We start from the raw sequence: 72,089 nt of genomic DNA, 5'->3' as shown, positions 1-72,089 counted from the left end.
GCAATTATTTTCTTGTGTTTCTTTAGGAATTGCTTACTTACCAAGTCATACTAAAGCTGGGTGGTTTATTTGAACTCATTACTAATGCCATGTTGATTAATCTTGTAGGTGCTGATACTTGATTGAAATACAAATTTTCAAGGACTTGGGAAATAACAATTAGTGGCATAGAGCATCAAATTTAAAATTTGTAAAAATTAAGGATTTGTGGTTATCAAGACAACTTAAACTATGTAAAAAGAACAACCTGATTTAAATAGCATAACTCTCCCTTGGGTCATAAACTGCTACTATGCTGCTTTAACTGCTACTATAACTGCTTTAAACTGCTTTAATTGCCCTTAAATTTTAGTGTAAAATGCATATAAACTGCACTATTACTACTGAAGACTATGAAAAGAAACAATTTTACTTTTAGTTTTCCGAAGTATAATTTTCTAAGGCATTGCTGTTTACAAAAGTACACACTAGACACTGAGAGCAGTCCTAAGGCTAGAACTAGTAGAATACTTTGATATAATATGTATTGTTTACAAGTTAAAGATTCAAGAGAGGTGGCTGAAGATTTTTGGCATGTGAGAGTGATAAAAAAAGGTGGCGATATGCTCAAAAGCAATATTTCAGGTAGATCATAACTCAAGGACCCCACACATGAAATGCTAATTAATTCGTATTTTTGACATGGTAACTTAGGAATAATGTCACATGTCATCTGGCCTTTTTCTAACTAAGGCGATTATCAATATTTTGAAAGCTTGGAAAAACTGCCCTTCTCCAGTTATTAGAGAATTCGAGAATGTGTCAGGTTGGAAGGGACCACAGTGGGTAATCTGGTCCCCTCTCCCTGCTCAAGCAGGGTCATCCCAGAGCACATGGCACAGGATTGTGTCCAGATGGTTACAGAATATTTCCAGTGAAGGAGACTCCACACTCTATGGGTGATCTGTTCCAGAGCTCTGTCACTGCTAAAGAAAGAAATTCTTCCTTGAGTTCAGGTGGAACTTCCTGTGCATCTGTGCAGGTAACTTCCTGCCTGTTACCTCTTGTCATGTTGCTAAGCTCCACTGGGTTTGGTCATTCCCTTACCATTTGCTTTTCATTTTTTCACAGTGAAGCTTGCTTGTATCCTACTAGCCATGAAAATAGGAGGATTTGAATTGGTTTAACTGATCCATGATAGGTAGTCCTTAGAGTAACTGGAAATAATTCTTCATAGTTGTTGCTATTGTTAGTAGATTGTATTGGAGCTCAGAAGCTTGACCAGATGTTTTTCCACTGTAACTCTCTCTCCCATATGGAAAAGACTTATGCTTTTGCTATGCTCACCTATGTCAAGTGGTCTTTCTGATATCCTTGGGACTACTGGTCCAGCATTAGGTTAAGCAGATAGTGCTGTTTTGTTTTGCTATTGTAATGTGTTGTGGACTATACAAACGGTATTGTATTGCTTGTATTATATGGTGGGCTTCAGACACAAGAACAAACAATTGTGTAATGTCATATTGCCAAAAACTCTGGTATACAAATGGCTTTATCAAGAAAACATTACTCCTGTAAAGTTTATATCTAGATAGCTCATTTCTTACATTATGTTGCAGACAGCAATAGCCAATTTATAGGTCCAGTCAGAAAGTTCTCTGTCATACCAGCCCCCTGAGACACATGGCCAGAGACGTTTGATTTCTGCTGAGATATTCAAGTAAGAAAGGTACGTGACACAGCTGTGAGTTACTTTATTTTTATCCGGTTGACTTATTTCCATATGTGTGATATGTTGATTTTACTTCTGTGAATGGGAAATGTTATGTAGAAGGTGAATGCTCGGTAAATTAAAGTAAAAAAGGATTGTGAGTGGGTCCATTGCTCACGGACTTATCTTTACCATGTGATCTAAAAAGTGTCTCTAAAAAGAGGTTCAGAAGCCTCAGCTCTGCTATACTCGATCCTCTGTGACTATTTATACAGGCCCTGAATTCTAACTGAAAACTATATCTAAATTTCTAACTGAAAACTATATTTTGTTCTCAGGTTTTCTAGCAATCCTAAATTATAAATGTTACTTCTGTGATCTCTCTGGAAGATCTCTCTGGAATATTCTCAGACTGATGTATTGCAGGGAATTTGAATATCTGAACTTGAGACTGGCCATTATCCAAAAAGGATTGTAATGATCCTCACAGACTTAAAGAGATTTTTCCAGAAACTTATTTTGTCAAAATATTTATTCTAGCATGAGCAAATGCATGTTCATTATTACTTACACTTTCCGCTAAAAATGTTCCTTTTACAGTGCAAAATCATTAAAAGATACTAAGAAAACTCTGGTAAAAATCACATTCAGAGGCATTAATATACTACAAATGTTAAGGTCTCATCAATGGTGATTGCCCCATAGAAAAAACTATATTAAACTTAATGGTCTGAATTGTCAGACCATAACATGTCTGAGCTCCAGCCATGTTAAGGCATACAGAGAGCTTTATATCAGATGAAGATCCATCCCTGACTTTTACATAGTTTGACAAAGTCGCTCTGTTTTGGTTCTTAACTTCCCTTCAGTGTAGAAGCTTAAAGGGGTCCCATTTACACCACAAAGCATTGCTTTACAAGTCAAATGCTACGATTTCACTGAAAATCAAAATATTAACATAAGAATAAAATATTTGTTTTTCTATAATCAAGACCTTTGTTTCCTTTTCCCTTTGTTTTTGGAAACCTCCTAATCGGTGGCTCTTTTTCTTAGGGTGAACAGTCACAAGGCAGTAAGGGTAGATGAAGGGAAGGTTTGAAAGACAAGGCTTCATCGCTCTGCCCTGAAATAGGGATTGAATGTCAAAGTAAGACTCTCAACAGTTTGTAAAAGAGCAGATTACAATCTCAGGAAAATAGATAAAGTTTCTTTCTGTCCAGATACATAAAATTAAACTGAACTAAGCATTTGAAATTGTGCAACAGGTGTTTATTAGTAGGAAAATTGAATAAATATTAGCAGGCAAATTTATTTCACCTTACCTTCTTTGATTCTCATGCTATGTTTTATACTAATTTTTTGCAATAGTGCAAATTATTATAATACTGTTGGAAATTTTGGCCCACTGAATTAGCTCCTAATATATTTACAATAAATGAAAAACTGGTAGGAGTCTCCTTTGCCTCCCTGAATATAAACTGCCTATCTCTTTCCTTTTATTTTAAGTTTTTTAATGCTCAAATCATCAGCATGTTGAGTTGTAGCCAGGAAGTTCTGTTCTTTATCACTTGATTAAAACTGAATTTTGTTAACAGCTGTCTGCTGTGGTACCTTTGCTGCTCCATTGTTTTAAAGGACATGACATGCTTTCTTGTTTTACAGTACGAAGAAACATGTGCATAGATTCCTTTTTCTATTAAATTTCTTCACTTAATGGGATTGGGTTGTGTTGTTTCTGAATTGTTCATGTTGACCTTTTCTATATTTAACTAATTTCAAAACTGAACTTTTAGAGAGCTCAAGGTTTTCTGTGCTAGAAAATTCTTTGAAGACTGATCACAGGCTTTGTGGTGGAAGAGCTGCAACTGACTGGACTGAGAAACCAGCAGTGATAGGTTGACTTTAGGGTCCATCTATTGCCCTTTCTTCCCTCTAGGAGTAATAGGTACTTTTTTTTTGAGCAAACAGGAACTTAACCATTGCTCTGGGGTCCAGCCCTGGGTGAGATGTTGCCGAACTTCTTCCTTCTTCATTTCTGTCCTCACTTTGAGCTCAAAAGATTTTTTTTTATCATCCAGAATATGTCTCCTCTTCATCTCTAACCAATTAAAAGTAATTTCTTTGAAATTTGAGTTACTGAAGGTGTGTGGAAGCAATGGCAAAGACATTATTTTCCCTTTTCTCAGTACATTTTCTTTTACTATTTTAAAAGGAAGAAGGCAATTGGATTTTGCAGGAAGTCATGACCTATTCCTGCAATAACATCCATTTGAATTTTGAGATAATGCAATAGTTGTAGTATCTAAAAATAGAAGAAGGGGCAGAAGTGAGGGTGAGAGGGATGGTAATTTATTAGTCCATTTCAGCCTCCTTGCAACACACCTTAAAATACAGAAAAGGAATTTTGAATGAGCCATAAGAAGGGGTCAGTACTGCACCCTGAAACACTTCAAACTAGTTACGAATTTCCACAACCACTGGCTGCTTCAGGATAGGTTAAAACACACCAAAACAATTGTCACTGTATTAAAATATTGAAAGAATGTGATTCAGTGAATATAATTTGTAAAACCTGCATTAAAACAAGGACTTGTCAGATAACTGCTCCCCATAGGAATCATAAAAAGCACTAGATAACTTTTACCCTCCTAAGATTTAGAGCACAGTGTAAGTACTCTGTTAAATATGTTAAGTGGTTTATTTAACTAGAAAAGCTTTTGTTGGAATTATGTTACTCAGACTCACCAGGAGTGCTCCTTTGATAAGGGCACTGGATAGCAAAGCTCATGTTGTTGGATTATATGCATGATTTATAGATGCATTTTGATAAACACAGATTGTAGATTGTATCTCTCCATTTTCATACTATTTCTGACTATTCAGTAGTTGAAAATGCTTCTGAGATTTTTTATTTTTTTGGTAGTACACACTTTACAGGAGACATAAAAATATGTGTGATAACATAAAACCCCGTGTTTCTTTACAAGTGCTTGATCCTTGTCCTTGGGAATGCTGAATGTTGTTAACTTGTTTTTGGTAAATCATACTTGATGAAGTAGCAGAGATCAAAAAAAAAGAGAACAAAAACAGGGAAGAAGGAACCAAACAAACAGTTTTACCAAACTTATTTTGGGCATTCTCTGTTGAACTAAAGCTTCTGTAGCAAATAGTGTCTTGTCAGACACAATCTGTGTTATGTTAATTCTTTACACAGGCCTTATTCATGAAATTCACATAAATATGAAGGAAAGTACCAAAGTCTAAAATCAGAGTAAATGTTCTTTGAGACAAGCATGCAGCTATTCAGTTTGGGCTATACTGGGCCTTTATCCCTCTTGTAAATAATTTATTTTCATTTTAGACCCTAAGAACAGAGCATATGCTTCAACTTTTTTTTCTTCAGGAAAATAAGTAAAATTAATTGGACTTGATGAAAAAATGCAAGTATGTGGACTAAGAAACACCCATTGAAATTATAATTAAGTTTGGTGAAATTACAAGAATCAGCATCTAGGAGCAGAATAATTTAGATTAATTTAACAATTAGGAATATTTCTTGTTCTCTTTCTGTGAGATACACATTATAAATACATGAAAGATTAATGCATTTCAGAGCCATAAAATAATAGAATATAAGTTTCTTTGAACAGTAGTCTGCCCCTAAAGATTATTTCAAAAATAAGGAACATTTCTCATGTATACCATTATAGGTGGTACATAGAAAAGAAATCCACATTAGAATAACACCAACACATTGTAAATTAAGTAACCCATTACTTAGGAAATGCTGGAGTCAGAGTGATGCCTTGTGAAGACTGACCTGGAACAGAGACTAGGTGGGAGCTAAAGAATAAAGTAGGTATTTATCAAAAAGCCTCAATGGATACACCCTGGGGAGTGTATCCAAGAGGCCAGCCAGTGCTACACCCAAGATGAACCCAAAATGGTCACAAAATGGACCACCAGTCACAAGGTCCCATACTTCCATAAGTTCTGGTCCATTAGTATATTTGAGTTAATTGCCCAATTATAGCTTTATTTAGCTTTCCAGCTAAATTTTAGCCCATGAAGTCCCATCCTTCTTGTTTTTCTCTTTTCAATCCACTTTTGTTTATGTTCTTGGGCCTGAAATTTGGATCTTTTGTCCTTGATCCCGAGCTAGAGAAGGAATTGTTTTGTCTACCTACTCTGTGAAGAGAGCTTACTGTCCCCTAATATGAAGCTCAGAACTACACATGAAAGCAGCACAGAATCTGAAAAAAATAAAAGCTATAACCTGAGGCATCAAGAATAGAGGTTGTCTTCATTTTCGTCCATTTTACTTAGGCATTCTAATCCCATTCTAATCTTGTTGTTTTCCCTGTTGTCTGTACCACAGGGTTTTTGCAGAATTCACAATGGTGCTCTAGTGAGCATGGTTTTGTAGCATTTGGCTCAACAACCTCTACCTCCACAGAGGCCAAATTGATTTTCCTCATGGATTTTTCTTTGGGACTTAGCATATTCACAGATGAATGGTTCATAAACAGTAATGTCAGTGTTCTGACACCACTATGATAAATGGCTTTTTAAAATCTGTTCTAAACAGATGGGGACTGATAGTCAGAGAGGTTATTGTCTAAAAAACTATTGCTTTTACGTTCTGTAATTTGGTGCATTTGGGATTTATCCTGTCTGTCTCTAACACTGGATAGGATTCACATACTTCCGCATGGTTCACATTGACTTAATGTGCAGCCATCAGTTTACAACAACTCTGCAACTTAGGCTGCAGATGTTTTAAGTCAAACACTCAGCAAATAAGGAGCATACAATTAGATTGAGCTTCACCAGCAGTGCTCACTAGGTGTTTGCTGCTTCCTACCATGAATGTAGTTGGAGGTCTTGTTTCATTCCATTGTTCATCCTTAGACATGATCTCTTGTGTATGATGAGGTTATTTTCATGGCACTCAGTGTAAAAATTTCCCCAATATATGGTCTTAATGTACAAGAGAGGCTGAATTAAATTCACAAAATATTGTCACCATTCTGGCTTTTCCAACATGTGAAATAATTTTATTTTACCTGTTTTAGTATATTCTTTAGATTCAAATCTTCTGAGCATATGCATCCATGGGTAAAATTTATTCAGTTTCACTTTCTGCTTTTTATTATTTAATTTTTTTAAATTTTGTTTACCTAATTATGTTAACATTCATATCATATGGTATCATTCATATTCTGAATCATCAGCACTGTTGAATCTTTTGATTCCCCATATAAATTTCTGTCACCTGCGATTACACAGTAGCTGATAAAGTTGGTTGTAATTGTCTCTGGTCCTTCATGAGAGGATGAAACTTTTGGAAAATAAAGTAAAAAAAAAAAAAAGACAGACTGAATTCTGGTCGTGGTTGTGTAGTGCGCACATACTTCTCAATAAGGAAATTACAATATCTTTTCCTTGGCCTCATTGTCTAGAATGACTAAAAATTCTTCAAAAATTACAATGAAAACATGCCTAATATCTAGAGCACCACCACTCTAGGCAAAAACCTGGGGGTATCCTGGAATTTTATCATCAGTAGTGTGGCCAGCAGGACCAGGGCAGTGACTGTTCCTCTCTACTGGGCATTAGTGACGACACACCTCAAGTCCTGTATTCAGTTTTGGGCCCTCACTGCAAAAAAGACATTTAGACATCTCCAGAGAAAGGAACAGAGCTAGGGAAGGGTCTGGAGCACAAGTCTGATGAGGAGCTGAGGAAGCTGGAGATGTTTAGCCTGGAGAAAAGGAAACTCAGAAGGGACCATATCGCTCTCAATATCCTGAAAGGAGGGTAGAGCCAAGCAGGGTCAGGCTCTTTTTCCCAGGTAAAAAGTGATGGGACAAGAAGAAATGACCTCAGGTCATGCCAGGGGTGGTTTAGATCAGGAAACATTTCTCCGCCAAAAGGGTTTTCAAGCATTGGAATAGGCTGCATAGGAAAATTATGGAATTGCCATCCCTAGAAATGTTCAAAAATGTGTATGTGTGGCACTTATGGACACAATTTACTGATGAGTATGGCAGTGCTGGGTTAGTGGCTGGACTGGATGATCTTAGAGGTCTGTTCCAATCTGAACGATTCTATGGTTCTGTAATTCTAATAGAGATAATTCATGTAGAAAGTCTTACCTTGACACTTTAATGAAGTTGTGAGTGATGGAAAGATGGATCTAGTATTGAAAAACATTGGTCTCCTTTAATAATGAGAAATGTTTTCACTTCCATTGGATGGCTGTAGTAATTTTTTTATTACATAAAGTGGACTATCAAGCTGATATACATATATGTGGGTCTCTTCCATTAACTATAAATACAGAAAACAGTTCAGTCAGCTCATTCTTTTTACCACAAGACTAACTCAGCTATTCTCTGTGATAAGCTGAGATGGCTCTTGGTCATGAGATTGAGTTCTCCTAAACAACAGTACGGGGAATAACCACATTCAGAAGTTATCCCAAAATGTTTAACAAAGAAAGCAAACTTTAGATAATAATATACAAAACTTTAATGGGAGGTTTATTGTAGGAGAATAAACTGAGAAATATTAAAACTGTGTTGTTTTCTTTTGGCAAATTTGATTTTACTGTCAGTGTGTCTTAAAAATGAAAGATTAAGACTAAGACTAAAGACTTCCTAAACTCCCTCAAAAATTTTATATGAAAAATGACAAAGCTTTAGAAGGGATGTGAACAGCAGCTCACTCTGAAGTGAATACACACAACAAATGGGGTGTCAGTCTAGGTAGCTGAGTTTCAGAAAAAGACATAAATTTACTAATAAAATTTCCCAGTGAAAATGTTTTCAAAGCCAGTATAATAATAACAAAAGCCATGTCCTGTTTTCATAGTAACAAGAGGATCCAGAATGTTATATTCCTCAGTTGTTTATCTTTCTCATATTTCAAGCTGATAGTATATTGCTGATGAGAAGCAATAATTTGATATCTAAAAACCATATTTATTGACTCTAGCAGGTCAATTGTTGCGTACAGATTTTGTCTATACAGCAGTAATAGTGTATAGCAGTAAACTCCCATGAACAGGAGAATATACTGGACATTCCATCAAAACTGGAAATTTGAAAACTTATAAGATTGCTTTGTTAAAAATTCCCCCAATTAAGTCACCAAATAAGAAGCTACAAAAATATAATAATAATAATAATAGGAAAAGATTATTCACCTTGCTAACATCAGAAGAAGTCAATTAACAGTTGGACCAAAGGAGTTTTGTTGCAAACAATACCATTTTTTTGAACCTCACAGGGAGAGTATTATGAAGAGAGGAAAAGAAAATATTGTGGTGCTTATCACAGCTTCTTCAAACCAATCTCTAACCCATTAAAAGAAGAAGATGTTGCTAATAACTTAAAAGATAGTACACAGTCACACTGTTTGTTGAACATCCTGTTAGTGATCCTTTGAGAAATACACTGGGCATTCTTGGGTGATGGTGACTAGGCTCCCTGCTCCTCCCTGTGAAAGGCAAGTTGGGCTCACAAGTACCTCAGTTCCCAACTATGTCTTTTCAGGAAGCGAGATGAAATTTCCAATGAAACAGTCATTGATCTTTGTCATCCACTGACATATCTCTGGGAAATCAAAACTGTGGACTTCAACAGTTTACGGATGCACAATGCAGTCGAAACCCCAAGAAGTTTCTCCCTGAGTGCACAGCATATGCCTACAAATTCTTGCTGCTTGTTTGAAACAGGGGGCAATAGCACAGAACTGCTGGAAAGGAAGATTCCAAGCAAAGATAAAAATGGACTCAAGAAAGTTGAACATCCATTTGAAAAGAAGGTCATCTGTTTGAGAAGAAAAACTTCTAAGTGTTTTTGGCCATTTTAAGCCAGCTTCTCCTTTCAGGTTTATCAGTATGAAACCATAATGACTTTACTAGACTTCATACAAATGTACAGTTCTCTCCAGTTGTTATGAACATAGAAATCACAGATGACAATTGTAGTAAATACCTCAACATGACACGATGATCATTACCCACAAAATTGGGATTTGTTGCATCAAATCAGGGGAGCTTGTTTTGTTTTTAAGGTTGTGAGACTTGAAATGGAATAAATTTCATTGATGTTGATTTCCAATAGTTCTGTGTCTTGTTGAGCTTAATCTCAATTTCCCTTCCTCCATTTCAGCTGCCTATTGTCTGTTTTTCCCACAAATGACAAGAAAAAGGGTTTATTCTCTTTTTTATAACTGAACAATCGACATTTGCAGATCAGTGTCTCCTGCCTCAGTGTTTTTCATGTGCCTTCATCAGTCAGATTTTCCAGACCTCTGCTGTTTCTCTAAACTCATCTTTGGGCTTTCTACAGTTGATCCATATCTTCCTGAAAAGCAACATCCAAACCCAGACTTCTTAAAGAAACAGAAGATAAAAATAAGTTTCCCAAACCCGGGAAAGCTCAGGAGGAGCTGAGGGAGATGCCAGGACCCTGAAGCTCATGTGACAGTGTCTGAGAAGTCCTGGACAGTCACAGAAATGTGGTGGAATGACTTGCACAACTGGAGTTCTGCACTGGATGGTTATAAACTTTGCAGAAGGGAAAAAGGTATTTTCCAACCTAAAATGAATGTGTGATTCTATAGTTCTGTGATTCTATCTATCCTTCAAAGTATTCTGAAGTACATTCCCCACTTTTTAGGCTAGAGCTCCAATTGAAACAATTTTAATTATTATCCTGAGCTCCTATGTACATGCATTACTGTATCTTGGAGTGGTTTGTAAATTTAGTAAGCTTATTCTTTACTTTTCTTTCAGAAATAAAAATCTGAATCTTACCAGGAACTGAATAGATCATTGTGAAATCCTATTCATCTCCCTAACCCTGTATTTTCTAATAATTTTTAAATGAAATAACCATATTTCTAAATAGTTCCAATAAGCAGTTTACAATTAGTTGATCAAAGTAGTATTTGATAGAAAATTTGCTTCTTCTGTATTATGAGCTGCCTATAAATATTTTGGTATTGAGTCAGATTTCTCTTGCCATGAAGCTAATGAGGTGTCCCTGCTCATGGGAGGGTGGTTGGAACTGGATCATCTTTAAGGTCCCTTCCGACCCAAACCATGATTCTGTAGATAAACTTCCTGGGTGTGAATCATAAAGCCCAACAAGTTCCTTAGTGACAAATGCATTTCATATTTTACACATATTTTTTGTATGTTTAAAATAACAGTTTGCCTTCATGTATTACTTTCATTACTGCCTCAGCCACCACGTAAAAAATATAAACATGTCTCTGCAAGTGAGAAAGCTGAAGGACCCAAGAGATTTGTCTCAGCTCATAGGTGAAACAAAGATATACCCTCTGTTTCCAGAAATGAAGCTTCAACCAGTGTCTATGTATAATGAACACAGTAAGAATTCCTGGGTATGCTTTTGCACAGTCCTGTAATTTCTGCTGGCAAACACCATTTAAAGTTTAATTAATTTACCATTCAGAATTTTCTTATATTTTCTCTGGAATTAAAAAAAAACCAAAAAAAAAAAAAAGGAAAACAAAACACTTCCTGAAGATTCGCCCTATTTTGGTTTTTTCCTCATGTTTGGATAAAATATTGTTAGCAAGCAGTTTTAAGTGTCCTTGGAAACCCCAAATATCTTGGTTAGTTTTTGGTGCTTTTCTGATTTGTATAGCACGAACATATACTTTTTTTATTTTATTTTATTTTACATGTTCATCTCCAACTATACTGTGTGTAAAGCAAGCCATACATAATTAGGACTCTGTTATCTCCATCTTCTCCTTTTGCTTTAGCTGTAGATAGAGATTTATGCTCTACTTTTGTACATTCAGTATGAATATTTTGATGAGCCATGTAACTGTAGTTGTGTCAATATTGCATTTCCCTATGGGTTTATGCTCTGAAAAATTTGCATGCTAAATATGCCAGCAAGGCTATTGGGACTGAAAAAATAAAGTGAAGAAAATATTCAATAGCATGATACTCAGTAGCATGATATGTTGCACTGGCTGGACTGAATATAGTTTCTTTCTCTGGCATATAGTACCACTGGCTGAAACAAAGGTGTTTTCATATTAATGTAAAGACAAAGCAAGTCAAAATGGGAAAGAGTATTTTTTCCCATCCCAAAAGGGGTAGCACAGTTTCTTACTCCCTTGTGTAACAGAAATGTTTTCCTGGAGGCCTGTGTTTATTGAAAGATGATGCTAACGTAGTACTTTTGTCATCTGGGACTATGCATGAATCCAAAAATCTACTCTTCAACCATGCCCTTGAGACCAGCACAGGCATTTTTTCTTTGGCTGTGCTTATACCAATCACATTTCTCTGGGCGCCATCACAGCCTTTTCTTTCCCCTTGAAAACTAGACTGGAGAATTTATTTCACGTGTGTTCTTCAGTTGTAACTGGGAGGTGAAGAGATGAGAGAATACAGCTTTTGTTCAGAATGAAACTGTCAAGCTGAAACAACAACTGAATGGATGATCTCAGTTTCTCAACTAATAGATTTCTCTTGGCTTTATTTATTTGTGCTGAAGACTTTCTAGTTACTGACACATCAATGACACATCAATGGTTTGGCTGAAGGAGAAAGGAATTATATGATATGACTTACAAGATACAAGTTGAGCATTTTTAATAGAACAAATGAACTGGTCTTTCTCTTGAAATTGTATGTGTGACTTATAAACTGCATATCCTGCTATACTTCTCAGATTAAAGACAAATTTGATTAATTGGTTTGTGCTGGAACTGAGGAAATTCTTACATCATTGTGGTGGGTTTAGTGTTGGTTAATCACTAGTGCACTCACTTCCTGCTGTGAGGTAGGATTAGGAGAAAGGGAAAGTAAGCTCAAAACTTTAAAAGGGTATAAAGAAAAAATCATTAGCAGTAACTAAAAGAAAGACTAATAAGAATCAGAACAAACTTTCAGAATACTTCTTTTCCCCCACATTTTTTTTTCTTACTAACAATGTAAAGAAACAAAACCTCAAATTTCAGTTAGTTTGCCACTTCTAGGATAGTCTTTCTTTAGTTTACTTAGGGAGAGAAGTCTTTCTTGTTAATATTACGGACATTTTTCTGTGTGGTCTGGAGATCCAGCCAGGGAAAGGCTTGCTGCACCTCCCTGGAGGGCTAAACCCTGAACCGCCAACTTTTGGTTAGGGCTAGTTCCCAGAAGCCTTTGTGACCTTGTGTTGATTCTTTATAACCCATTGGCCCTTTCCCTTTACTCTGCCCCTGCACCCTTACCCCATTGGTCCCCATGATTTGTCTCGCCCCCTCACTTTCCTTACATAAACCCATGTTTTTCCCTGACTCCTTGGAGCTTTTGTCCCTGGCACCCTTTGCAAGAGTGCCCTGCTCTTAAGAAAGACTTTCACTCTGTGGAATGCCATACAAGGCTCCTGTCTCTTTCTCTGTGTCGCCCTGAGGAAGAAGGGAAAGCTGACGATCACTGGAAGAAGGATATGCCTGTGCTTGTGAGCTGTCCTTCTTGGGACGCTTCTCAGGAGAGTCGTGGCACCCTTTCCATCCTGCCAGCGCTGTAGCATTTTTCTGTAAGGAAAATAATTTTCTCATGGTTCTCAATTTTTTTCCATGAATAGCAGCTGCCCGGGGAAATCTTTAATCTTGAAGTCCCTCTTATTTTCTATAAGCTTTTCTCACAGCTGTGTTATGGTCATGTTAACTTACAGGGTATTGTTTTAAAGATGAGTTATTTAAAGGTAAAAGTTCTTATTACCTACCTCTAAAATCATCTTCATCTCTAGGAACAGAGATCTTCTTGGGGATTCAGGATTACTCTTCTTTTCTTCTGTTTAAATTTCTCATAGGATCATAGCTACTTTAACATCTGTTTACTTTGGTATGGAGGCCTTTGCTTGATATCAATTTGAACTTTTTTATCTCCCCATGCTTTTATGTGTTATAGGGAAACAGAGTCTTTATAGTTTTACAAGGGGATTTTAGATCAAGGTGTCTCTTCACCCATCCCTTCTGGGACCGTACTTCTTCTTTACTGACTTCGATGTCTTTATGTTGCTCTTTTACATGTTTGCATCTTGTTTCTTGTTCCTTTCTCTCACTCAAGGGAGGATCGAAGTACTGAAAGAGTTAACATCTTGCCCGGGGCTTGCATATGGTCACCTGACCCTGGCTGGGCTGGTGTTTTCGGCCAGAGCTGTGGCTGGGCAGGGGATGCTCTTTCATGGCTTTTCCTGTCCCTGCCCGGTGGTTGCCCGCGAATCTCCGGCCCCAGCCTGGGGCTGCTCTTGCGGCCCGGTCCCGCGGGCTGGGGCTCGGGCTGGGGCGGGGAACAGGGCTTTGCAAGGTGTTAGAATGGCAGCCACGGCCCAGCCCAGCATCGGTTCCGAGGCCTTGCCTCCCCTGCATGGCAGCCGATTGGGAGGGGGGGGGGGGGGGGGGGGGCAGGGGGCGCCCAGGGAAGGGGCCCCACAGAGCCCACCCGGCCCGGCCCAGCTGAGACAGGCTGGGCAGGACCTTGTTACCTGTTCCCAGGACGGAAGGAAAAGAAGTTCTCGCGTTTCTTTAGTCTTTTAACACGTGTTTTCCACACAGGTGTGTACAGCTTTCCAGTGGCTAGAAGCTTTGCATCACTTCTGTAAATGCAAAATAAGTGATGCTTTGCATCACTTTCATAAATTCATACAAAACCAGACAGTCACCTAACCTAAAAAGCATTTAGAAATAAATTTCTGATTATTACATAAATATGAGCAAGACTTAATTTATCTTTTCTTCTGCCAGCCCAGGAGCAGGAGAGGGGAAAAAAAAGCCCTGCTTGTAAGGTTGAACATCCTTTGGAAGCCCTAGATAAAGAGATCTGATCCCAGAACTGCAAAAATCTTATGGATTAAAATTTAGTACTATGTTACATATAATCCAGGAGCTTTAAAGTATTAATTTTAGTGCTGGAAATTACATCTCAGAATCTTATGGTGTAGCCCTCCTAATCTCCACCTGCACTAAAATGCATTTCATTTAGGTCAGTTTTGTCTCAACTAGTTTATTTTTATAAGCAGAAAGAAAAGAGGACTAATCTGACTGAAAATATGGAGGAGGACCTGTCTTGGGTCCTGGAAGACACTATGAAAACTTAATTTTTTTACTCTAAAATAATACCGCTGGGGTTTTCACTCTGTCCCTTACATGCTCCTAAATTGTCTGCTCCCTATACAGAGCAAATGAGTAGAGAGCTGGATAAATTTTCCTTATTTAGCTACAGTAGTAAGTTCCAAGAGATTTTGGCACCACCTACAGCTACGTTTGAAGGCAGTTAAGAAAGGAGGTGTTTACAGTTTCTCAAGTCTTGGTGCTTTGATACAGCACAAAGTAAACTGAAATCAACTAGTATTAATACAGGACAAAACCAGGACATATAGTGGTTTCCTGTACTTCTTACATCCTTTGTTGCTGACAATACTGGTGTCCTGTACGTGGAAGGAGGATTTGAGTTTGTATATGAAAAGACTTTAAAGTACATTAACTGTTCTTTTTCTGTGCAAAATGCATATTCGTTTTCCTTGGCATTTTTCTCCTTGCTAATTTTTGCTGCTCCCTGGAGCCAGATTGCTAGCCAGCCCTCTGGGCAAAGCCCACAGCTTTCCAAACAGGAATCTGCCTTAGCATACACCAACTTTTTCCCAGTTCCTGCTTTCACATGATTTATAACTGTTAGGCATTTGTGAGTCTTTTCTGTTCCTCTGAAGCCTACTCAGTGCCAAGGTCCTTCATGTGCTGTTGCTGGAATAAGCCAGAGCTGCAGTGTATGGCAATGCTTTCCAGCTGGTGTCTGAAAAGCCTGGACCCACATCAGTGTAGCCTAGGCTGCCTGGGACTAAGCTGTTTCCTGCCACCACAGAATACAAAGAAAATCTGCTGTGCAGCATAAATGGCTGTAAAAGAGGTTGACATCTTGTCAAGAAGTTGGGCAGATATGGTATTTTATGCTCTGTGTAATGTTTTAATGGAACCCATATGACTTCTCTCTCGGGTTTTTCTTTTTTTATCCACTGTCTTGCTTTGTGGCTTATAGGTTTATATTATTCCATAAATTGTAATTACTGTTATGAATGAAGTCAAAATTCATTAGGAAATGAAATAATATGATGAATATAATATAGTTACAGATGTGAGAAATAATAAAGCAAGTTAGGAGTAGTTACAAAAATTAAGGTGTTATTTTTATCACAAGAGACTTGCCCAGGCAAGTTCCCAAAAAGCTAAGAAAAGTGGCTTGCAGGGGTTGGGAAACCTGTTGTACCACATAGCACGACCACATTTACATGTGAAGGGGAAAGGCAGCACAGGGTTTCGGAAATCTTAACTAAGTAAATAATTACACCATCAGTAGCACACCAGGCTGCTGTTTATGCTGTTTACCGGGGGGAGGGGGGGGGGGGGGGGGGGGGGGGGGGGGGGGAGCAACACATCCGATGATACCCCATTCAGGCCTGTAGTCTGTTTCTGGGAAATCCCTTAACATGTAAGAGATTTCCAGTAAGGGACTGTTTGACTTGTATATCTCCCCGTTCGCAGGGTTTGTGTATTGCAAGCGTGGCTTTTCAGGTTCTGTCTAGCACAAGACAAGGAACCGATGAATTATTCCTGAGACATCGAGAGCTGGACCGTCTTTCATCTGATAGCATTATCCTGGACCGGGGAAGCTTTTGGGACTCACTTGATTAAGAAAAGGACAAAGGACATCCTGGCCTGCGGCAAGAAAAAGAGAATAAGAACTGGACTCGGATATGGCTATGGTGTGCCACTCCACTCTGACGCAACAGGGGCTCAGAGCTGTGTAAGCATGTCACCCAGAGCCTAGTCCCGGGCTAGACTCTGTCCGATTCATGGCTGACCCAGATTTTGTCATTTGATTGTGAAATAAATTTTATACTTTGTTATTTTATCATAATTTGGCTCTTGCAAATTATCAATTCAATTTGATTGGCAATTTCATACATAACAGTTCCAAGCTTTCATATCCATGTCCCTGAAACTTTTTATGACTCTTTCTGCTATCCATAAAGTGAAGAAAGAAATCATATTTATTCAACTGCCAAAAGCATTTTATTTATTGGTGGCACATCTTAACTAGAAGGCCAAAATATTTTGTGAATAAAGGACTGCTCTGAAACTCTGAAAAATATATTGCATTACTGTCGTGGTTTGAGAGGAAATGAGTTTTTGGGAGGTGGTGGTGGTCAAACCAATAGGTGCTCAGATGTGGATATTGACACCTGGTTTGACCATTGAGGATATGGATACGCCTCTGAGAACACAGGGGTTAAAAGCGAAGAACTCCCAGGGGAACTTTCTTCTTGGTTCCGGTAGATGGAGGAGTCAGACCTCCCCTGCCCAGCTTCGGGCTGGGTGGGGGAGGGGAAAGCCATGCGGCCGAGGGAGGTGGGCCGGAGCCTTGGGCAGAGGACGGGAGGCGATGGTTCGGACAAGAGTGAGTTCCCCACAGAGATGGAAGGGTGGAAGAACTCAGAGAGGCAGCGGGCAGCCCCCCCTTCCTCAGGAGAGAGAGAGAAGGAGAGAGGTGCCAGTGCTATCTTGAAATTTGATAAGCACTGGCCTGGCCGAGGAAGAGAAGAGGGGGGCCGACAAGGGAAGAGTGCGGAGCGGTGTGGGAGTTCGAAATGAGCAGAGACTGTGATTTTAACCCTTCTGTGGGACGGTGGAAACCTGGCAAATGCTGATCCTCCGGGAGTCGAAGGAGGAGAGAAACGGATAAGAGGAAATGCGCAAGTGTGATGAGAGCTGTGCAAGTGAAGAAGGACTGAGAGATGTTGAGGAAATCCTAAGTGGAGGAGATGATGGAGTGGCTTTTGGCTGGACTTTTCTTGTATAGCCATGGACAGAACCTTATCCTGTAATACAGAGACTGCATTTTAGGGGGAGGCGATGGCTTGGTGCCAAAGGAGCGATGTGAGCGGAGACGACAGGTGATGAGTGATGGTGAGACCCCTCGGCCCCAGGGGGTGAAATATTGGGGGGGACTGGTGTCCCGAAAAGAGGTGAGAGACTGTCGTTCTCTTCTGGAACTGGGCAAGGCATCCTTGAAAGGGGAAACCCTAAAAGCAGCTCTGGTCCATGTTCAGTGGTGAGAGCACTGAACCTGGAAGGAAGAAGTCACGAAGGCGATGGCTGAGTGATGGGGAAACACAGCTGGATTCAGCCGTGTGTTTTTCCAGGGGAAACCTGTGGCACAAGGAGGGCTCCTTCTCTCCTTGATGAAATGAGAAGTGATTGTCGGAAGGGTGGAGATGGACTGAGTTGATTATCTGAAGGGTGATGGACTGGGAAGAGATCTAAGGTTTTGTGTCATTCTGTGGAAATTGAGTGGGGGGAGGAGAAATGTTTAAAAGGTTTCCATTCTGCTCTGTGTGTTAATTTTATTGTAGTTATGTGATAATAAAGTTTTTTTCTTGTTTACAAGTGGAGGCCTGCTTTGCTCTGTCTCTGATCACATCTCACAGTGGACACCAGGGGAATATGGGTTTTCATGGGGGCACTGGCATTGGGCCAGCGTCAAACCATGACAATTACCCAGCTCAGTCACAGACTTGCTCTGTGACCCAGGACTTCACATTTACTCTTCAGTGTCTCTGAAAAATTGAAACAGAGCTTCCTTTCCTCAAACTGGTATTAAGAGGATATACAACTATATTGATGTGGATTGAGAAAACATGACAAAAGGGAAGAGATGGAGGAAGAGAAAGGAAGAAAGGACATCTATTCATGCCTCCATAGAATGCTGGTGTGCCGTGTTTCCTTATATGCAGAAGTAATTTTTAAACAGCTCTGTTTCTTGTTCTTTTCAGTCTGCAGTTGTATCCTTTCAATAAAAGAGAGTTCAAGGATTTAATAGGATTCTTCCTTTCTTCCTAATAGTGGCTGAAATATTTTCAGAATTACCTACATTTTTTGTGCTGATTAAATGTTTAATCCCCACACCCACTCAAATAATTTAAAAAAATGCTTGCAGGTGAGACTAACAGTTCTTTAAAAGCATCAGTTATACATATCAATATACATATCTCTACTCTTGATTGTTTTTTTTCCTATAAGCAAGGTAATCACCCCCTGGCTTATTATACTTACACCATACAAAAGTTGAATTTGAGTGGTTATTCTTCCAAGGCAAATAACCTCCAAGTGTATGTGTATGTCAGAGGAGGAGCTCCAAATTGGAATGATTAATGACAAATTCCTATGTATGCTTAACCTGCAGATTTCAAATTGTAGTCGCAGAGATATGGGGTGCCTTCTTCCATTAGCTCTGCAAATGTCCTCCAAAGTTTGTAAATCTTATTCCAGTAAGAAATCTTGGTGAATAAAATAAATATAGGCATAAATACTCTAAAAATGTTAGCTATTCTGACTGTGGCAGGACATCCCCTCTACCACAGAAGACCTTGTCTGCACTGTCCATCAGCTGGTGTGGTAGCTCTGGACATTCTTCCCCCGCCATGAATTGATGAGATAACCCAGGCCAGCTCATTTGACTAGTAGGTCCCCACTGGCTAGTTAGTGATTTCTCTCTCTGGTGCGAGGGGTAGAATTCCTAATAAACAACTGGGCATGAGAACAGATGTGGGGAGATAAACTGGAATTCCTGACAGACAAACACTACTTTACAAACTCTAAGAGCTACACAAACTTTCACAGAGGCAGAGGCCTCCTCCACACACCCTGGAAACGTGTTAGACCATCACTTTGGTGGTAAGTTACATTGAATCCTATTCTATACTATTTCTTTGCTAGCTGTAATATAGGTGCCTTAATTGTGCACTGTGTTTTATCTACTGGTAATTATTTTTGTTTTATTTCTGTGTAGTAAGTAGTCTGTTCAAAGTCTTATGTCTGTTAATTTTTGCCTATTCAATAAATAATTCATTTTGTAATAGACCTAATCAGCCATTATTAAGAACTTGTGAGTGAGAGCTCACAATCTGGGGCTCTGGCCACCTCAGACTAGAGCTACTGCCAGAAATCTGATTCAAAGGCAGGACTTGTTCAAGCTCTCCTCTCATATGTAACACTGACAAAATATATTTTTCAGACATTCCCCTAAGTATCTACAGTCAGATCAGACTGGTTTATCTTTGTGTAAGTTCCATACAGTCCTTCATGGAATAAGAATGAGCATTTATGCAAGTGCTGTAGTATCCCATTCACACTCTGCATTTCTCCAGCTAAAGAAATTGCAAGCTTCTGGCAAAGGTCCAACCTAGTACTGAGCTATGTGCTATTCCCAGTGTATCCCCAAGCATTTGTCTTGCCTACAATGCAGAATAGGACATCTGGGGTACTCAAGGAAGTTCAAGAACACAAATACAGATAGGAATCTTCTTCTATGTAATGGCCATGTGCTTCCAAAATGTTAAACATCACCACCTTTTCAATGTGAATGCTTCTAGAAAGCATTTTCTTTCACAAAGGAGATAAAATAAAATTATTGTAATGCCTGCCCTATTAACAAAAGTTCCACAAATAAGAAGAAGAGTCATTAAGGAAAAAAGGAAATTCATCTTGCTGCTGCTTGCCTCTTGCACATTCAAGTGAATTTTTGCTGGTAAAATCAATATCAATTACCCATTTTTCCGGCTATTGTGAGCATCTTAGGTGTGATTTTAGCCGTAAAAGTGAGGGTCTTCTATGGATAGGGTAATTTGCATCAGAGCAGAAGACTCTGGGGTTTATTGTTTGAATAACTGTGTTTGAGCTCTGGAGCTTTGCACAGTGTTGGTAGTGATGGTGTAAAACTGGATCTTGTCTTTGGCTTTAAAGATTTTAGAGGCTTATTGGTATCCCTGTTAGGTTACAACTGCCCATTTATTTCTGCTTATTGCCTTTAAATTGCAAGGGTTTTAATTTAAAATCTTATCAAACATATATATTTATAGTGTATGCATTATCTTCATAGATTGAAAGTGCCAGGTACATCCAGCTGTTCATTTATACCTGGGAATGAGCAAGTGCTGCACTGGAGTTACGGTCACTGGTGCTTTCCCTTTTCAGGGGACACTGTCAGGGTCAGAGAGTGACAGGACAGCTCCATCCTACTAAATGCCAAATTACTGGTGGTTTACAAGGTTTTGGGAACTGATTCCTGCCTATTCAGTTTTTCTGGAATGCTTGTATAACAAAGAAACTACCTCAATCATAGTTTTGCTTTAGCATAGTTTTGCTTTGAACAACTCCATGTATCTCCTTAGAAATAACCTTGGACTTTGGGGCTGAGGTCTTGGACGTGAGTGCTGACTCCTGACTATCCCTTCTATAAAATTAATAGTACTCCCCTTGGCACATTTGATGGGTGACAATAGGCAGACTCAAATTCTAGGTCCAGTTCTTTGAATATATTTATCAATTATCTCAATGCCAGAGTTGAATTCACCATTAGCAGGTTTGCTGTTTGATACCAATCTGGGAGGTGCTCTTGGGTCTCCTGGGAGACCAGAGGCCTTGCAGAGGGGTCTAGATAGATTTGAGCGTTAAGAAAACATTAATGGAATGAAATTTAACGAGACAAAATTCTGCATCTGGGAAGTAGATGCAGATCATCATTGAGTACATCCTAGAGTACTGCCAGGTGCAATTACAAACTATGGGAGGAGTGGCTAGAAGGCAGCCCTGCAGAAAAGGATCTGGGAATGCAAGTTGGCAGCAGGTTCAGTGTGAGCCAGCCCTATGTGCCCAGGCAGCCCAGAGGATAAACCTCATCCTAGGGGTGTCAAACATGGCATCATCAGCTGCCAAAGGAGGTGACTATCCTCCTGTATTCAGCTTTGGTGTGGCTTTACCTTGAGTACGTGTACAGTTCTGGGTGCTGCAATTCAAGAGGGATGTGGAGTTCCTGGAATGCATCCAGAGGAGGGCAACAAAGCTGGTGAAAGAGCTGGAAGGAATTGCATTCACTGAGGAACATCTGAGGACTCTGGGCATGTCTAGTTTGGAGAGAAGGAGGCTGAGTGGTGATCTCATTGCTCTCTACAGCTTCCTGAGGAGGGAAGTGAAGAAGGAAAGTGCTGAGCTCTTTGCCTTGAGATCCAGTGATTGGACATGATAATGGTTCAAAGATGCTCCAGGGAAGGTTCAGACTGGGTATCAGGAAGCATTTCTCTACTGAGAAGGTGGTCAAATACTGAAGCAGGTTTCCTGCAGAGGTAGTTGATGCCCCAAGCCTGTCAGCATTTAAAAGAGGCATTTATACAATGTCTTTAAAAATATGTTTTTTACTTCAGGTCTGCCCTGAGGTGGTCAGGCAGTTAGGCTGGGTGATTGCTGTAGGTCTCTTGCAAGTTAAACCTATTCTATTCTATTCTATTCTATTCTATTCTATTCTATTCTATTCTACTTCTGGTCACAAAATGCATATGTTAACGACCATGGCAACAGCCAGTTCTGACAGTCTGCCTTTGGTAGGAAGAAAAGAGACTTCAATTTTATGGATTTGAGCTGTGCCATGCCTTATGAAGCCTTATGTCTCCAGATACAGAATAATGTCCCTCAGCCATTCTAACGAGGACTATAGATATAGCCTTGAGGTTGAAATAAAAGAAAGAAAATAAAAGAAAAATCATGGCTCTCTGCAAATACATGTCATCCAAGTTGGCAGTTAATAAATTGAAAGCAGGCAAAATTAAATTAGAAGGTTCCAGGGAGAAAATAATAGGCATGAAGACCACATAAAGATCTAACTCAAAAGAATAAAAATTAAGAAGTATAGATAGAAATAATATCAAATTGACCTGCCATGTAAACAGTGTAAAAATGAATTGCAGCAGTTGTTGGTCCCATGTTTTTGGTACTAAAGCAAACTTCAATGGGTATTGGTTTCTTGTCTAAGTATTAATCAATTAAGTAGGGGGAGCACATAAGATTCAATAATACACAAGGTAGGAAAATAAAGTTTTATCTCCTGCACATTTAGTAAAAAAATACATTATATGCCCTCATAAAAATAGGGTGAAAAGTAAAAAATGGCAAAAAAATTATAGACAGAAATTTTTGGTGGAGAACAGATAAAATTATTTTACTTAGATAATCACAAAGCTACATTTTTTATGTCAATATTGTCTTTCTTTAATAATTTTTACTAAGCACAGCTTTAAAATGAAACGTAGCTGTCCATAAGAATTTGATTTACATATTGATTTTCAGCCAAAAATTTTCTTCCAATAAATCTGAACTCAAATAAATAAAATATCTCTCATAATTTTCTATGAAAATGTATATTTTAATAACATCATTTTTTAAAGAGAAATTGTTTGGCCTAAAACTTCCTGGCCAATTCAGGTAAACTTCCTTGATTCAGTGGTACTGAAAACTCAGTTTTAGCCAGAGTCGAGTTCAGATTAAGTCTCTTAACAAGAGGATTGATCAGAACACCACAGCTTTTTAGTGTTGGCTAGACATAGACTTTTTAAAAGGTCACACTGTCATGGTTTGATGCTGGCACAATGCCAGTGCCCCCATGAAAATTTATTCTCTTTGGTGTCTGTTGTGAGATGTGACCAGAAATAGAGCAAAGTGGGCTCTAGCTTAGGAATAAAGGGAAAAAAAACTTTATTAACTTACAACTATGTTAAAATGAACACACTGAATTTAAAATGAAAACTTTTTAAACCATTCCTCCTCCCCCCACTCAAATTTCCAAACAGTACAGTGAGACAACCTTGGACTTTCAGTCAGGTTACTATGTCTCAGATAATTAATCCTCAGTCCATCACCACCCTTCAGGTAATCAACTCTCAGTTCCTTAAGGAGAGAAGAGTCCCTCTGGTACTATAGCGTGATTTCTTCTTTCTATGTCCAGTGCTCTCACCACTGCGCATGGACACTGCTCACCACTGCTTCTAGGGTTCCCCTTTTAAGGATGCTTTGGTCAGTTCCAAAAAAGCGACAGTCTCAGTTTTGGGATGCCAGTGCCGCCCCACACCCCTTCCCCCCCCCCCCCCCCCCCCCCCCCCCTCAAGTTTCACCCCCTGGGGCCAAGGGGTCTTGAGAACAGAGATCTTCCTCTCCATCTCTGTTCACACCACTCCTTCACTGCCCTCTCTTGGCTCTGAGCCTTTGCCTCGCCCCTCCCCCTAGATGCAGTCTCCATGTTACAGGAAGAAAATGGGTCTGTCCATGGCTATACAAGTAAAGAGTCCAGCCACAGGCCACTCCATCATCTCCTCCCACCTAGGATTCTTTTCAACGTCTTCTGACATCCTTCACTTGCATGAACTTTCTTCACACTTGCCCATTTCTCTCAATTTATTTCCTCCTCTCTTCCCCTTCAGATCCAGGAGGATCAGTATTTGTAAGGTTTTCATCATCCAAGAATAGGGCTAAAATCTTGGGCTCTGTCTGCCCAGAACTCCCACGCTTCCCGGCACCTTCTCCTCGCCACCCCTCCTACTCTGGGGAAGGAAGTGGAGTGGGGTGGGGGGGGGGGGGTGGGGGGGGTGGCACTCTCTGGGGCTGCCCAGAACATCTCAGCGGTTCCCCATCCCTCTGTCCTGCAGGGGCCTTCACCTCCCTTCTCTGTCCAAGGCTCCGGCCTACCTCCCTCAGGCCTCGTGGCTTCCTCTCCCCCGCCCAGCCCGCAGCTGGGCAGGGGAGGTCTGACCTCTTGAACCCAGAGAGCATTCCCCTGAGAGTCTTCAGCTTTTAACTCCCCATGTTCTCAGAGGCATATCCATATCCTCAGTGGCCACACTAGGTGCCAATATTCAAATCAGAGGACCCATTAATTTGACCACAGCCTCCCAAAAAACTCACTTCCTTTTCAAACCAGGAGACACACTTTTCCCATATCTAAATGATATCTGCTTTTGATCTTGGTCAGTCTCAGAGGTAACCTATTGCAATCTCATAAACATTTTGAGATTTATAAGGATTCATTCTTTTTTTTTGTTGTTGTTAGTCAAAACTATAGTAGAGTCTAACATATTTAGGAAGAGCTGAGATTTTAGGTCACTGAAATGAAACAAACTTAGATAGATTGTTTCTTTGCACTGAGCTCTTGACAGAACCAAATTGACTTTGAACATAAGTTTATATTTTCCACTCTATTTTTAATCCAACACTATGGCCTTTATGTGAGAATCTTGCTTTTATTCTCTCTTGTTTTGGCAACAGAAGACATACAAGCAAAAGGAGCAGATTCAGCTTAATCTGTTTGCTAGTGCACCTATTGCCAGATGGCTCATCACAAGACCTTTAAAATTCAAGTAGTCATATTTATGTGTACTTATATTTATACAAGTAATTCTGTATTGTGCAACTTTTATATGCTACATATTTGAAATTTACAGTAGCTTGAACCCAGCACTCTGCTTCTAGTTTTGTTACTAAATTCGATGAAGAATTCTGTATATAACTGTTTAGAACTATTTTAGAATTTGATATTTGAGATGGATTCAGTCTTTACATATAAAATATCACAGGGAAATCAGAATGAAACTCTCCACATTTGTGCATATCTATTTACTTGGAATAAGCAGCACATTCTTGTGTCTTAAAACCCTTTGATAAACTTGTTTATTGCCCTGCCAGGTAATTTGATAAACACTCCTGCAATTGCTTCTTGCTGAGATAGCTAGTAGCTGTTATATTTGAAGCTGTGGGCAGGAAGAATGGATGAAGCATTTGGTCCCTTATTTCTCATAAGAGTCTGCAAATCAAGGATTCTTACTATATTTAAAGGGCCTCATGGATTATCCGTGGACATTTTGATCAGAATAAATAAATGGATGTATTCATGCATTCAGTGAGATTTTTTTTCTATTAAAAGTTGGATCTCCATGTTAGAAAACCAGTAACTGGAGGATGTTGATATAATCTCAGATTTCCACATTTTTCTGTACTCTCTGTCTGTGAAGTATTTGCACTGCAGATGCAGATCTTCTGGATACATTGTGCTATTCTTAGACTGCTTCTTCATTGAGGACTTTCAAAAGTGTCTCTGTGCAATTTTGGAACTTACTAAACTGTAGTTATGATATTTTATGAAAATCCTTTTGTCAGGATTTTCTTCTCCTGAGAGGCTGAGAGGGCCTCAGGAACAAATGTAAACAAATCTGCTGCTGTGGAATGCAACAGGTACATCCTTGATGTTTCTACTTAGTGACCAATGTTTCTACTGGGTCTACTTAGTGACCAATCAAGGAGGCAGCTGAGTTCAGACTTTCTGGGAGTCACAAACCTTTATTATACATTCCTTCCTATTCCTGTCTCGCCTTCCAATGCATTTTTCTCTCCATTCTTGTAGTATAGTTTTAGTGTGGTCTTTTTAATATAATATATATCATAATATAATAAACCAGCCTTCTGGAACATGGAGTCAAGATTTCTCCTTCTCTCACCACTTGTCCTGGCTGCCCTGAAAACCACACTAAACAGCAAGCAATGATGGAGAGTAAAGCAACATTTACACTTATGACGTATTCTCCGTATTTCCTACATGGTGGTATATAATAATTAAGGTCTTCTTTTAGTCCAGAAATGGGGGGAACTTTTCTGGCTTTTCTGGAAAGACTCTGAAGGGTGTTGCCAGCAGATCAAGGGAGATGAACTTGCCCCTCTGCTCAGTCATGCTGAAGAACATCTGGAGTGCTGTGTCCAATTTTGGGCTTCTCAGGACAAGAGAGACATGGGGCTCCTGGAGCAGCTTCAGTGGAGGTTTGCAGACATGATGAAGGGTCTGGAGCATCTCTCGTATGAGTGAAGGCTGAGGGAGCTGGGATTGTTCAGGCTAGAGAAGAGAACCCTTAGAGGAGACTTCATCAAGAAGAAAAAGGAAACAACCAGCCAAGCAAATAAGTATCAGCAAGTAATGTGCTAAAACAGACGTACTTTCCTACTGAATTTGGCTGTAAAAAGCAATGTGCTTCTAATAATGGAAAGTTTAAAAGTCCCTTTCTTTGGTAGCTTTCTCTTTTTCCCACTGAACTTGGATGGAAAAAGCAACATGCTTACAATAATGGAAAATATTAAAAGTTCCTTTCTTTTGTAGCTTTCTCTTGTTTTGCTTTGCTTCCTGGCTCAGGTCTACTTGGACTTCCACAAAGCTGACTCAAAGAATGAACTTTATTTCAAATGTGTTTTCATAAGGTATGAAAGAGTATATCTATAATAATTATTTTGAATTACAGTGAGAGGAAGGTCATTTCTGGAAACAGCTCCTGTTCAATATTTAAAATACTATGATGAACTACTCAGTCTTTTGAACCCGTGGTATTTGAAATGGGAACCCAGAACAGTGTTAACATACCTACCACTAATAATTCCCTGTTCACTCCTAAGAAACTCAGTACAAGTTTTGAAATTGTTAATTTGAGATGTTCTTGTTGCCTTCTTGCCTCAGTATAAGACACACTGGTTCATAGACTCTGTTTCTCTGTAAAATGTTTGTTAGGTATCTGTAGTGAATTTAGCAGTGCCTATTATCCTCACTCAAGCAAAAAAACTGAAAAAGTTTTAAAATATAAGTGTTGGGGTTTATGATTTTTCCTTTTGTTTCTTTCTCTTATGGAATTTTCTCCCATTTTGTTGATAAGAAACAATAACGACTGGTATTTGAGAGAGACAAAAGAAGGCACCACAGAGAAGGGGGAGGAACGCGGCTGTCTTTACCATCATAGCTGAGGGACATTCTTCTGGGGAAGGCAGAGATACCATGGGACTTGGGCTGGGGAAAAGGGGTTGGGTGCAGCTCCCAGCCCTCTTGTGCTCTTGACATTCAGAGGGGAGAGAGGCTGCAGTTGCTGTGGGCAGAATTCGCCACCACTGTGGGGTTCCATCTCCTGCTGCTTTCTTCTACTGTGAGTGTGTTATGAACAAGTTTATAGGTTAACTCAGTTAATCAGTAGTTACCATGTTTGTTGGTTGTTAAATGTTAATCACCAGGTTGAATGCGTTGATTCTGTTAATTACCAATATTGTTAATCACCCTACCCAGCCGTCCCTTACCTGTACCCTTTTTTTTATCCATCGAGTATTACCTCCGCTGCTTCCCAAAATGGCCCTAGCTATAAAGAAGATGATAACGTCATAGGTGTATATGTAAATTGAGATACCTCCGGTAGCATTCAAAGGAATAACACCCTAGAAAAGACGAGCCAACCTGCAGTTCGAGAGGCTAAATGATCTGTCCTACTTGAGAACTGTCCTTCTATTCCATCAGCCTAATTCCAGGTTGTCACCGTAACCCGACAAGAACTGGACCCGGGTGAGGACCTTAGACAACAAACCCAAAGGTGTCTTCCTAGGCACGCTCATGAGGACGGAAGCCTCAGCTGTGCTATACAGCAAAGCTGCCTACCTCCTCCTCCACATTGCCAAAGGGAGCAGTGGCTGTGTGCGCAACCCCTTGGACCCCCACCCAGAGCTAATTTCACAATAAAGGCGTCAAAAAGGAGGAGGTCTCCTTGCCCACTTATTTCAAGTAGAGCTCTGCTCATTGGAGTGGCTGTTGCACTGGGACTTTATTAAAACCCTACCTCACCAAACATGGGACCTGTCAGCATCTGCTCAGGTGCCTCAGGGGGAACCCCAGGATCCCTAAGCCCCTTCCCCCGCCATTGTCCACGAGCAGCGAAATGACTGAACTCGTGCCACAGCGCCCCTGCAGCTGCGGGGAAATCATTGCCTGGCCGGGAGCCACCAGCGCCCCTGCTGGCTGTGACTGTAACTGCACCAAAGGGGAAAGTGCCTGTGGTTGAGAGAAGGCTGCTGCTGGGTTTTCTGGTTTTGTTTGTTGTTGCTGCTGTTGCTGTTGTTTGTTTACCTTGTTATCCTTATACATTCTACACATAGTAAAGAACTGTTATTCCTTTTTCCATATGTTTGTCTAAAAGCCCCTTAATTTCAAAATTATAATGATTTTGAGGGAAGGGGGTCATTTTCTCCTTTCCAAGGGAGGTTCCTGCCTTTCTTGACAGACACCTGTCTTTCAAATCAAAACAGGTTTAAGAGTAGTATTTCTTGCAAGGTATTTAAAATGCATCCAGTTATTACTGTCTGCTCTTACAAAGGGTTAAAATGCCTGCAAAGAGTTGCAATATATAGATTTTTATTTTTCATTAATATGCATTGAGTAGGTGTCAAAAATTTCATTTGTAAAGGTTTCCACCCTTACAGTGTAAGGGTGGAAAAAATCCTATTAAACAGGCTATTGCGAACAATCACAAATAACCTTCAGAAGTGCTTGTAACACTGTAGAATGAGTCAAAGCTTCACTAGGTAAAGATGAGAGGCAGAAAGTTTGAAATGAGACTTCAGTTTGTTCTTTAAGTGGCTGCACTCTAAATTCCTGATAAAACTGTCAGTGAAGTTTGCTGAGTTTTTCTTCTCCAGTCTCTCCTTGCTGTTCAGTGAGGTAGAAAGATGTTCCCTAAATATTTTATAACAAGAACTCAAAACCTACTTTACTCCTTTCAATGTTAAAATTACAGCATATCTGCATATAAATGAAAATACAACAAACCATTATAATCTATCCAAAATGGTTAAATTTTGCTTTTATCTTGATTCAGTCATGTTCTTGTTTCCTGTTTGTACTGCATCCTGAGGGTGTCATTTACCATCTTAATTTCTACCTTTTTTCATACTCTAATTTTCAACACTAGAGTATTTAAAAATGTAAACATAATATTTAATATTTTGCAACAGAAAATAATTACTGGATGTGTCATTAGTCAACTGTAGAAAATTAGTAGCAAATGATAGATAGTAGAGCCACAAAAATAAGGTTGTTTTTTTGCTGGTTTTTTAGTCTGGGGTTGGCTTTTTTGTGTTGTTGTTATTGTTGTTGCTGTTTGGTTGGGGTTTTTGTTAGTCTGTTTATTTGTTTCCCCACAGAAATTACTGAAATATGGGACTGTGATAGTTTAGCAAACTTTCAACTGGCTGGTTTATCTGCTGGTTACAGTCTAACTATGACTATGAAATATAGTTAGAAAAGACTGATTCATTAATAACATGAGAGCATTTTTGCCACTCCTAGTCTCCTATAGATAGACAAACAAGCTAAAATAAGCTAAAATAAGCTATTCTCTACCTTTTCTGCAGTGAGGAAGACTTTGACTATATAATCTGCTTCATCCCACCAGAAATGCACCACTCTCTTGAGAGATACCATGTTTTGCTCACATTCAACACAATTATTTTCATGGTCCTTCAGCAGCTGTTAAGATTTGAATATCAATCGTCCAAAATGTGTCAGGAGTCAAATTTGATATCTTGGAAGCGACTTAAAAGGAAAACTTAAAACCAGTGCAAAATATCTAGGGCTAGTCACCAACAGTACAATTTGAAAGTCCTGAAAGAATAGATTTGTCTTTTATGGATTTTGCTTTGTGAGAAGAAAATCCTTATGAACAGTATGCCTATATAGTTTTAAAATATATATTTAAACGAGCTGAAAGACCATTTCATATCTCTGGTTTACAAAAGAAAAGTCTGGCACAGAAATAGCAGTCTGGATTCTTTATCCAGAGAAATTAAAAATACAGGAGGGAGGCAACAATCTCAATGAAAAGAAACATTCAGAAAATATATTCAGCAGTGTTTGACTTCTGTTTGGTATGACATTGAAATGTGCTTGTCTGAAGTGCTGTGGTGCATTCCAGACATTTAAAACACTTGCCACAGGGCTGTGCTCTCCTTCTGAAGCTGAATTTCTTTATCATGAGATAGGGACAATACACCCACAACACACAGGCAGTTATAGATACAGTAGATTTTATGATGCAATCATAGAAAGGAGCTTAAATATCATCCAGTTCCAACTCCCCAGCCATGGGCAGGTACACCTTCCACTGGATCAGATTGCTCAATACCCCATTTAGTTCAGTGTCTCCCCACCCTCAAAGTAAAGAATTTCTTCTTAATATCCATTCTTAACCCACCCTCTGTCAGTTTAATTTTATTACTTTCTGTCCTTTCACTTCTGCTGTTGGAAAAAGTTCTTCTCCAACTCTTGTACCTCATTCAGGTACTGTAAAGCTTCTAGAAGATCTCTCCAGAGCCTTCTCTTCTCCAGGCTTAACAGCCTGAAGTCTCATGCTTTCTAGGATAGGTGCTCCAGCGCTCTGGTTGTCTTCTGGCCTCCCTCTGGTCTTCCTCCAGCAGATCCATGTACTTATCGTGGGTTCTTCAGATCTGGACTCAGTACTCCAGATGGGTATCATGACAGCAGACCAAAGGGGCAGAATCACATTCCTCAACCTGCTCATCACACTGCATTTGATGCAGCCCAGGATTATGCTTGACTTTCAGGGCTGTAAGCACATATTTCTGGGTCATACTGAGTTTTTCTTTCCCTCCAAGTACTTTCCCTCAGGGCTGCTCAGGTAGAAGAAAAAAATACAAGGCATCATGTGAGAGACAGACGATGAAAGAAGTCTATTCTAAAACAATTCCTAATTAATAACATGATGTATTATCATGTCATATAATATATAACATAATACAATAAATAGTAAACAATACAATAAGATTCCTAAATGACACTGTATTTAATTTATCATAGTGTGATCTGTCTGTAAATTTGCAGCCAGATCTCAGCTACCCCCAAGCAGAGGCCAAACTCTTCCCAAGGTCCACACAGATATCGTGTGGCTAATGTTTTACTTCACTGCAGGAAAGGCATGATCAGCTATTTGAAAGAACAGAACCTGTAAAATCAGCTATGGGAGTGTAGCTGAATATTTGCCATGTGTTCATATGTGAATTGGGCATTTTGGGTCCAGATCTGGATGGGAGCACAGCCTGGGCAATTAGCTGGGGACTGCAACCAGCAGAAAGCAGGGAGGGCATCCAAGATGTGACTCCAGCTCTAGAGGAAACAGGGCTTATGCTCCTCTGTTTGTGCCTTACAAGTACAGATCATCTCATTGTCAGTGAGAGGTCCTCTAAGGAGCATCAGTGTAAAGCTAAAACAGGCAGTAACACCTGCAGTTTTCACAAGTGTTCATTCAGTGGCCTGGCATGGGCACTGCCTCAAACAGTGTGAAACAAAGCAAGATTATTTAGAATCACTTACAATCATTAGAATATGCCATTTAATTTTCTACAGTGTAAAACACAGGTTATTAACTGTTCATTGAGCATGATTTTAAAAAGAATCTAAGGTTATATTTCTTGCCCCTTGTCCAGTCTCAGGCACACATCAGCATTTTAGTAAATCCAAGGGCCAGGTGCATTGCTTTGCCATAGAGGGTGGGTTTTCTTGCACCTCCAATAAATGTTTTATATTTTTGTGGGTTGTAGTGCAACAAAATAATGCTAGTAAAAGGGATGTGATTAGGCAGAAATGAGGAGGGCTCACTATTTTTTTTTTGTCTTTTTAATTGTCTTGGCATGCTGCAAAACTCTTTAGGAGGAGGAGACTGCCTGACCTCTGGGAAGAGATGTGTCTCATCAATGACAAAATTAAGCTAAAATTTGAATGCTCCTTTTTTTAAGCTCAATATTGCCCTTGATATTCTAATTAGGAATGCATAAGCAATCACACTAATACTCTTTTTAGCTTGATTTGTAGATTTCCTACCAATGTCTGTTAGATTAAGAGCAGTTCACAAAGCAGTGAATGAGAAATACAGGTCTAGTAGCAAACAGAATGCAAATGAGATTGATTTACATCCTTTTCAATGCTGTTTAGAAACTTTGTGGCCATGGTGCAGTCTCTCCATCTTCCTGTATATCTATTTCCTAATAGAGAAAATAGACCCTAATTTTGTCCTCTGTCCTTCTTGTTTATACAGTTAGTAAGCTGCTTGTGGCTTGTCACAGAATCACTGTGATTCTATGATGCTGAACAGAAGAATTCACATCTGATCCCATTAGGACACTTGGGCACGACTCCAACACACACACTAGTGTATGCCACTTGCAAGATGAAGTGTGTCATTTTGCAGTCTAGCCTGATAGTAGCTGGAATAACAAAGAAAAATGGCCATACTCTCTCCAGGAAATGGTTTCTAGCACTAGCACAGAGGATGACGAGTAATCCAGATAGACAATAGTATGGGCAGTCTCTAAGTGATGAACAGGAGTGGAGTTTCAGTAGCGCCGTAACAATTTTATGTAAAGCCATTATGATGCATTATGGTATTGATCTGCAGTGAAAAACTCAGCAAGATTCTTTAAAAGAATGGCACTGCTAAATTTTTATTCACATTGCTAACAAATTGTTCTACAATACTTCCTGAATTTATCCTTTATATTTTTACTAGTGATTATGGATTGAGGCTGATGATTTTTGTGCCTCTTCAACAATGATTTTGCTGTGGGCATAGTGCCAATAGATATTGTGAAATGAAATCACAGTCCTTTGAAACTGCCCCTGTTCTCTTCAATGTGATAAGGATTTTGTCTTGTGCTAGAAATGCAAGTGGGAAATCTCTTGGTAATTCAGACTAGTTAGTCATTCAGGGGTAGGTCCACATAAAACATAAAGTAGAACGAATTGGATTTGATTACATCTGGTAAGTAGAAACTCAACTGCTCTCCTAAGCTGTTGACTCCCATTCAAGCATTTTGAAAAATTACAGTTCACTTCATGTCCAATATATTTTTTGGTCATTATGTTTCTTGAGGGAGGACAGGGAGGAAATTATTGGCTTCAGGTCAAATCCATGCAGCTGAAAGCATTACTCTCACAAGTATTCACACTTTGCCTAAACTGCTTAGAGGGAAGCATAGTGAAGTTCAAAAATGTCCAACAAAACCTCAGAGTTAAAGAAAAATCAGTGTTCCTTTGTCCAATATAACAGATCAAAGCTCTGCTATTTGCAGTGATACTTGTGAGAGAAATATAAGTTCACAGTGGTTAAATCTCCCTTGCAAATGAATAGGTATTTAACACAAAACTCATTGCAGCATCTTGAACCTAGTATTAGGAGAAAAAAACATTTGGAGCTGAAATTAAATTGGCATACCATAATATTATTTCCTAATTTAAGGAAAAAAGTGAGAATTTGCTCATGCAGAGATGAGGACTGCATTTGGTAAGGCTTATACTATGGTTGTGGTATTCAAGACAGAAAAAACACAGTAAATCATTTTTTTTTTACTATAGGATCTGTGTTCTTCTATGGCATTTAGGTGAGTGGAGTGAAAATTCTACCTTCTAATTTTTATAACAACATTTATTTACTTTTTTTGGTTGTTTTCCTCCCTTCAGGCTACCCCACCCAAACTCAGGAAATTTCCTTTGGCTGTTGAGACATGTACATTTAGACATAGTGAGAGAGATATTTCAAGATACCTTGTGAGCCAGGCGTAGCATATTGCTTTACTGCCTTGGAAGAAAATCAGTGCAAAAACTCAGCAATGGAAGTCACAGTACATTCACTTAGGGCCTATTTACTCCAGGGAGAGCATTACTTCTAGTAGCAAATTATTTGTTCCTTCATGTTAACTCATTTCTGGTGTCTGACACAGTACAAGGAAAGTAATATTTTGCATATTTCTCAATGTCATTTCTTTATTTCGCCTCCAGTGCAAAGGGAAAAAACAGGAGTAACTACAAAGAGATTTCTCTACGTATCTTATGTGCTGTATTATGCCTTGCAGATAACCAAACCAGCAAGGAATTAAGACTTCTATATTTCTTTTCTCCCCGGTGTCCCTGGAAGACAAGAGACAGTATTGCCTTTAAACACTGTACACATTTTCTAAATTACCAAGAGGATTCCAAAGCAGGCACGTACTGGAGATTAACAAAGAATTAAAAGCTCTAGAATGTCTCAAGTTCTTTACATTAAGAAGTCATAGTTTAAGTCAAGCCCTAAGGATCTTGCTCCTAGTTGTGGCTATAGAATTTCTAAAGGAAGAGTTATACTGAAAAGACAGAAGATGATTCCTTTTAGTACTTAAAACTTGGTTTACAGCAGTTTTAATGCAGTACCTGTCACGGATTTTCATTTTACAACACAAGAGCTGCAACATAATGGAATATCTGTATATCCCAGGGGTTTTATGGGCATATATTATTTTTATAATATTGTGTTTTTAATGTATGATACTTTTCTTTTACTGTAATTCTTTTCTCACAGAGGACCATATACTGCTATCCATAATAAATAATTGTGCAGTACTTAAAAATGAGAGAGTAGGCATTCAGCTAATCATTACCTCTTGAATACTTTAGAGCTCATTAGTTGTAAACAGTCCTGTGAAGCAAAGTTAAAAGAAATAGTTTATTGACTGATGTCCAGGTGACAGCCCTGGAGAATTATTTCTACACATAATGACAATATAAGATGTTATCTCAGTTTGAGAGTAATACATTATTCTTTCTATTGTCATAGGTAAAACTGTTCTTCCCTCCTCACCCATTGCATCAAAGTTTTTTTATGCATTCAAATGATTTTGGAAGTCTTGAGCTAGCTTTTCTTTCTGCTAATATTATACAAGTAACTGTCTCTAGCTAACACTTTCTTTATTGGTAAACCATGAAAAAGAATCATAAAATGTAACAGGAGTATTGCACCATGTGATCTCCTTGCTGAGTTTAAGCACTTTGCAATGAGGCTGTATAAAACTTTCTTTAGATGGGAGCACAGTATGTTTGTTGCACCAAATAATGATCTGGGCTGAAATAGACAGACCACGAACAGATGGGTTTGCTGCCGTTCCATGAATTTGGTGGATTCTTTTTAGGGGATTAGCTAGAAGTAAGAAACACTTTAACATGATTTTGCAGAAACAAGTACTACAACTCCCTGACTTACGAATAACAAATACAATTATTGTTTTCAAGAATGCTCCAATGTTCTTCTAACACTCTTTCCAAAGGAGTGATCTTTGGCTGAAATAATGATTTATATATATAAGACTCTTTCCTTAGGACAGTTGGAATAATTACATGCACAATGATCTTGATGACATCTATTTTCTTTTATAAAGTGATTAGAATATTTTAGGTTAACTTCAAATAACACAATCAAGGTAAAGATTTCTTTTACTGGAACATCAGATGCAAAGTTTGAAGTAATAATTGTGTCATCAGGTCAAATGTTGTGGTGCTGACACCTGGAGTAGAAGATGGATGTATTTGCTTGTATGTGCTATCCACACTGACCTGTGCTAAATTTGTTTCTGTTCTGATTTAGAAGATTCATTTCCCTTTGTCTAGGATGAGTGCTAATAATGTGTTTAACTTTTTAGTCTGATGCCGGCTACAGAGTAAATAGGAAAACAGATAAATACCTTTCTGAGAAAAAAGAGAAGAACACGTGTAGACCACTTTTTCAGCATTCTGCTACGGTATGGGAGAAACAGCTCAAACTACTACATGTTTCTGCCACTTTATACCAGTGACTTGTAATTTAAAGAGAAAGTACACTGTATTTTTCTAGTGAGGAGAAAATATTCACCTAGCAAAGATATTCAGAATTAGCAATGCAAGAAAAAAAAGATACTCAGGTGAAGATTTTTGGAGGATCTGCAAGTATTTCTCTCATTATGCCAACCTTGCTACTTGTCAAGGTTACAGTAATGCTTTTAAGTATAGGTAAAAGGTTTGTCTCTCTCTGGTTTCATTTTTTGCCAATTCCATTGAGTAATCTAATAATTGCAACGCTGGAGACAGGGAACTAGATCAGATTGACATGATCCAGTAGGGCATACATACCTGTACACTTCCTGTGGATTCCTGCCTTTGAAGCAACAAATTTCCATCATTTTTATGGGCCTAGATATGCATACCTGAAGTTTGCATGATATAAATTCTTTGAAAATTTTAACTAGAGTATCTTATGGGGACAGTGTTTTGTGGCATGTAAGTGCATTCTTTAAGTCCTCACAATCACAAGGTCAAACGAAATGATTCTCTCATGTTTTTGTCCCATCAAAACCATTTTTTTGCTACATTTTATCAAGAACTTCTACCAGAATCTCTGAACCCATTTTTTTGTTTCCTGCTGAGCCTCTATTTCATGCTCGGATTGTCTTTTTTCATATGATACTACCATACTTTCTTCAGTGGATATTGAACCTCACTACTTTTAAGGTGATCTTGTACTCTCCTAATTATTGTGCAACAACACTGCACTTCCTTTTAAGTTCCCAATGAGGAACAAGGCACTACCTAGTACTGACAAAGTCTTATGCCTGGGAAAACAAAACCCACCAGCCCACGTTCCAGTTCACAGTTTGCAGAGATCCATGGGCACTCTCAAAGCATCCCGAGCTGGCACAGGTGGCAGCTTGTCCCTGGGCGGCATCTTGATATTCGTGGAAATCCAGCAGTCAGCCTAACCATACGGAACAGGGGCCTACATAGTATTGACAAAGGCTTCTGCCCAATGACAGAAAACCCACCAGCCCACGTTCCTGGTTTCAGTTTACAGAGCTCTATGGGCACTCTCAAAGCAGCCCGAGTTGGCACAGGTGGCAGCTTGTCCCTGGGCGGCATCTTGATATTCGTGGAAATCCAGCAGGCAGACGGACCCGAAGGGCCGAGGCCCTACCTGGTACTGCAAATGCTTCTACCCAAGGAGACAAAATCCACCAGCCCACGTTCCTGGTCTCAGTTTACAGAGCTCCATGGGCACTCTCAAAGCAGCCCGAGTTGGCACAGGTGGCAGCTTGTCCCTGGGCGGCACCTTGATATTCGTGGAAATCCAGCAAGAAGCCGGCCCGTGAGGAACAAGGCCCTACCTGGTACTGACAAAGGCTTCTGCCCAGGGAAACAAAACCCACCAGCCCACATTCCTGGTCTCAGTTTACAGAACTCCGTGGGAACTCTCAAAGCAGCCCGAGTTGGCACAGGTGGCAGCTTGTCCCTGGGCGGCATCTTCAGATTCGTGGAAATCCAGCATGCAGCCGGCCACAAAAGGCCGAGGGCCTACCTGGTATGGACAAAGGCTTCGTCCTACGGAAACAAAAGCCACCACCCCACGTTCCTGGTCTCAGTCTGCAGAGATCCAAGGGCACTCTCAAAGCAGCGCGAGTTGGCACAGGTGGCAGCTTGTCCCTGGGCGGCACCTTGATATTCGTGGAAATCTAGAAGACAGATGGCCACAAAAGGCCGAGGGCCGGCATGCTACAGAGAAAGGCTTCTACCCGGGGAAACAAAACCCACCAGCCCACGTTCCTGGTCTCAGTTTGCAGAGCTCCATGGGCACTCTCAAAGCCGCGCGGGTTGGCACAGGTGGCAGCGTGTCCCTGGGCGGCATCTTGATATTCGTGGAAATCCGGCAAGCAGCCTAACCATAAGGAACAGGGCCCTACCTGGTACTGACAAAGGCTTCTGCCCAGGGAAACAAAACCCACCAGCCCACGTTCCTGGTCTCAGTTTACAGAGCTCTGCGGGCACTCTCAAAGCAGCCCGAGTTGGCACGGGTGGCAGTTTGTCCCTGGGCGGCATCATGATATTCGTGGAAATCCAGCAGGCAGCCTGCCAATGAGGAACAAGGTCCGACCTGGTACTGACAAAGCCTTCTGCCCGGGGAAACAAAACCCACCACCCCACGTTCCTGGTATCAGTTTGCAGAGTTCCATGGGCACTCTCAAAGCAGCCCGAGTTGGCACAGGTGGCAGCTTGTCCCTGGGCCGCATCTTGATATTCGTGGAAATCCGGCAAGCAGCCTAATCATAAGGAACAGGGGCCTACCTAGTACTGACAAAGACTTATGCCTGGGAAAACAAAACCCACTAGCCCACGTTCCTGGTCTCAGATTCCAGAGCTCTGTGGGAACTCTCAAAGCAGCCCGAGTTGGCACAGGTGGCAGCTTGTCCCTGGGCGGCATCTTGATATTCGTGGAAATCCAGCAGGCAGCCGGCCCCTGTGGAACAAGGTACTACCTAGTACAGACAAAGGCTTCTGCCTGGGAAAACAAAACCCACCACCCCACGTTCCTGGTCTCAGTTTGCAGAGCTCCATAGGCACTCTCTAAGCAGCCCTAGTTGGCACAGGTGGCAGCTTGTCCCTGGGCGGCATCTTGATATTCGTGGAAATCCAGAAAGCAGCCTAAGCATAAGGAACAGGGGCCTACCTAGTACTGACAAAGGCTTCTGCCCGGGGAAACAAAACCTACCAGCCCGCCTTCCTGGTATCAGTTTGCAGAGCTCCATGGGCACTCGCAAAGACTCCCGAGGTGGCACGGGTGGCAGCTTGTCCCTGGGCGGCATCTTGATATTCGTGGAAATTCAGCAGGCAGCCTACCCCTCAGGAACAAGGCCCTACCTGGTACTGACAAAGGCTTCTGCCCGGGAAAACAAAACCCACCACCCCACGTTCCTGGTATCAGTTTGCAGAGCTCCATGGGCACTCTCAAAGCAGCCCGGGTTGGCACAGGTGGCAGCTTGTCCCCGGGCGGCATCTTGATATTCGTGGAAATCCAGCATGCAGCCTAAGCATAAGGAACAGGGGCCTACCTAGTACTGATAAAGGCTTATGCCTGGGAAAACAGAACCCACCACCCCACGTTCCTGGTCTCAGTTTGCAGAGCTCCATGGGCACCCTCAAAGCAGCCCGAGTTGGCACAGGTGGCAGCTTGTCCCTGGGCGGCATCTTCAGATTCGTGGAAATACAGGAGGCAGACGGACCCGAAGTTGCGAGCGCCGACATGCTACAGAGAAAGCCTTCTGCCCGGGGAAAAAATACCCAGCAGCCCACGTTCCTGGTCTCAGTTTGCAGAGCTCCATGGGCACTCTCAAAGCAGCCCGGGTTGGCACGGGTGGCAGCTTGTCCCAGGGTGGCACCATGATATTTGTGGAAATCCAGCGGGCAACAGGCCGCGATGCGCCGAGGGCCTACCTGGTATTGCAAATGCTTCTGCTGGGGAAACAAAACCCACCACACCACATTCCTGGTCTCAGTCTGCAGAGATCGATGGGCACTCTCAAAGCAGCCCGAGTTGGCACAGGTGGCAGCTTGTCCCTGGGTGGCATCTTGATATTCGTGGAAATTCAGCAAGTAGCCTAACCATAAGGAACAGGGGCCTACCTAGTACAGACGATGGCTTCTGCCTGCGGGAACAAAACCCACGAGCCCACGTTCCTGGTCTCAATTTTAAGAGCTCCGTGGGAACTCTCAAAGAAGCCCGAGTTGGCACGGGTGGCAGCTTGTCCGTGGGCGGCACCTTGATATTCGTGGAAATCAAGAAGACAGATGGCCACAAAAGGCCGAGGGCCGACATGCTACAGAGAAAGGCTTCTGCCCGGGGAAACAAAACCCACAACCCCACGTTCCTGGTCTCAGTTTTCTGAGCTCCATGGGCACTCTCAAAGCAGCCGGAGTTGGCACAGGTGGCAGCTTGTCCCTGGGCGGCATCTTGATATTCGTGGAAATCCAGCTGGCAGCCTGCCCCTGAGGAACAAGGCCCTACCTGGTAATTACAAAGGCTTCTGCCCGGGCAAACAAAAGCCACCAGCCCACGTTCCTGGTCTCAGTTTACAGAGCTCTGTGGGCACTCTCAAAGCAGCCCGAGTTGGCACAGGTGGCAGCTTGTCCCTGGGCGGCATCTTGATATTCGTGGAAATCCAGCAGGCAGCCTGCCCCTGAGGAACAAGGTCCTACCTGGTAATGACAAAAGCTTCTGCCTGGGAAAACAAAATCCACCAGCCCACGTTCCTGGTCTCAGTTTGCAGAGCTCCATGGGCACTCTCTAAGCAGCCCGAGTTGGCAGAGGTGGCAGCTTGTCCCTGGGCAGCATCTTGATATTCGTGGAAATCCCGCGGACAATCAGCCGCGATGGGCCGAGTGCCTACCTGGTACTGCAAATGTTTCTGCCCCGGGGTACTAAACCCACCACCCCACATTTCTGGTCTCAATCTGCAGAGATCGATGGGCACTCTCAAAGCAGCCCGAGTTGGCACAGGTGGCAGCTTGTCCCCGGGCGGCATGTTGATATTCGTGGAAATCCAGCAAGCAGCCTAACCATAAGGAACAGGGGCCTACCTGGTACTGACAAAGGCTTCTGCCCGGGGAAACAAAACCCACCACCCCACGTTCCTGGTCTCAGTTTGCAGAGCTCCATGGGCACTCTCAAAGCAGCCTGAGTTGGCACGGGTGGCAGCTTGTCCCTGGGCGGCATCTTGATATTCGTGGAAATCCAGCGGACAATCAGCCGCGATGGGCCGAGGGCCTACCTTGTATTGCAAATGCTTCTTCCCGGGGAAACAAAACCCACCACCCCACATTTCTGGTCTCAATCTGCAGAGCTCCATGGGCACTCTCAAAGCAGCCTGAGTTGGCACAGGTGGCAGTTTGTCCCTGTGCGACATTTTGATATTCGTGGAAATCCATCGAACAACCAGCCGCGATGGGCTGAGGGCCTACCTGGTACTGCAAATGCTTCTGCCCAAGGAGACAAAACCCACCAGCCCAGGTTCCTGGTCTCAGTCTGCAGAGCTCCATGGGCACTCTCAAAGCAGCCCGAGTTGCCACGCGTGGCAGCTTGTCCCTGGGCGGCACCTTGATATTCGTGGAAATCCAGCAAGCAGCTGGCCCGTGAGGAACAAGGCCCTACCTGGTACTGACAAAGGCTTCTGCCCAGGGAAACAAAACCCACCACCCCACATTCCTGGTCTCAGTTTACAGAGCTCCGTGGGAACTCTCAAAGCAGCCGGAGTTGGCACAGGTGGCAGCTTGTCCCTGGGCGGCATCTTGATATTCGTGGAAATCCAGCAGTCAGCCGGCCCCGAAGTTGCGAGCGCCGACGTGCTACAGAGAAAGCCTTCTGCCCGGGGAAAAAATACCCAGCAGCCCACGTTCCTGGTCTCAGTTTGCAGAGCTCCATGGGCACTCTCAAAGAAGCCCGGGTTGGCATGGGTGGCAGCTTGTCCCTGGGTGGCACCATGATATTTGTGGAAATCCAGCGGGCAACAGGCCGCGATGCGCCGAGGGCCTTCCTGGTATTGCAAATGCTTCTGCTGGGGAAACAAAACCCACCACACCACATTCCTGGTCTCAGTCTGCAGAGATCGATGGGCACTCTCAAAGCAGCCCGAGTTGGCACAGGTGGCAGCTTGTCCCTGGGCGGCATCTTGATATTCGTGGAAATCCAGCAAGTAGCCTAACCATAAGGAACAGGGGCCTACCTAGTAGAGACGATGGCTTCTGACTGCGTGAACAAAACCCACGAGCCCACGTTCCTGGTCTCAATTTCAAGAGCTCCGTGGGAACTCTCAAAGAAGCCCGAGTTGGCACGGGTGGCAGCTTGTCCCTGGGCGGCACCTTGATATTCGTGGAAATCAAGAAGACAGATGGCCACAAAAGGCCGAGGGCCGACATGCTACAGAGAAAGGCTTCTGCCCGGGGAAACAAAACCCACCACCCCACGTTCCTGGTCTCAGTTTTCAGAGCTCCATGGGCACTCTCAAAGCAGCCCGAGTTGGCACGGGTGGCAGCTTGTCCCTGGGTGGCACCTTGATATTCGTGGAAATCCAGCAGGCAGACGGACCCAAAGGGACGAGGGCCGACATGGTACAGGGAAAGGCTTCTGCCCTGGGAAAGAAAACCCACCAGCCCACGTTCCTGGTCTCAGTTTGCAGAGCTCCATGGGCACTCTCATGGTAGCCCGAGTTGGCACAGGTGGCAGCTTGTCCCTGGGCGGCATCTTGATATTCGTGGAAATCCAGCAGGCAGCCTGCCCCTGAGGAACAAGGCCCTACCTGGTAATGACAAAGGCTTCTGCCTGGGAAAACAAAACCCACCAGCCCAGGTTCCTGTTCTCAGTTTCCAGAGATCAACTGGCATTCTCAAAGCAGCCCGAGTTGGCACAGGTGGCAGCTTGTCCATGTGCGGCATCTTGATATTCGTGGAAATCCAGAGAGCAGCCTACTCCTAAAGAACAATGGCCTGCCTGGTACTGACAAAGGCTTCTGCCCGGGGAAACAAAACCCACCACCCCACGTTCCTGGTCTCAGTCTGCAGAGATCGATGGGCACTCTCAAAGCAGCCCGAGTTGGCACAGGTGGCAGCTTGTCCCTGGGCGGCATCTTGATATTCGTGGAAATCCAGCATGCAGCCGGACCCGAAGGGCCGAAGGCCTACCTGGTACTGACAAATGCTTCTGCCCAAGGAGACAAAACCCACCAGCCCACGTTCCTGGTCTCAGTTTGCAGAGCTCCATGGGCTCACCCAAAGCAGCCCGAGTTGGCACGGGCGGCAGCTTGTCCCTGGGTGGCACCTTGATATTCGTTGAAATCCAGCAAGCAGCCGGCCCGTGAGGAACAAAGCCCTACCTGGTACTGACAAAGGCTTCTGCCCAGGGAAACAAAACCCACCAGCCCACATTCCTAGTCTCAGTTTACAGAGCTCCGTGGGAACTCTCAAACCAGCCGGAGTTGGCACAGGTGGCAGCTTGCCCCTGGGCGGCACCTTGATATTCGTGGAAATCCAGGAGACAGCCAGCCGCTATCGGCCGTGGGCCTACTTGGTACTGCAAATGCTTCTGCCCGGGGAAAGAAAACCCACCACCCCACATGTCTTCTCTCAATCTGCAGAGAGCGACGGGCACTCTCAAAGCAGCCCGACTTGGCACAGGTGGCAGCTTGTCCCTGGGCGGCATCTTGATATTCGTGGAAATCCAGCAAGCAGCCTAACCATAAGGAACAGGGGCCTACCTAGTACTGACAAAGGCTTCTGCCCGGGGAAACAAACCCACCAGTCTACGTTCCTGGTCTCACTTTACAGAGCTCTGTGGGCACTCTCAAAGCAGCCTGCGTTGGCACAGTTGGCAGCTTTTCCCTGGATGGCATCTTGACATTCGTGGAAATCCAGCGGGCAGCCGGCCCTAGAGGAACAAGGCCCTATTTGGTACTAAGAAAACCTTCTGCCTGGGAAAACAAAACGCACAACCCCCCGTTCCTGGTCTCAGTTTGCAGAGCTCCATGGGCACTCTCAAAGCAGCCTGACTTGGCACAGGTGGCAGCTTGTCCCTGGGCGGCACCATGATCTTCGTGGAAATCCAGCAGGCAGCAGGCCCCGAAGGGCCGAAGGCCGACATGATACAGAGAAAGGCTTCTGCCCGGGGAAACAAAACCCACCAGCCCATGTTCCTGGTCTCAGTTTACAGAGCTATGCGGGCACTCTGAAAGCAGCCCGAGTTGGCACAGGTGGCAGTTTGTCTCTGGGCGGCATCTTGATATTCGTGGAAATACAGCAGGCAGCCTGCCAATGAGGAACAAGGTCCTACCTGGTACTGACAAAGGCTTATGCCTGGGAAAACAAAACCCACCAGCCCACGTTCCAGTTCACAGTTTGCAGAGATCCAGGGGCACTCTCAAAGCAGCCCGAGCTGGCACAGGTGGCAGCTTGCCCCTGGGAGGCATCTTGATATTCGTGGAAATTCAGCAGGCAGCCTGCCCCTGAGGAACAAGGCCCGACCTGGTACTGACAAAGGCTTCTGCCCGGGGAAACAAAAGCCACCACCCCACGTTCCTGGTATCAGTTTGCAGAGCTCCATGGGCACTCTCAAAGCAGCCCGAGTTGGCACAGGTGGCAGCTTGTCCTTGGGCGGCATCTTGATATTCGTGGAAATCCAGGCCAGAGCCTACCCAGATGGATCAAGGGCCTACCTGGTACTGACAATGGCTTCTGCCCAGGGAAACAAAACTCAGCACCCCACGTTCCTGGTCTCAGTTTGCAGAGCTCCGTGGGCACTCTCAAAGCAGCCCGAGTTGGCACAGGTGGCAGCTTGTCGCTGGGCGGCATCTTGATATTCGTGGAAATCCAGAAGGCTGCCGGCCAAGTAGGGCCGAGGGCCTATCGTGTACTGCCAATGCTTTTGCCCAGGGAAACAAAACCCACAACCCCACGTTCCTGGTTTCAGATTTAAGAGTTCCACGGGCACACTCAAAGCAGCCCGAGTTGGCACAGGTGGCAGCTTGACCCTGGGCAGCATCTTGATATTCGTAGAAATCTGGCTGCCAGCCTGCCCCTAAGGGCCGAGGGCCTACCTGGTACTGACAAATGCTTCTGCCCGGGGAAACAAAATCCACCACCCCACGTTCCTGGTCACAGTTTGCAGAGCTCCATGGGCACTCTCAATGCAGCCCGAGTTGGCACAGGTGGCAGCTTGTCCCTGGGCGACATCTTGATATTCGTGGAAATCCAGCAGGCAGCCTACCCCTAAGGAACAAGGGCCTGCCAGGTACTGACAAAGGCTTCTGCCTGGGGAACCAAACCCACCACCCCACGTTCCTGGTCTCAGTCTGCAGAGATCCATGGGCACTCTCAAAGCAGCCCAGGTTTGCACAGGTGGCAGCTTGTCCCTGGGCGGCACCTTGATATTCGTGGAAATGCAGCGGACAAACGGCCGCGATGGGCCGAGGGCCTACCTGGTAAAGCAAATGCTTCTGCCCGGGGAAACAAAACCCACCAGCCCACAATTCTGGTCTCAGTCTGCAGAGATCGATGGGCACTCTCAAAGCAGCCCGAGTTGGCACAGGTGGCAGCTTGTCCCTGGGCGGCATCTTGATATTCGTGGAAATACAGCAGGCAGACGGACCCGTAGGGCCGAGGGCCTACCTGGTAGTGCTAAAGCTTCTGCCCAAGGAGACAAAACCCACCAGCCCACGTTCCTGGTCTCAGTTTGCAGAGCTGCATGGGCACTCTCAAAGCAGCCCGAGTTGGCACAGGTGGCAGCTTGTCCCTGGGCGGCATCTTGATATTCGTGGAAATCCAGGCCAGAGCCTACCCAGATGGATCAAGGGCCTACCTGGTACTGACAATGGCTTCTGCCCAGGGAAACAAAACTCAGCACCCCACGTTCCTGGTCTCAGTTTGCAGAGCTCCGTGGGCACTCTCAAAGCAGCCCGAGTTGGCACAGGTGGCAGCTTGTCGCTGGGCGGCATCTTGATATTCGTGGAAATCCAGAAGGCTGCCGGCCACGTAGGGCCGAGGGCCTATCGTGTACTGCCAATGCTTCTGCCCGGGGAAACAAAACCCACAACCCCACGTTCCTCGTTTCAGATTTAAGAGTTCCACGGGCACACTCAAAGCAGCCCGAGTTGGCACAGGTGGCAGCTTGACCCTGGGCAGCATCTTGATATTCGTAGAAATCTGGCTGCCAGCCTGCCCCTAAGGGCCGAGGGCCTACCTGGTACTGACAAATACTTCTGCCCGGGGAAACAAAATCCACCAGCCCACGTTCCTGGTCACAGTTTGCAGAGCTCCATGGGCACTCTCAATGCACCCTGAGTTGGCACAGGTGGCAGCTTGTCCCTGGGCGGCACCTTGATATTCGTGGAAATGCAGCGGACAAACGGCCGAGATGGGCCGAGGGCCTACCTGGTAGTGCAAATGCTTCTGCCCGGGGAAACAAAACCCACCACCCCACATTCCTGGTCTCAGTCTGCAGAGATCGATGGGCACTCTCAAAGCAGCCCGAGTTGGCACAGGTGGCAGCTTGTCCCTGGGCGGCATCTTGATATTCGTGGAAATACAGCAGGCAGACGGACCCGAAGGGCCGAGGGCCTACCTGGTAGTGCAAAACCTCTGCCCAAGGAGACAAAACCCACCAGCCCACGTTCCTGGTCTCACTTTGCAGAGCTCCATGGGCTCTCTTACAGCAGCCCGAGTTGGCACGGGCGGCAACTTGTCCCTGGGCAGCACCTTGATATTCGTTGAAATCCAGCAAGCAGCCGGACCGTGAGGAACAAGGCACTACCTGGTACTGACAAAGGCTTCTGCCCAGGGAAACAAAACCCACCAGCCCACATTCCTGGTCTCAGTTTACAGAGCTCCGTGGGAACTCTCAAAGCAGCCCGAGTTGGCCCAGGTGGCAGCTTGTCCCTGGGCGGCATCTTGATATTCGTGGAAAGCCAGGAGGCAGCCGGCCACAAAAGGCCGAGGGCCTACCTGGTACACAGAAAGGCTTCTGCCCAGGGAAACAAAACGAACCAGCCCACGTTCCTGGTATCAGTTTGCAGAGCTCCATGGGCACTTGCAAAGCAGCCCGAGTTGGCACAGGTTGCAGCTTGTCCCTGGGCCGCATCTTGATATTCGTGGAAATCCAGCAGGCAGCCTGGCCCTGAGGAACAAGGCCCTACCTGGTACTGACAAATGCTTCTGCCCAGGGAAACAAATCCCACCACCCCACGTTCCTAGTCTCAGTCTGCAGAGATCGATGGGCACTCTCAAAGCAGCCCGAGTTGGCACAGGTGGCAGCTTTTCCCTGGGTGGCATCTTGATATTCGTGGAAATCCAGCAGGCAGCCGGCCCCAGAGGAACAAGGCCCTACTTGGTACTAACAAAAGCTTCTGCCTGGGAAAACAAAACGCACCACCCCACGTTCCTGGTCTCAGTTTGCAGAGCTCCATAGGCACTCTCAAAGCAGCCGGGGTTGGCACAGGTGGCAGATTGTCCCTGGGCGGCACCTTGATATTCGTGGAAATCAAGAAAACAGATGGCCACAAAAGGCCGAGGGCCGACATGCTACAGAGAAAGGCTTCTGCCCGGGGAAACAAAACCCACAACCCCACGTTCCTGGTCTCAGTTTGCAGAGCTCCATGAGCACTCTCAAAGCAGCCCGAGATGGCACAGGTGGCAGCTTGTCCCTGGGCGGCATTTTGATATTCGTGGAAAGCCAGCGGACAATCAGCCGCGATGGGCCGAGGGCCTACCTTGTATTGCAAATGCTTCTTCCCGGGGAAACAAAACCCACCACCCCACATTTCTGGTCTCAATCTGCAGAGATCGATGGGCACTCTCAAAGCAGCCCGAGTTGGCACAGGTGGCAGCTTGTCCCCGGGCGGCATCTTGATATTCGTGGAAATCCAGCAAGCAGCCTAAGCATAAGGAACAGGGGCCTACCTAGTAGTGACAAAGGCTTATGCCTGGGAAAACAGAACCCAGCAGCCCACGTTCCTGGTCTCAGTTTGCAGAGCTCCATGGGCACCCTCAAAGCAGCACGAGTTGGCACAGGTGGCAGTTTGTTCCTGGGCCGCATTTTGATATTCGTGGAAATCCATCGAAAAACCAGCCGCGATGGGCTGAGGGCCTACCTGGTACTGCAAATGCTTCTGCCCAAGGAGACAAAACCCACCAGCCCACGTTCCTGGTCTCAGTCTGCAGAGCTCCATGGGCACTCTCAAAGCAGCCCGAGTTGGCACAGGTGGCAGCTTGTCCCTGGGCGGCACCTTGATATTCGGGGAAATCCAGCAAGCAGCTGGCCCGTGAGGAACAAGGCCCTACCTGGTACTGACAAAGGCTTCTGCCCAGGGAAACAAAACCCACCACCCCACATTCCTGGTCTCTGTTTACAGAGCTCCGTGAGAACTCTCAAAGCAGCCCGAGTTGGCACAGGTGGCAGCTTGTCCCTGGGCGGCATCTTGATATTCGTGGAAATCCAGCAGGCCGCCGGTCCGAAGTTGCGAGCGCCGACATGCTACAGAGAAAGCCTTCTGCCCGGGGAAAAAATACCCAGCAGCCCACGTTCCTGGTCTCAGTTTGCAGAGCTCCATGGGCACTCTCAAAGCAGCCTGGGTTGGCACGGGTGGCTGCTTGTCCCTGGGTGGCACCATGATATTTATGGAAATCCAGCGGGCAACAGGCCGCGATGCGCCCAGGGCCTACCTGGTATTTCAAATGCTTCTGCTGGGGAAACAAAACCCACCACACCACATTCCTGGTCTCAGTCTGCAGAGATCGATGGGCACTCTCAAAGCAGCCCGAGTTGGCACAGGTGGCAGCTTTTCCCTGGGTGGCATCTTGATATTCGTGGAAATCCAGCAAGTAGCCTAACCATAAGGAACAGGGGCCTACCTAGTACAGACGATGGCTTCTGCCTGCGTGAACAAAACCCACGAGCCCACGTTCCTGGTCTCAATTTCAAGAGCTCCGTGGGAACTCTCAAAGAAGCCCGAGTTGGCACGGGTGGCAGCTTGTCCCTGGGCGGCACCTTGATATTCGTGGAAATCAAGAAGACAGATGGCCACAAAAGGCCGAGGGCCGACATGCTACAGAGAAAGGCTTCTGCCCGGGGAAACAAAACCCACAACCCCACGTTCCTGGTCTCAGTTTGCAGAGCTCCATGGGCACTCTCAAAGCAGCCCGAGTTGGCACAGGTGGCAGCTTGTCCCTGGGCGGCACCTTGATATTCGTGGAAATCCAGCAGGCAGCCGGCCCCGAAGGGCCGAGGGCCGACATGGTACAGGGAAAGGGTTCTGCCCTGGGAAAGAAAACCCACCAGCCCACGTTCCTGGTCTCAGTTTGCAGAGCTCCATGGGCACTCTCATGGTAGCCCGAGTTGGCACAGGTGGCAGCTTGTCCCTGGGCGGCATCTTGATGTTCGTGGAAATACACCAGGCAGCCTGTCCCTGAGGAACAAGGCCCTACCTGGTAATGACAAAGGCTTCTGCCTGGGAAAACAAAACCCACCAGCCCACGTTCCTGTTCTCAGTTTCCAGAGATCAACTGGCACTCTAAAAGCAGCCCGAGTTGGCACAGGTGGCAGCTTGTCCCTGGGCGGCATCTTGATATTCGTGGAAATCCAGCCGGCAGCCTGCCCCTGAGGAACAAGGCCCTACCTGGTACTGACAAAGGCTTCTGCCCGGGCAAACAAAAGCCACCAGCCCACGTTCCTGGTCTCAGTTTACAGAGCTCTTTGGGCACTCTCAAAGCAGCCCGAGTTGGCACAGGTGGCAGCTTGTCCCTGGGCGGCATCTTGATATTCGTGGAAATCCAGCAGGCAGCCTGCCCCTGAGGAACAAGGCCCTACCTGGTAATGACAAAAGCTTCTGCCTGGGAAAACAAAATCCACCAGCCCACGTTCCTGGTCTCAGTTTGCAGAGCTCCATGGGCACTCTCAAAGCAGCCCGAGTTGGCACAGGTGGCAGCTTGTCCCTGGGCAGCATCTTGATATTCGTGGAAATCCCGCGGACAATCAGCCGCGATGGGCCGAGTGCCTACCTGGTACTGCAAATGTTTCTGCCCCGGGGTACTAAACCCACCACCCCACATTTCTGGTCTCAATCTGCAGAGATCGATGGGCACTCTCAAAGCAGCCCGAGTTGGCACTGGTGGCAGCTTGTCCCCGGGCGGCATGTTGATATTCGTGGAAATCCAGCAAGCAGCCTAACCATAAGGAACAGGGGCCTACCTGGTACTGACAAAGGCTTCAGCCCGGGGAAACAAAAGCCACCAGCCCACGTTCCTGGTCTCAGTTTGCAGAGATCCATGGGCACTCTCAAAGCAGACCAAGTTGGTACGGGTGGCAGTTTGCCCCTGGGCGGCATCTTGATATTCGTGGAAGTCCAGCAAGAAGCCAGCTCCGAAGGGCCGAGGGCCGACATGGTACAGAGAAAGGCTTCTTCCCCGGGAAACAAAACCCACCACCCCACGTTCCTAGTCTCAGTCTGCAGAGCTCCATGGGCACTCTCAAAGTAGCCCGAGTTGGCACAGGTGGCAGCTTGTCCCTGGGCGGCATGTTGATATTCATGGAGATCCAGCAGGCAGCCGGCCCAGAAGGGCCGAGGCCCGACATGGTACAGGGAAAGGTTTCTACCCCGGGAAACAAAACCCACCAGCCCACGTTCCTGGTCTCAGATTGCAGAGCTCCATGGGCACTCTCAAAGCAGCCCAAGTTGGCACAGGTGGCAGCTTGTCCCTGGGCGGCACCTTGATATTCGTGGAAATACAGCGGACAAAGGGCCGCGATTGGCCGAGGGCCTACCTGGTGCTGCAAATGATTCTGCCCGGGGAAACAAAATCCACCAGCCCACGTTCCTGGTCTCAGTTTCCAGAGCTCCATGGGCACTCACAAAGTAGCCCGAGTTGGCACAGGTGGCAGCTTGTCCCTGGGCGGCATTTTGATATTCGTGGAAATCCAGCAGGCAGCCTGCCCATGAGGAACAAGGCCCTACCTGGTACTGACAAAGGCTTCTGCCTGGGAAAACAAAAGCCACAACCCCACGTTCCTGGTCTCAGTTTACAGAGCTCCGTGGGAAGTCTCAAAGCAGAACGAGTTGGCACGGGTGGCAGCTTGTCCCTGGGCGGCACCTTGATATTCGTGGAAATCCAGCAGACAGATGGCCACAAAAGGCCTATGGCCTACCAGGTACTGACAAAGGCTTCTGCCCAGGGAAACAAAACCCACCAGCCCACGTTCCTGGTCTCAGTTTACAGAGCTCTGTGGGCACTCTCAATGTAGCCCGAGTTGGCACGGGTGGCAGTTTTTCCCTGGGCGGCATTTTGATATTCGTGGAAATCCAGCAAGCAGCCTCCCAATGAGGAAAAAGACCCTACCTGGTGATGACGAAGGCCTATGCCTGGGAAAACAAAATCCACCAGCCCACGTTCCAGTTCACACTTTGCAGAGATCCATGGGCACTCTCAAAGCAGCCCGAGCTGGCACGGGGGGCAGCTTGTCCCTGGGCAGCATCTTGATTCTCGTGGAAATCCAGCAGGCAGCCTGCCGCTGAGGAACAAGGCCCTACCTGGTACTGACAAAGGCTTCTGCCCGGGGAAACAAAAGCCACCAGCCCACGTTCCTGGTTTCAGTCTACAGAGATCCATGGGCACTCTCAAAGCAGCCTGAGTTGGCACGGGTGGCAGCTTGTCCCTGGGCGGCACCTTGATCTTCGTGGAAATCCAGCGGACAACCGGCCTCGAAGGGCCGAGTGCCTACCTGGTACTGCAAATGCTTCTGCCCGGGGAAACAAAACTCACCACCCCACAATTCTGGTCTCAGTCTGCAGAGATCGATGGGCACTCTCAAAGCAGCCCGAGTTGGCACAGGTAGCAGCTTGTCCCTGGGCAGCATCTTGATATTTGTGGAAATCCAGCAAGCAGCCTAACCATAAGGAACAGGGGCCTACCTAGTACTGACAAAGGCTTCTGCCCAGGGAAAAAATACCCAGCAGCGCACGTTCCTGCTCTCAGATTCCAGAGCTCTGTGGGAACTCTCAAAGCAGCCCGAGTTGGCACAGGTGGCAGATTGTCCCAGGGCCGCATCTTGATATTCATGGAAATCCGGCAGGCAGACGGACCCAAAGGGCCGAGGGCCTACCTTGTATTGCAAATGCTTCTACCCAAGGAGACAAAACCCACCAGCCCACGTTCCTGGTCTCAGTTTGCAGAGCTCCATGGGAACTCTCAAAGCAGCCCGAGTTGGCACAGGTGGCAGCTTGTCCCTGGGCGGCACCTTGATCTTCGTGGAAATCCAGCAAGCAGACGGCCCGTGAGGAACAAGGCCCTACCTGGTAATGACAAAGGCTTCTGCCCAGGGAAACAAAACCCACCAGCCCACATTCCTGGTCTCAGTTTACAGAGCTCCGTGGGAACTCTCAAAGCAGCCGGAGTTGGCACAGGTTGCAGCTTGTCCCTGTGTGGCATCTTCAGAGACGTCGAAATCCAGCATGCAGCCGGCCAAAAAAGGCCAAGGGCCTACGTGGTACGGACAAAGGCTTCGTCCTAGGGAAACAAAAGCCACACGCCCACGTTCCTGGTCTCAGTTTGCAGAGATCCATGGGCACTCTCAAAGCAGCCTGAGTTGGCACAGGTGGCAGCTTGTCCCTGGGTGGCATCTTGATATTCGTGGAAATCCAGCAGGCAGCCTGCCCCTGAGGGACAAGGCCCTACCTGGTGCTGACAAAGGCTTCTGCCCGGGGAAACAAAACCCACCACCCCACGTTCCTGGTCTCAGTTTCCAGAGCTCCATGGACACTCACAAAGTAGCCCGAGTTGGCACAGATGGCAGCTTGTCCCTGGGCGGCATCTTGATATTCGTGTAAATCCAGTGGGCAGCCTGCCCCTGAGGAACAAGGCCCTACCTGGTACTGACAAAGGCTTCTGCCTGGGAAAACAAAACCCACCAGCCCACATTCCTGGTCTCAGTTTCCAGAGCTCCATGGGCACTCTCAAAGCAGCCCGAGTTGGCACAGGTGGCAGCTTGTCCCTGGGCGGCACCTTGATATTCGTGGAAATCCAGCAGACACATGGCCACAAAAGGCCGATGGTCTACCTGGTACTGACAAAGGCTTCTGCCCGGGGAGACAAAACCCGCCACCCCACGTTCCTGGTCTCAGTTTGCAGAGCTCCATGGGCACTCTCAAAGCAGCCTGAGTTGGCACAGGCGGCAGCTTGTCCCTGGGACGCATCTTGATATTCGTGGAAATCCAGCAAGCAGCCTAACCATAAGGAAGAGGGGCCTACCTAGTACTGACAAAGGCTTCTGCCCAGGGAAAAAATACCCAGCAGCCCACGTTCCTGGTCTCAGATTCCAGAGCTCTGTGGGAACTCTCAAAGCAGCCCAAGTTGGCACAGGTGGCAGATGGTCCCTGGGCCGCATCTTGATATTCGTGGAAATCCAGCAGGCAGACGGACCCAAAGGGACGAGGCCCTACCTGGTACTGCAAATGCTTCTGCCCAAGGAGACAAAACCCACCAGCCCACGTTCCTGGTCTCAGTTTGCAGAGCTCCATGGGCACTCTCAAAGCAGCCCGAGTTGGCACAGGTGGCAGCTTGTCCCTGGGCGGCACCTTGATATTCGTGGAAATCCAGCAAGCAGACGGCCCGTGAGGAACAAGGCCCTACATGGTACAGACAAAGGCTTCTGCCCAGGGAAACAAAACACACCAGACCACATTCCTGGTCTCAGTTTCCAGAGCTCCGTGGGAACTCTCAAAGCAGCCCGAGTTGGCACAGGTGGCAGCTTGTCCCTGGGCGGCATCTTCAGATTCGTGGAAATCCAGCATGCAGCCGGCCACAAAAGGCCGAGGGCCTACCTGGTACGGACAAAGGCTTCGTCCTAGGGAAACAAAAGCCACCACCCCATGTTCCTGGTCTCAGTTTGCAGAGCTCCATGGGCACTCTCAAAGCAGCCCGAGTTGGCACAGGTGGCAGCTTGTCCCTGGGCGGCATCTTGATATTCGTGGAAATCCAGCAGGCAGTCGGCCCCGAAGGGGCGAGGGCCGACATGGTACACAGAAAGGCTTCTGCCCAGGGAAACAAAACCCACCACCCCACGTTCCTGGTCTCAGTTTGCAGAGCTCCATGGGCACTCGCAAAGCAGCCCGAGTTGGCACATGTAGCAGCTTATCCCTGGGCAGCATCTCGATATTCGTGGAAATCCAGCAGGCAGCCGGACCCGAAGGGCCGAGGGCCTACCTGGTCCTGTAAATGCTTCTGCCCAAGGAGACAAAACCCACCAGACCACGTTCCTGGTCTCAGTTTGCAGAGCTCCATGGGCACTCTCAAAGCAGCCCGAGTTGGCACAGGTGGCAGCTTGTCCCTGGGCGGCACCTTGATCTTCGTGGAAATCCAGAAGGCTGCCGGCCCCGAAGGGCCGAGGGCCGACATGGTACAGAGAAAGGCTTCTGACTGGGTAAACCAAACCCACCAGCCCACGTTCCTGGTCTCAGTTTCCAGAGCTCCATGGGCACTCTCAAAGCAGCCCCAGTTGGCACAGGTGGCAGCTTGTCCATGGGCCGCATCTTGATATTCGTGGAAATCCAGTGGGCAGCCTGCCCATGAGGAACAAGGCCCTACCTGATACTGACAAAGGCTTGTGCCCAGGGAAACAAAACCCACCAGCCCACATTCCTGGTCTCAGTTTACAGAGCTCCGTGGGAACACTCAAAGCAGCCGGAGTTGGCACAGGTTGCATCTTGTCCCTGGGCGGCATCTTCAGATTCGTGGAAATCCAGCATGCAGCCGGCCAAAAAAAGGTCAAGGGCCTACCTGGTACGGACAAAGGCTTCGTCCTAGGGAAACAAAAGCCACCACCCCACGTTCCTGGTCTCAGTCTGCAGAGATCCATGGGCACTCTCAAAGCAGCCCGAGTTGGTACAGGTGGCAGCTTGTCCCTGGGCGGCACCTTGATATTCGTGGAAATCCAGGAGGCAGCTGGCCCAGAAGGGGCGAGGGCCGACATGGTACACTGAAAGGCTTCTGCCCAGGGAAACAAAACCCACCACCCCAGGTTCCTGGTATCAGTTTGCAGAGCTCCATGGGCACTCTCAAAGCAGCCCGAGTTGGCACGGGTGGCAGCTTGTCCCTGGGCGGCACCTTGATATTCGTGGAAATGCAGCGGACAACCGGCCGCGATGGGCCGAGGGCCTACCTGGTACTGCAAATGCTTCTGCCCGGGGAAACAAAACCCACCAGCCCACAATTCTGGTCTCAGTCTGCAGAGATCGATGGGCACTCTCAAAGCAGCCCGAGTTGGCACAGGTAGCAGCTTGTCCCTGGGCGGCATCTTGATATTCGTGGAAATCCAGCAAGCAGCCTAAGCATAAGGAACAGGGGCCTACCTAGTACTGACAAAGGCTTCTGCCCGGGGAAAAAATACCCAGCAGCCCACGTTCCTGGTCTCAGATTCCAGAGCTCTGTGGGCACTCTCAAAGCAGCCCAAGTTGGCACAGGTGGCAGATTGTCCCTGGGCCGCATCTTGATATTCGTGGAAATCCAGCAGATGGACCCAAAAGGCCGAGGGCCAACCTGGTACTGCAAATGCTTCTGCCCAAGGAGACAAAACCCACCAGCCCACGTTCCTGGTCTCAGTTTGCAGAGCTCCATGGGCACTGTCAAAGCAGCCCGAGTTGGCACAGGTGGCAGCTTGTCCCTGTGCGGCATCTTGATATTCGTGGAAATCCAGCCGGCAGCCTAACCATAAGGAACAGAAGCCTACCTAGTACTGACAAAGGCTTCTGCCCGGGGAAACAAACCCACCACCCCACGTTCCAGGTCTCAGTTTACAGAGCTCCATGGGCACTGTCAAAGCAGCCCGAGTTGGCTCTGGTGGCAGCTTGTCCCTGGGTGGCATATTGATATTCGTGGAAATCCTGCAGGCAGACGGCCCCAGAGCAACAAGGCCCTACCTGGTACTGACAAAGGCTTCTGCCTAAGAAAACAAAACCCACAATCCCACATTCCTGGTCTCAGTTTGCAGAGCTCCATGGGCACTCTCAAAGGAGCCCGAGTTGCAACAGGTGGCAGCTTGTCCCTGGGCGGCACCTTGGTATTCGTGGAAATCCAGCGGGCAACCAGCCGCAATGGGCCGAGGGCCTACCAGGTACTGCAAATACTTCTGCCGGGGGAAACAAAACCCACCAGCCCACATTTCTGGTCTCAATCTGCAGAGATCGATGGGCACTCTCAAAGCAGCCTGAGTTGGCACAGGTGGCAGCTTGTCCCTGTGCGGCATCTTTATATTCGTGGAAATCCAGCCGGCAGCCTGCCACTGAGGAACCGGGGCCTACCTGGTACGGACAAAGGCTTCTGCCCGGGGAAACAAAACCCACCCGCCCACGTTCCTGGTCTCAGTTTCCAGAGCTCCATGGGCACTCTCAAAGCAGTCCGAGTTGGCACAGGTGGCAGCTTGTCCCTGGGCGGCACCTTGATCTTCGTGGAAATCCAGAAGGCTGCCGGCCCACAAGGGCCGAGGGCCTACCTGGTCCTGCAAATGCTTCTGCCCAAGGAGAAAAATCCCACCAGCCCACGTTCCTGGTCTCAGTTTCCAGAGCTCCATGGGCACTCACAAAGTCGCCCGAGTTGGCACAGATGGCAGCTTGTCCCTGGGCGGCATCTTGATATTCATGGAAATCCAGTGGGCAGCCTGCCCATGAGGAACAAGGCCCTACCTGGTACTGACAAAGGCTTCTGCCTGGGAAAACAAAACCCACCAGCCCACATTCCTGGTCTCAGTTTACAGAGCTTCGTGGGAACTCTCAAAGCAGCACGAGTTGGCACAGGTGGCAGCTTGTCCCTGCGCGGCACCTTGATATTCGTGGAAATCCAGCAGACACATGGCCACAAAAGGCCGATGGCCTACCTGGTACTGACAAAGGCTTCTGCCCGGGGAGACAAAACCCGCCACCCCACGTTCCTGGTCTCAGTTTGCAGAGCTCCATGGGCACTCTCAAAGCAGCCCGAGTTGGCACAGGCGGCAGCTTGTCCCTGGGCCGCATCTTGATATTTGTGGAAATCCAGCAAGCAGCCTAAGCATAAGGAAGAGGGGCCTACCTAGTACTGACAAAGGCTTCTGCCCAGGGAAAAAATACCCAGCAGCCCACGTTCCTGGTCTCAGATTCCAGAGCTCTGTGGGCACTCTCAAAGCAGCCCGAGTTGGCACAGGTGGCAGCTTGTCCCTGGGCGGCATCTTGATATTCGTGGAAATCCAGCAAGCAGCCTAACCATAAGGAACAGAGGCCTACCTAGTACTGACAAAGGCTTCTGCCCGGGGAAACAAACCCACCAGTCTACGTTCCTGGTCTCACTTTACAGAGCTCTGTGGGCACTCTCAAAGCAGCCCAAGTTGGCACAGTTGGCAGCTTTTCCCTGGATGGCATCTTGATATTCGTGGAAATCCAGCAGGCAGCCGGCCCCAGAGGAACAAGGCCCTACTTGGTACTAACAAAAGCTTCTGCCTGGGAAAACAAAACGCACCACCCCACGTTCCTGGTCTCAGTTTGCAGAGCTCCATAGGCACTCTCAAAGCAGCCCGGGTTGGCACGGGTGGCAGCTTTTCCCTGGGCGGCACCTTGATATTCGTGGAAATCAAGAAGACAGATGGCCACAAAAGGCCGAGGGCCGACATGCTACAGAGAAAGGCTTCTGCCCGGGGAAACAAAACCCACAACCCCACATTCCTGGTCTCAGTTTTCAGAGCTCCATGGGCACTCTCAAAGCAGCCCGAGTTGGCACGGGTGGCAGCTTGTCCCTGGGTGGCACCTTGATATTCGTGGAAATCCAGCAGGCAGCCGGCCCCGAAGGGCCGAGGGCCGACATGGTACAGGGAAAGGTTTCTGCCCTGGGAAAGAAAACCCACCAGCCCACATTCCTGGTCTCAGTTTGCAGAGCTCCATGGGCACTCTCATGGTAGCCCGAGTTGGCACAGGTGGCAGCTTGTCCCTGGGCGGCATCTTGATATTCGTGGAAATCCAGCCGGCAGCCTGCCCCTGAGGAACAAGGCCCTACCTGGTAATTACAAAGGCTTCTGCCCAGGCAAACAAAAGCCACCAGCCCACGTTCCTGGTCTCAGTTTACAGAGCTCTGTGGGCACACTCAAAGCATCCCGAGTTGGCACAGGTGGCAGCTTGTCCCTGGGCGGCATCTTGATATTCGTGGAAATCCAGCAGGCAGCCGGCCCCGAAGGGCCGAGGCCCGACATGGCACAGGGAAAGGTTTCTACCCCGGGAAACAAAACCCACCAGCCCACGTTCCTGGTCTCAGTTTGCAGAGCTCCATGGGCACTCTCAAAGCAGCCCGAGTTGGCACAGGTGGCAGCTTGTCCCTGGTCAGCATCTTGATATTCGTGGAAATCCCGCGGACAATCAGCCGCGATGGGCCGAGTGCCTGCCTGGTACTGCAAATGTTTCTGCCCCGGGGTACTAAACCCACCACCCCACATTTCTGGTCTCAATCTGCAGAGATCGATGGGCACTCTCAAAGCAGCCCGAGTTGGCACAGGTGGCAGCTTGTCCCCGGGCGGCATCTTGATATTCGTGGAAATCCAGCAAGCAGCCTAACCATAAGGAACAGGGGCCTACCTGGTACTGACAAAGGCTTCTGCCCGGGGAAACAAAAGCCACCAGCCCACGTTCCTGGTCTCAGTCTGCAGAGCTCCATGGGCACTCTCAAAGTAGCCCGAGTTGGCACAGGTGGCAGCTTGTCCCTGGGCGGCATCTTGATATTCATGGAGATCAAGCAGGCAGCCGGCCCCGAAGGGCCGAGGCCCGACATGGTACAGGGAAAGGTTTCTACCCCGGGAAACAAAACCCACCAGCCCACGTTCCTGGTCTCAGTTTGCAGAGCTCCATGGGCACTCGCAAAGCAGCCCGAGTTGGCACAGGTGGCAGCTTGTCCCTGGGCGGCATCTTGATATTCGTGGAAATCCAGCCGGCAGCCTGCCCCTGCGGAACAAGGCCCTACCTGGTACAGACAAAGGCTTCTGCCTGGGGAAACAAAAGCCACCAGCCCACGTTCCTGGTCTCAGTTTGCAGAGCTCCATGGGCACTCTCAAAGCAGCCCGAGTTGGCACAGGCGGCAGCTTGTCCCTGGGCCCCATCTTGATATTTGTGGAAATCCAGCAAGCAGCCTAACCATAAGGAAGAGGGGCCTACCTAGTACTGACAAAGGCTTCTGCCCAGGGAAAAAATACCCAGCAGCCCACGTTCCTGGTCTCAGATTCCAGAGCTCTGTGGGAACTCTCAAAGCAGCCCGAGTTGGCACAGGTGGCAGCTTGTCCCTGGGCGGCATCTTGATATTCGTGGAAATCCAGCAAGCAGCCTAACCATAAGGAACAGAGGCCTACCTAGTACTGACAAAGGCTTCTGCCCGGGGAAACAAACCCACCAGTCTACGTTCCTGGTCTCACTTTACAGAGCTCTGTGGGCACTCTCAAAGCAGCCCAAGTTGGCACAGTTGGCAGCTTTTCCCTGGATGGCATCTTGATATTCGTGGAAATCCAGCAGGCAGCCGGCCCCAGAGGAACAAGGCCCTACTTGGTACTAACAAAAGCTTCTGCCTGGGAAAACAAAACGCACCACCCCACGTTCCTGGTCTCAGTTTGCAGAGCTCCATAGGCACTCTCAAAGCAGCCCGGGTTGGCACGGGTGGCAGCTTGTCCCTGGGCGGCACCTTGATATTCGTGGAAATCAAGAAGACAGATGGCCACAAAAGGCCGAGGGCCGACATGCTACAGAGAAAGGCTTCTGCCCGGGGAAACAAAACCCACAACCCCACATTCCTGGTCTCAGTTTTCAGAGCTCCATGGGCACTCTCAAAGCAGCCCGAGTTGGCACGGGTGGCAGCTTGTCCCTGGGTGGCACCTTGATATTCGTGGAAATCCAGCAGGCAGCCGGCCCCGAAGGGCCGAGGGCCGACATGGTACAGGGAAAGGTTTCTGCCCTGGGAAAGAAAACCCACCAGCCCACATTCCTGGTCTCAGTTTGCAGAGCTCCATGGGCACTCTCATGGTAGCCCGAGTTGGCACAGGTGGCAGCTTGTCCCTGGGCGGCATCTTGATATTCGTGGAAATCCAGCCGGCAGCCTGCCCCTGAGGAACAAGGCCCTACCTGGTAATTACAAAGGCTTCTGCCCGGGCAAACAAAAGCCACCAGCCCACGTTCCTGGTCTCAGTTTACAGAGCTCTGTGGGCACACTCAAAGCATCCCGAGTTGGCACAGGTGGCAGCTTGTCCCTGGGCGGCATCTTGATATTCGTGGAAATCCAGCAGGCAGCCGGCCCCGAAGGGCCGAGGCCCGACATGGCACAGGGAAAGGTTTCTACCCCGGGAAACAAAACCCACCAGCCCACGTTCCTGGTCTCAGTTTGCAGAGCTCCATGGGCACTCTCAAAGCAGCCCGAGTTGGCACAGGTGGCAGCTTGTCCCTGGTCAGCATCTTGATATTCGTGGAAATCCCGCGGACAATCAGCCGCGATGGGCCGAGTGCCTGCCTGGTTCTGCAAATGTTTCTGCCCCGGGGTACTAAACCCACCACCCCACATTTCTGGTCTCAATCTGCAGAGATCGATGGGCACTCTCAAAGCAGCCCGAGTTGGCACAGGTGGCAGCTTGTCCCCGGGCGGCATCTTGATATTCGTGGAAATCCAGCAAGCAGCCTAACCATAAGGAACAGGGGCCTACCTGGTACTGACAAAGGCTTCTGCCCGGGGAAACAAAAGCCACCAGCCCACGTTCCTGGTCTCAGTCTGCAGAGCTCCATGGGCACTCTCAAAGTAGCCCAAGTTGGCACAGGTGGCAGCTTGTCCCTGGGCGGCATCTTGATATTCATGGAGATCCAGCAGGCAGCCGGCCCCGAAGGGCCGAGGCCCGACATGGTACAGGGAAAGGTTTCTACCCCGGGAAACAAAACCCACCAGCCCACGTTCCTGGTCTCAGTTTGCAGAGCTCCATGGGCACTCGCAAAGCAGCCCGAGTTGGCACAGGTGGCAGCTTGTCCCTGGGCGGCATCTTGATCTTCGTGGAAATCCGGAAGGCAGCCTGCCCCTGCGGAACAAGGCCCTACCTGGTACAGACAAAGGCTTCTGCCTGGGGAAACAAAAGCCACCAGCCCACGTTCCTGGTCTCAGTTTGCAGAGCTCCATGGGCACTCTCAAAGCAGCCCAAGTTGGCACAGGTGGCAGCTTGTCCCTGGGCGGCACCTTGATATTCGTGGAAATACAGCGGACAAAGGGCCGCGATTGGCCGAGGGCCTACCTGGTGCTGCAAATGATTCTGCCCGGGGAAACAAAACCCACAACCCCACGTTCCTGGTCTCAGTTTACAGAGCTCCATGGGCACTCTCAAAGCAGCCCAAGTTGGCACAGGTGGCAGCTTGTCCCTGGGCAGCATTTTGATATTCGTGGAAATCCAGCGGACAGTCAGCCGCGATGGGCCGAGGGCCTACCTTGTATTGCAAATGCTTCTTCCCGGGGAAACAAAACCCACCACCCCACATTTCTGGTCTCAATCTGCAGAGATCGATGGGCACTCTCAAAGCAGCCCGAGTTGGCACAGGTGGCAGCTTGTCCCCGGGCGGCATGTTGATATTCGTGGAAATCCAGCAAGCAGCCTAAGCATAAGGAACAGGGGCCTACCTAGTACGGACAAAGGCTTATGCCTGGGAAAACAGAACCCACCACCCCACGTTGCTGGTCTCAGTTTGCAGAGCTCCCTGGGCACCCTCAAAGCAGAACGAGTTGGCACAGGTGGCAGTTTGTCCCTGGGCCGCATTTTGATATTCGTGGAAATCCATCGAAAAACCAGCCGTGATGGGCTGAGGGCCTACCTGGTACTGCAAATGCTTCTGCCCAAGGAGACAAAACCCACCAGCCCAGGTTCCTGGTCTCAGTCTGCAGAGCTCCATGGGCACTCTCAAAGCAGCCCGAGTTGCCACACGTGGCAGCTTGTCCCTGGGCGGCACCTTGATATTCGTGGAAATCCAGCAAGCAGCTGGCCCGTGAGGAACAAGGCCCTACCTGGTACTGACAAAGGCTTCTGCCCAGGGAAACAAAACCCACCACCCCACATTCCTGGTCTCAGTTTACACAGCTCCGTGAGAACTCTCAAAGCAGCCCGAGTTGGCACAGGTGGCAGCTTGTCCCTGGGCGGCATCTTGATATTCGTGGAAATCCAGCAGGCAGCCGGTCCGAAGTTGCGAGCGCCGACATGCTACAGAGAAAGCCTTCTGCCCGGGGAAAAAATACCCAGCAGCCCACGTTCCTGGTCTCAGTTTGCAGAGCTCCATGGGCACTCTCAAAGCAGCCCGGGTTGGCACGGGTGGCTGCTTGTCCCTGGGTGGCACCATGATATTTATGGAAATCCAGCGGGCAACAGGCCGCGATGCGCCCAGGGCCTACCTGGTATTGTAAATGCTTCTGCTGGGGAAACAAAACCCACCACACCACATTCCTGGTCTCAGTCTGCAGAGATCGATGGGCACTCTCAAAGCAGCCCGAGTTGGCACAGGTGGCAGCTTGTCCCTGGGTGGCATCTTGATATTCGTGGAAATCCAGCAAGTAGCCTAACCATAAGGAACAGGGGCCTACCTAGTACAGACGATGGCTTCTGCCTGCGTGAACAAAACCCACGAGCCCACGTTCCTGGTCTCAATTTCAAGAGCTCCGTGGGAACTCTCAAAGAAGCCCGAGTTGGCACGGGTGGCAGCTTGTCCCTGGGCGGCACCTTGATATTCGTGGAAATCAAGAAGACAGATGGCCACAAAAGCCCGAGGGCCGACATGCTACAGAGAAAGCCTTCTGCCCGGGGAAACAAAACCCACAACCCCACGTTACTGGTCTCAGTTTTCAGAGCTCCATGGGCACTCTCAAAGCAGCCCGAGTTGGCACGGGTGGCAGCTTGTCCCTGGGTGGCACCTTGATATTCGTGGAAATCCAGCAGGCAGCCGGCCCAGAAGGGCCGAGGCCCGACATGGTACAGGGAAAGGTTTCTGCCCAGGGAAAGAAAACCCACCAGCCCACGTTCCTGGTCTCAGTTTGCAGAGCTCCATGGGCACTCTCATGGTAGCCCGAGTTGGCACAGGTGGCAGCTTGTCCCTGGGCGGCATCTTGATATTCGTGGAAATCCAGTGGGCAGCCTGCCCCTGAGGAACAAGGCCCTACCTGGTAATGACAAAGGCTTCTGCCTGGGAAAACAAAACCCACTAGCCCACGTTCCTGTTCTCAGTTTCCAGAGATCAACTGGCACTCTAAAAGCAGCCCGAGTTGGCACAGGTGGCAGCTTGTCCCTGTGCGGCATCTTGATATTCGTGGAAATCCAGCCGGCAGCCTGCCCCTGAGGAACAAGGCCCTACCTGGTAATTACAAAGGCTTCTGCCCGGGCAAACAAAAGCCACCATCCCACGTTCCTGGTCTCAGTTTACAGAGCTCTGTGGGCACTCTCAAAGCAGCCCGAGTTGGCACAGGTGGCAGCTTGTCCCTGGGCGGCACCTTGATATTCGTGGAAATGCAGCGGACAACCGGCCGCGATGGGCCGAGGGCCTACCTGGTACTGCAAATGCTTCTGCCCGGGGAGACAAAACCCACCAGCCCACAATTCTGGTCTCAGTCTGCAGAGATCGATGGGCACTCTCAAAGCAGCCCGAGTTGGCACAGGTAGCAGCTTGTCCCTGGGCGGCATCTTGATATTCGTGGAAATCCAGCAAGCAGCCTAAGCATAAGGAACAGGGGCCTACCTAGTACTGACAAAGGCTTCTGCCCGGGGAAAAAATACCCAGCAGCCCACGTTCCTGGTCTCAGATTCCAGAGCTCTGTGGGCACTCTCAAAGCAGCCCGAGTTGGCACTGGTGCCAGTTTGTCCCTGGGCGGCATATTGATATTCATAGAAATACAGCAGGCAGCCGGCCCCAGAGCACCAAGGCCCTTCTTCGTACTGACAAAGGCTTCTGCCTAAGAAAACAAAACCCACAATCCCACATTCCTGGTCTCAGTTTGCACAGCTCCATGGGCACTCGCAAAGCAGCCCGAGTTGGCACGGGTGGCAGGTTGTCCCTGGGCGGCATCTTGATATTCGTGGAAATCCAGCGGGCAGCCTGCCGCTGAGGAACAAGGCCCTACCTGGTACTGACAAAGGCTTCTGCCCGGGGAAACAAAAGCCACCAGCCCACGTTCCTGGTATCAGTCTGCAGAGATCCATGGGCACTCTCAAAGCAGCCCGAGTTGGCACGGGTGGCAGCTTGTCCCTGGACGGCACCTTGATATTCGTGGAAATCCAGCGGACAACCGGCCGCGATGGGCCGAGTGCCGACCTGGTACTGCACATGCTTCTGCCCGGGGAGACAAAACCCACCAGCCCACAATTCTGGTCTCAGTCTGCAGAGATCCATGGGCACTCTCAAAGCAGCCCGAGTTGGCACAGGTAGCAGCTTGTCCCTGGGCAGCATCTTGATATTCGTGGAAATCCAGCAAGCAGCCTAAGCGTAAGGAACAGGGGCCTACCTAGTACTGACAAAGGCTTCTGCCCGGGGAAAAAATACCCAGAAGCCCACGTTCCTGGTCTCAGATTCCAGAGCTCTGTGGGCACTCTCAAAGCAACCTGAGTTGGCACGGGGGGCAGATTGTCCCTGGGCCGCATCTTGATATTCGTGGAAAACCAGCAGGCAGACGGACCCAAAGGGCCGAGGGCCTACCTGTTACTGCAAATGCTTCTGCCCAAGGAGACAAAACCCACCAGCCCACGTTCCTGGTCTTAGTTTGCAGAGCTCCATGGGCACTGTCAAAGCAGTTTGAGTTGGCACAGGTGGCAGCTTGTCCCTGTGCGGCATCTTGATATTCGTGGAAATCCAGCCGGCAGCCTAACCATAAGGAACAGGAGCCTACCGAGTATTGACAAAGGCTTCTGCCGGGGGAAACAAACCCACCACCCCACGTTCCAGGTCTCAGTTTACAGAGCTCCATGGGCACTGTCAAAGCAGCCCGAGTTGGCACTGGTGGCAGCTTGTCCCTGGGTGGCATATTGATATTCGTGGAAATACAGCAGGCAGACGGCCCCAGAGCAACAAGGCCCTACTTGGTACTGACAAAGGCTTCTGCCTAAGAAAACAAAACCCACAATCCCACATTCCTGGTCTCAGTTTGCAGAGCTCCATGGGCACTCTCAAAGGAGCCCGAGTTGCAACAGTTGGCAGCTTGTCCCTGGGCGGCACCTTGGTATTCGTGGAAATCCAGCGGGCAACCAGCCGCAATGGGCCGAGGGCCTACCAGGTACTGCAAATACTTCTGCCGGGGGAAACAAAACCCACCAGCCCACATTTCTGGTCTCAATCTGCAGAGATCGATGGGCACTCTCAAAGCAGCCTGAGTTGGCACAGGTGGCAGCTTGTCCCTGGGCGGCATCTTTATATTCGTGGAAATCCAGCCGGCAGCCTGCCCCTGAGGAACAAGGCCCTACCTGGTACGGACAAAGGCTTCTGCCCGGGGAAACAAAACCCACCCGCCCACGTTCCTGGTCTCAGTCTGCAGAGCTCCATGGGCACTCTCAAAGCATCCCGAGCTGGCACAGGTGGCAGCTTGTCCCTGGGCGGCACATTGATCTTCGTGGAAATCCAGCAGACACATGGCCACAAAAGGCCGATGGTCTACCTGGTACTGACAAAGGCTTCTGCCCGGGGAGACAAAACCCGCCACCCCACGTTCCTGGTCTCAGTTTGCAGAGCTCCATGGGCACTCTCAAAGCAGCCCGAGTTGGCACAGGCGGCAGCTTGTCCCTGGGACGCATCTTGATATTCGTGGAAATCCAGCAAGCAGCCTAACCATAAGGAAGAGGGGCCTACCTAGTACTGACAAAGGCTTCTGCCCAGGGAAAAAATACCCAGCAGCCCACGTTCCTGGTCTCAGATTCCAGAGCTCTGTGGGAACTCTCAAAGCAGCCCAAGTTGGCACAGGTGGCAGATTGTCCCTGGGCCGCATCTTGATATTCGTGGAAATCCAGCAGGCAGACGGACCCAAAGGGACGAGGCCCTACCTGGTACTGCAAATGCTTCTGCCCAAGGAGACAAAACCCACCAGCCCACGTTCCTGGTCTCAGTTTGCAGAGCTCCATGGGCACTCTCAAAGCAGCCCGAGTTGGCACGGGTGGCAGCTTGTCCCTGGGCGGCACCTTGATATTCGTGGAAATCCAGCAAGCAGACGGCCCGTGAGGAACAAGGCCCTACATGGTACAGACAAAGGCTTCTGCCCAGGGAAACAAAACCCACCAGCCCACATTCCTGGTCTCAGTTTCCAGAGCTCCGTGGGAACTCTCAAAGCAGCACGAGTTGGCACAGGTGGCAGCTTGTCCCTGGGCGGCATCTTCAGATTCGTGGAAATCCAGCATGCAGCCGGCCACAAAAGGCCGAGGGCCTACCTGGTACGGACAAAGGCTTCGTCCTAGGGAAACAAAAGCCACCACCCCACGTTCCTGGTCTCAGTTTGCAGAGCTCCATGGGCACTCGCAAAGCAGCCCGAGTTGGCACATGTAGCAGCTTATCCCTGGGCAGCATCTCGATATTCGTGGAAATCCAGCAGGCAGCCGGACCCGAAGGGCCGAGGGCCTACCTGGTCCTGTAAATGCTTCTGCCCAAGGAGACAAAACCCACCAGACCACGTTCCTGGTCTCAGTTTGCAGAGCTCCATGGGCACTCTCAAAGCAGCCCGAGTTGGCACAGGTGGCAGCTTGTCCCTGGGCGGCACCTTGATCTTCGTGGAAATCCAGAAGGCTGCCGGCCCCGAAGGGCCGAGGGCCGACATGGTACAGAGAAAGGCTTCTGACTGGGTAAACCAAACCCACCAGCCCACGTTCCTGGTCTCAGTTTCCAGAGCTCCATGGGCACTCTCAAAGCAGCCCGAGTTGGCACGGGGGGCAGCTTGTCCCTGGGCAGCATCTTGATATTCGTGGAAATCCAGCAGGCAGCCTGCCGCTGAGAAACAAGGCCCTACCTGGTACTGACAAAGGCTTCTGCCTGGGGAAACAAAAGCCACCACCCCATGTTCCTGGTTTCAGTCTGCAGAGCTCCATGGGCACTCTCAAAGCAGCCCGAGTTGGCACGGGTGGCAGCTTGTCCCTGGGCGGCACCTTGATATTCGTGGAAATGCAGCGGACAACCGGCCGCGATGGGCCGAGGGCCTACCTGGTACTGCAAATGCTTCTGCCCGGGGAAACAAAACCCACCAGCCCACAATTCTGGTCTCAGTCTGCAGAGATCGATGGGCACTCTCAAAGCAGCCCGAGTTGGCACATGTAGCAGCTTGTCCCTGGGCGGCATCTTGATATTCGTGGAAATCCAGCAAGCAGCCTAAGCATAAGGAACAGGGGCCTACCTAGTACTGACAAAGGCTTCTGCCCGGGGAAAAAATACCCAGCAGCCCACGTTCCTGGTCTCAGATTCCAGAGCTCTGTGGGCACTCTCAAAGCAGCCCAAGTTGGCACAGGTGGCAGATTGTCCCTGGGCCGCATCTTGATATTCGTGGAAATCCAGCAGATGGACCCAAAAGGCCGAGGGCCAACCTGGTACTGCAAATGCTTCTGCCCAAGGAGACAAAACCCACCAGCCCACGTTCCTGGTCTCAGTTTGCAGAGCTCCATGGGCACTGTCAAAGCAGCCCGAGTTGGCACAGGTGGCAGCTTGTCCCTGTGCGGCATCTTGATATTCGTGGAAATCCAGCCGGCAGCCTAACCATAAGGAACAGGAGCCTACCGAGTATTGACAAAGGCTTCTGCCGGGGGAAACAAACCCACCACCCCACGTTCCAGGTCTCAGTTTACAGAGCTCCATGGGCACTCTCAAAGCAGCCCGAGTTGGCACTGGTGCCAGCTTGTCCCTGGGTGGCATATTGATATTCGTAGAAATGGGCCCTACTTGGTACTGACAAAGGCTTCTGCCTAAGAAAACAAAACCCACAATCCCACATTCCTGGCTCAGTTTGCAGAGCTCCATGGGCACTCTCAAAGGAGCCCGAGTTGCAACAGTTGGCAGCTTGTCCCTGGCGGCCCTTGGTATTCGTGGAAATCCAGCGGGCAACCAGCCGGGCCGAGGGCCTACCAGGTACTGCAAATACTTCTGCCGGGGGAAACAAAACCCACCAGCCCACATTTCTGGTCTCAATCTGCAGAGATCGATGGGCACTCTCCTGAGTTGGCACAGGTGGCAGCTTGTCCCTGGCGGCATCTTTATATTCGTGGAAATCCAGCCGGCAGCCTGCCCCTGAGGAACAAGGCCCTACCTGGTACGGACAAAGGCTTCTGCCCGGGGAAACAAAACCCAGCAGCCCACGTTCCTGGTCTCAGTCTGCAGAGCTCCATGGGCACTCTCAAAGCAGCCCGAGCTGGCACAGGTGGCAGCTTGTCCCTGGGCGGCACATTGATCTTCGTGGAAATCCAAGAACATGGCCACAAAGGCCGATGGTCTACCTGGTACTGACAAGGCTTCTGCCCGGGGAGACAAAACCCCCACCCCACGTTCCTGGTCTCAGTTTGGCTCCATGGGCACTGTTTGGCACTGGTGGCAGCTTGTCCCTGGGTGGCATATTGATATTCGTAGAAATCCAGCAGGCAGACGGCCCCAGAGGGCCCTACTTGGTACTGACAAAGGCTTCTGCCTAAGAAAACAAAACCCACAATCCCACATTCCTGGTCTCAGTTTGCAGAGCTCCATGCGCACTCTCAAAGGAGCCCGAGTTGCAACAGTTGGCAGCTTGTCCCTGGGCGGCACCTTGGTATTCGTGGAAATCCAGCGGGCAACCAGCCGCAATGGGCCGAGGGCCTACCAGGTACTGCAAATACTTCTGCCGGGGGAAACAAAACCCACCAGCCCACATTTCTGGTCTCAATCTGCAGAGATCGATGGGCACTCTCAAAGCAGCCTGAGTTGGCACAGGTGGCAGCTTGTCCCTGGGCGGCATCTTTATATTCGTGGAAATCCAGCCGGCAGCCTGCCCCTGAGGAACAAGGCCCTACCTGGTACGGACAAAGGCTTCTGCCCGGGGAAACAAAACCCAGCAGCCCACGTTCCTGGTCTCAGTCTGCAGAGCTCCATGGGCACTCTCAAAGCAGCCCGAGCTGGCACAGGTGGCAGCTTGTCCCTGGGCGGCACATTGATCTTCGTGGAAATCCAGCAGACACATGGCCACAAAAGGCCGATGGTCTACCTGGTACTGACAAAGGCTTCTGCCCGGGGAGACAAAACCCGCCACCCCACGTTCCTGGTCTCAGTTTGCAGAGCTCCATGGGCACTCTCAAAGCAGCCCGAGTTGGCACAGGCGGCAGCTTGTCCCTGGGACGCATCTTGATATTCGTGGAAATCCAGCAAGCAGCCTAACCATAAGGAAGAGGGGCCTACCTAGTACTGACAAAGGCTTCTGCCCAGGGAAAAAATACCCAGCAGCCCACGTTCCTGGTCTCAGATTCCAGAGCTCTGTGGGAACTCTCAAAGCAGCCCAAGTTGGCACAGGTGGCAGATTGTCCCTGGGCCGCATCTTGATATTCGTGGAAATCCAGCAGGCAGACGGACCCAAAGGGACGAGGCCCTACCTGGTACTGCAAATGCTTCTGCCCAAGGAGACAAAACCCACCAGACCACGTTCCTGGTCTCAGTTTGCAGAGCTCCATGGGCACTCTCAAAGCAGCCCGAGTTGGCACGGGTGGCAGCTTGTCCCTGGGCGGCACCTTGATATTCGTGGAAATCCAGCAAGCAGACGGCCCGTGAGGAACAAGGCCCTACATGGTACAGACAAAGGCTTCTGCCCAGGGAAACAAAACCCACCAGCCCACATTCCTGGTCTCAGTTTCCAGAGCTCCGTGGGAACTCTCAAAGCAGCACGAGTTGGCACAGGTGGCAGCTTGTCCCTGGGCGGCATCTTCAGATTCGTGGAAATCCAGCATGCAGCCGGCCACAAAAGGCCGAGGGCCTACCTGGTACGGACAAAGGCTTCGTCCTAGGGAAACAAAAGCCACCACCCCACGTTCCTGGTCTCAGTTTGCAGAGCTCCATGGGCACTCGCAAAGCAGCCCGAGTTGGCACATGTAGCAGCTTATCCCTGGGCAGCATCTCGATATTCGTGGAAATCCAGCAGGCAGCCGGACCCGAAGGGCCGAGGGCCTACCTGGTCCTGTAAATGCTTCTGCCCAAGGAGACAAAACCCACCAGACCACGTTCCTGGTCTCAGTTTGCAGAGCTCCATGGGCACTCTCAAAGCAGCCCGAGTTGGCACAGGTGGCAGCTTGTCCCTGGGCGGCACCTTGATCTTCGTGGAAATCCAGAAGGCTGCCGGCCCCGAAGGGCCGAGGGCCGACATGGTACAGAGAAAGGCTTCTGACTGGGTAAACCAAACCCACCAGCCCACGTTCCTGGTCTCAGTTTCCAGAGCTCCATGGGCACTCTCAAAGCAGCCCGAGTTGGCACGGGGGGCAGCTTGTCCCTGGGCAGCATCTTGATATTCGTGGAAATCCAGCAGGCAGCCTGCCGCTGAGAAACAAGGCCCTACCTGGTACTGACAAAGGCTTCTGCCTGGGGAAACAAAAGCCACCACCCCATGTTCCTGGTTTCAGTCTGCAGAGCTCCATGGGCACTCTCAAAGCAGCCCGAGTTGGCACGGGTGGCAGCTTGTCCCTGGGCGGCACCTTGATATTCGTGGAAATGCAGCGGACAACCGGCCGCGATGGGCCGAGGGCCTACCTGGTACTGCAAATGCTTCTGCCCGGGGAAACAAAACCCACCAGCCCACAATTCTGGTCTCAGTCTGCAGAGATCGATGGGCACTCTCAAAGCAGCCCGAGTTGGCACATGTAGCAGCTTGTCCCTGGGCGGCATCTTGATATTCGTGGAAATCCAGCAAGCAGCCTAAGCATAAGGAACAGGGGCCTACCTAGTACTGACAAAGGCTTCTGCCCGGGGAAAAAATACCCAGCAGCCCACGTTCCTGGTCTCAGATTCCAGAGCTCTGTGGGCACTCTCAAAGCAGCCCAAGTTGGCACAGGTGGCAGATTGTCCCTGGGCCGCATCTTGATATTCGTGGAAATCCAGCAGATGGACCCAAAAGGCCGAGGGCCAACCTGGTACTGCAAATGCTTCTGCCCAAGGAGACAAAACCCACCAGCCCACGTTCCTGGTCTCAGTTTGCAGAGCTCCATGGGCACTGTCAAAGCAGCCCGAGTTGGCACAGGTGGCAGCTTGTCCCTGTGCGGCATCTTGATATTCGTGGAAATCCAGCCGGCAGCCTAACCATAAGGAACAGGAGCCTACCGAGTATTGACAAAGGCTTCTGCCGGGGGAAACAAACCCACCACCCCACGTTCCAGGTCTCAGTTTACAGAGCTCCATGGGCACTCTCAAAGCAGCCCGAGTTGGCACTGGTGCCAGCTTGTCCCTGGGTGGCATATTGATATTCGTAGAAATCCAGCAGGCAGACGGCCCCAGAGCAACAAGGCCCTACTTGGTACTGACAAAGGCTTCTGCCTAAGAAAACAAAACCCACAATCCCACATTCCTGGTCTCAGTTTGCAGAGCTCCATGGGCACTCTCAAAGGAGCCCGAGTTGCAACAGTTGGCAGCTTGTCCCTGGGCGGCACCTTGGTATTCGTGGAAATCCAGCGGGCAACCAGCCGCAATGGGCCGAGGGCCTACCAGGTACTGCAAATACTTCTGCCGGGGGAAACAAAACCCACCAGCCCACATTTCTGGTCTCAATCTGCAGAGATCGATGGGCACTCTCAAAGCAGCCTGAGTTGGCACAGGTGGCAGCTTGTCCCTGGGCGGCATCTTTATATTCGTGGAAATCCAGCCGGCAGCCTGCCCCTGAGGAACAAGGCCCTACCTGGTACGGACAAAGGCTTCTGCCCGGGGAAACAAAACCCAGCAGCCCACGTTCCTGGTCTCAGTCTGCAGAGCTCCATGGGCACTCTCAAAGCAGCCCGAGCTGGCACAGGTGGCAGCTTGTCCCTGGGCGGCACATTGATCTTCGTGGAAATCCAGCAGACACATGGCCACAAAAGGCCGATGGTCTACCTGGTACTGACAAAGGCTTCTGCCCGGGGAGACAAAACCCGCCACCCCACGTTCCTGGTCTCAGTTTGCAGAGCTCCATGGGCACTGTCAAAGCAGCCCGAGTTGGCACTGGTGGCAGCTTGTCCCTGGGTGGCATATTGATATTCGTAGAAATCCAGCAGGCAGACGGCCCCAGAGCAACAAGGCCCTACTTGGTACTGACAAAGGCTTCTGCCTAAGAAAACAAAACCCACAATCCCACATTCCTGGTCTCAGTTTGCAGAGCTCCATGCGCACTCTCAAAGGAGCCCGAGTTGCAACAGTTGGCAGCTTGTCCCTGGGCGGCACCTTGGTATTCGTGGAAATCCAGCGGGCAACCAGCCGCAATGGGCCGAGGGCCTACCAGGTACTGCAAATACTTCTGCCGGGGGAAACAAAACCCACCAGCCCACATTTCTGGTCTCAATCTGCA

This window comes from Motacilla alba, chromosome 1, assembly GCF_015832195.1.
Source record: "Motacilla alba alba isolate MOTALB_02 chromosome 1, Motacilla_alba_V1.0_pri, whole genome shotgun sequence".
Taxonomy (NCBI): domain Eukaryota; kingdom Metazoa; phylum Chordata; class Aves; order Passeriformes; family Motacillidae; genus Motacilla; species Motacilla alba.
Note: the sequence above shows the minus strand (reverse complement) of the source record.